General features: G+C 36.5%; 2 protein-coding genes across 2 annotated transcripts; both read left to right on the forward strand.

The window, feature by feature from the left end:
- The first annotated feature begins 9,290 nt into the window (after positions 1–9,290).
- On the forward strand, positions 9,291–44,309 carry LOC145574114 (uncharacterized). Its single transcript, XM_081631853.1, has 8 exons — positions 9,291–9,308; positions 9,831–10,179; positions 41,315–41,538; positions 41,623–42,106; positions 42,337–42,574; positions 42,648–43,248; positions 43,753–43,882; positions 44,062–44,309. The coding sequence occupies exons 1-8, from the start codon at positions 9,291–9,293 to the stop codon at positions 44,307–44,309; spliced, it is 2,292 nt and encodes a 763-aa protein (XP_081487979.1).
- Positions 44,310–45,567: 1,258 nt separating this feature from the next.
- LOC145586246 (WAT1-related protein At3g18200-like) lies at positions 45,568–48,946 on the forward strand. Its single transcript, XM_081643031.1, has 7 exons — positions 45,568–46,044; positions 46,187–46,249; positions 46,346–46,462; positions 46,776–47,037; positions 47,297–47,455; positions 47,537–47,688; positions 48,426–48,946. The coding sequence occupies exons 1-7, from the start codon at positions 45,851–45,853 to the stop codon at positions 48,592–48,594; spliced, it is 1,116 nt and encodes a 371-aa protein (XP_081499157.1). The 5' UTR covers positions 45,568–45,850; the 3' UTR covers positions 48,595–48,946.
- The last annotated feature ends 23,143 nt before the right edge of the window (positions 48,947–72,089 follow it).

Raw genomic sequence — 72,089 nt, forward strand, 5'->3', positions numbered from 1 at the left:
CTCGACTGCGCTACCATTTGACTGTACGATTTCTGTCCTTTCTCCGATAGTCGAGGAGTTTTTGGGTCCGATTACCATTCAGGCCTGTGCCAAGGTTGAGCCGTCACGACTTAGCACTCGGTGTATCCGCCGGTCTACTCTGGCGATGGCTTTTGAGGATGAGGCAACCACCAATGAGCAGCGGGTGCGCATTTTTGTTCTTATCTTGCTGTTAGGGACTTTTTCTCCTGACAAAGGTAGCCGAGTACTTCTCTACTACCTCCCTGCTCTCCGCGACCTTCAGCTGATCGGGACCTATGACTGGGCCAGCTTGGCCTATGTTTATTTCTAACAAGGCTTGCGAGGCTCTTGTCGTCACAGTTCTCACACGAGGGGGTAACAGTGATGGCGAGGTGCATAGACGCCTTTCAGAGTTAGCTGGCGAGGATGAGGAACGTAGCTTCCTTTCGTCGTGACGACATTGCTCAGGAGTTATCTTTATTCCTTTATTTTATATTGTTTATCCACCTATTTTCTTTGCATCTGACTTGATTTAATTTTGCAGGGATAGCCTATTCCTTCACGTACTCGAACAAGACCCGAGGCTAGGAGTCGTTCAGGTCTGGCTTGAGGCATCGCCGCACTACTTCTGGTGGCCAAGGTGGCTGATCGAACGCTGCTCTCACCGAGACATTAGAGGGTTCGGGTTCTCCTTTTGAGGGTGCACAGACTAGGACGATGGGCCAGGGAGGCGTGACATTGGCTCCTCCGGTAGGTGGGATGTACGAGTTTGGCTCATTGTCGCAGCAGCCACCGTAGCCTCAGCCTTAGTTGATTCAGCACCGGGGTGAGCCTGGGTGGACTGGCCCTGAGTGGAGGTTCCAGACTCATGGCGAGTCTGGAGCTGGTGAGGAGCATACTCTTTGGTCTGCGATGTTCTTCGATATAATGAGCATACCTCATCATCTACGCCCTCCAGCACCGTAGTTGTACCTGTGTTTTTATTTTATTTTGACTTTTGTAGGACTTTGTCGATTGTATTAAATGACTCATTTATTAGACATATTTGTATATACAAACAATTATCTATTATGACTACTTTATCTTTGCATTTTATTTATGTGTATATGCGTGTGAGCAAAAAATTTGTAGTTAATTTTTGCGCAAAAATTTCCGTCATTTTTATTATTATTGGAGGGTATCCAACTTTCACCCCCAAAAAGAAAAAATGAAAAAAAAATCGGACTAAAAATGAGCCTAAATTAAATTAAGCTCGAAAAAATCCAAATGAAAAAATATATTGAATTTCGAGTATAGGGTGATTGAAAAAAGGGCAAAATTGTAAAGTCAATGTACGAATTCGAATCATAGTCAGAAAAATGCGGTTTGCATAGCGCGTTGAGCTAACATTAAAGCGTCATTCGTCGCGACGCGCTTCATGTTGTCGTCACGCGCTGCTTTAGTCGCCAGGCGACAAATTTGTCATCTGGCGCTTGTAGGGGATATTTCAAGCATTACCCTAAACTTTAACCCCACTGTGATCATACAGTAAAGTATGGTGGCTTCCAAAGCGAAGGAAGATAGATCAAAAGAGTCGCCAACAAGTTTTAGGAACTTGTAAACCGTTCACAAGGTGAAGGTTACACCCCTTAACGATCCAAGAGATCGTTAACTCCAAAAGGTCTGGAACCAAAACTGGAAGTTCGGGGATGAAGGTACAAATCCAATCTTAAAGAGAAAGAACCTGCCCTAATAATTGGCCTCTACTTTATTCTTCTTGTATTCATGTGTGCTTTCTGACTAACATGCAATCAATAGGTTAACCCTAAACATTTTTTAATCTATGTTGGTTGGATATTAATGCACAAATAAAACTATTATTGGCGATCACTTGAATTATAATCAAATTAACCTTAAACAAGATTATTAATTATCTTATTAAGCGTGATTACTAGTACAAATTCCCTTTAAACATGCAAAAAAAGGTGTGATCAAGCAATAACAATAATATAAATCATGTAACATGATAATAATCACAATAATAATCATGATAATAATCATAATAAAAAAAATCATGTTAAAGCATAATAATAGCAAGATCCTAGGCATGATACTAACAAGATTATTAACAAACCCTAGCATGTCACTAAACAATAAAAATCAAAGCTTTAGCCCTAACATGATACTAACATGCTATTAGGAAAGAAAATAAAAGGCATCATAGAAATCATAATTGATATAAGCAAGTCACCCTAAACATGATACTAGGAAGCAATAAAACATCCTAACATGATACTAGGAATCAAAATAACAATCTAAGCATGAATTCTATATCAAAATATCAATTAAAAAATTAAAGCACTTACTTGGATGCCTCTTACCTCTTTCTAATAACAAAATACACACGTTAGTAACTTCAAGGAAAATAATAAAATCAAGCAAGTAAATTAAATAATTGAAATAGATATTAAGAAATTTTAGACTATTTTTGGGACCAAACCCTCAGAAATCAAACCTTTCACGTCTAGGGCAAAGGCAACTTCAAATTATGCTAGGTGTGTCTAGATCTTGTGAATGCGGAATTTTGTTTGTGAAAAGTTGGTTTAGAAAGAGAGAGAGAGAGTAACAAGAAATTCTTGATGAATGTTGGTTATTCAAAAACGGAGGCTTGAGGACTCTATTTATAATGAAAATACTCCGGAATATGATAAAAAAGAATCGGAGTTTTAAGAAGAATAAAACACAACGTTGGCACCGCGCAATAGGCTTGTCGCCAAGCGACAGCCTGGTGTGCGGCGCTGCAGGGGGTTTTCCCACACGTTTTCTATTTTTCGATAAAATTAAGCGTAAAAGTCTGTACAAGGGGTAAAACCGTCATTTCACTTAAAACACTTCTTTTATTCTAAATAAAACTCATAAAACTCAATTATCAGAGCAAATCACATTAGGATTCAAAATAAGCTTTTAAAAGATTCTAGAAGACTATAATCAATCCTAATTGCATTAGGAATGATAATTCATAATAGGCCCTCCTATAGATCATTGGGCCGCATATAAAGATCAAACCGGGCCCTGTTTAGTAATTTAGACATAACTTCCTCATTATTCATCGGAATTGGGCTTATAATATATCGTTGGAAAGCTCTTTTCGAACCCAATCCAACTACACTACTATTGGACCCTTGTCATGGACCAAAAAAAAACTATATTGGCTATTTTCATAAAATAGGTTTTCGAAAACAGAGAAAAGAGAATTTAAAAACTAACCGCAACACTAGACTTTCCACACTTTCACTTCATTCGAATGTTGGTTCGACGTGAAAGGTATTCATCACGGGGTTTGGTTTTGGGGAGACACAAATGGGTGTCTACAACGCTATAGTGCGTTGCCTCCGAATCCTTTCGGGAGTCGAACTGCATCAGTTTTGTGCATAAATAGCCCCCTAATCTGCCGAATTTCTTTATAATTTGAACAGATTAATCATTAATTTTAATCTTAGCTTCTCAAAAAGTAATCATGTCTATAGTCAATAAGAGTTTTAGCAATTTTACTCGTGAGTGGTGTCGGTCTTTAACTGATAAAGAGAGAAAAGAACTTGACTTTTTTCACATGGGAGGTATTTATGGTATAAAGGGGGTAGATCTTGACATGGATTTTGTTCATACCGCCTTAGAATATTGGGATACATACACACATTGCTTTAGACTAGGCTGTGAAGAAATTAGCCCTTTGCTAGAAGAATTTATTTCCATCTTAGGCTTCCCTTCGTTACATCTTGCGGTAATTCCTAGAGTGAATGAGTGTTATTCATAAAGATTTTAACGCTTCTTTAATTTAAAAGACATAGATGTAACAAATATTGTAGATGGTAGCGTAGTTAATCTAAAAGAATTTGCACGCCACTATTTTGATAGACCATATTCTGAGTCTTTTCATGTTTACAGAAGAAGGGCTTTCCTCTTTTGCATGCTTAACCAATATCTTCTCACTAGTGGGAGAAATAATGAAGGTCAAGCAATTACAATATCCGTCATGGAACATATTGAATCTGGAAGGAATCCAATGTCATTAATTGTTAGAGATACTATGCTTAGTCTAGATGAATTAAAGAAAAATCCAAAAACACCTTTTTGGGGCTCTCCAATTTTATTACAGGTAGAAAAATAATATTTTTAATTACAGAAATCAAAAACATATTTTTGTATAGTAATAATAATTATTTGCATTAAATTTTTGCAGATGTGGCTAATGGAGAGACTAGAATTAATTAGTCCTCCTGACAATATTGAAAAATACACTCCAAACTGCTTTGTAAGGTGAAAGAAGCGTTTCTCTAAAATAGGTCGCCATGAGTGGAGTAAAATATTTGCCTCTTATAACTTTGCTATCAAGTGGGTCGTCCCATGGTGGAAAATTGAGAAGATGGTTGGTGTCAACAAGCAACCCTTCTGCCGTCTTCCAAGCTTAACCAAGATGACTTTTTTTTATCCCTGCAGGGTAAGAAGGCAGTACGGTCTTCTTCAAACAATTCCTTCTTGGGATCTCTGTCGCCCCTATGAATTTCCTGTTTCACAAGAAGTAGAGAAGTTTGACACATATTGGAGTGCTAGAACTTTATGGGAAGTGATTAGCCAAAAGGCTCCTCTGTCCTTGCGCAATAATGTGAAGAATTGGCTTCTTAATAAGCCTAAAAAGGACGAAAAGAAATATCAGAGTAGAACCAATGTGAAGAAGCGTTTAGGTGACAAGGTTATTCTTGTTAAGGAACGGTTGGGTGAAAAAGTTGAATTCAAAACATCTATGATGCCTAAGAAGAAAGATAATACTAAGGGCAAAGAAAAATGAAAAGCTGACACTTCAGAAAAGAAGGTTTGGGTAGAAAAAAAAAACATGGAGTCCTAGCTAAGGGAGAAACCATTTACTCTAAAATTGAATGTAGGTCCTCTAATGGATGCCTACTCGCTAAAGTCATGGATGATGAAGAAGGCGCAGACAAGAATTGGAAAAGAGCAAAGAAAGAGAAGAAAGATTGAAGCATTGCTTAACTTCCAATTTATTGGACTAGTTTAATTTTTAAGTCAATTCATTTTATTAAGTTTTTATTTAAATTCCATCAATAATGTAATTTTACTTCACTTTATTAATGCAATTTCAGCTTTTTAATTAAATCAACTTTTGTATTTAATTTATTAAAGCAATGAAAAAAACTTAAATTATTTTCTTGAAAATTTCTCGAGTACGGAAGTCGAAAATTTTCCGAAATACACAGAAAATCAGCGCCGCGATTTTAAGTCTGTCGCCTTGCGCTGCAGTATGTCGTTTGGCGACAGACTTTTACTGTTGCGCTGATGTTGGGTTCAATTTTTTATTGATGCGAGATTTGCGAGAATTAAAGTGGCCGCACCTTGTAAAGGGTTGCCTACATATCCTTTCCTAAGGAATCAGGCCAAACGTAGCTCTCTTGAGTGTCCTACTTAAGTAATTATGGATAGTACTTTTTAAGTTGGTTAAGGTTCGTCATGTTTGAGAACTCATTACCATCAATATCGGTTAGTTTTGCTGCACCTCCTGATAGAATGGTTTTGACGATACATGGTCCGGACCAATTAGGCCTAAATTTACCTCTTGGATCCAAAACATTTTTACTTAACGTTTTTAACACCAAGTCTCCTACTTTGATGTTTCTTGTCTTGACCTTCTTATTAAAGTGTCTAGCCATACGGGTTTAATAGCATTGAGTATGATGTAGAGCTTCCAGTCGCTTTTCATCGAGTAGAATTAGCTCTTCATATCTTGCCCTAGTCCATTCGACTTCATCGAGTTTACTTTCTAATTTAATGCGTAGAGAAGGTATCTCTAGCTCTAAAGGTTGTATGACATCCATTCCATAAACCAAGGAGAATGACGTATTTCCTGTTGATGTACGAATTGACGTGCGATAACCCCAAAGTGCGAAATGGAATTTGTCAGGCCGATCCTTGTAATTTTCTGTCATTTTCTCGATAATAGTCTTTAAATTTTTGTTAGCCGCCTCAACTGCACCATTTGCTTGAGGTATATATAGAAAAGAGTGATGGTGTTGAATACCATACTTTTGTAGCAATTCTTCACATTCTTCTTGAAAGTGAGTTCCATTGTCCCTCATCATCTCATGTGGGACTCAATATCGACAAATAATGTTCCTTTCGATAAAGAGTGCCACATGTTTTGCAGTGATTTTAGTGTATGATTGTTCTTCAACCCAATTCATGAAGTAATCATTTGCTACAAAAATGTATTCGTGACCTCCTGTCCCAAGAGGGGTAATTTTTTCGATGATATCTATATTCCCATGTTGAAAATGGCCATGGTGAAGTGTAGGTGTAGAGTAGATATGGAGGAACATGTTGCAAGTTAGCATATATTTGGCATTTACGGCATCTTTTTACGTATTGATGACAGTCCCTATTCATGGTAGTCTAATAATACCCTTCTCGCATTATCTTTTGGACTAGCATTTTGCCACTAACAGGAGTTCCACAGACACCTTCGTGGAATATCCTCATAGCTTTTTGGGCTTCCTTTTTCCCTACACATAAGAGAGCTCGACCCTTACGTACCCTTTTGTGTAACTCATTGTCTATCAGTACAAATTGGGAAGCCAAGAGTCTTAATGCTTGTTTTACTCTTTTGTCAGCATGAGGAGGATATTCTCCTTTGGTGACGCAGTTGAGTATATCTGTATACCATGGTTCTTCTTCTTCTTCTTCTTGGACCACTTCATCATCTTCTATGGCTTGAATGTAAGCCGGTTTATGCCTTTTCTCTATAGTTAGAGGCATTTGGTCAATTTCCGTAGGAATCCTAACCATTGAGGCTAGTCTTGCCAAGGCATCGGCAAATTGATTTTCCTCTCTAGGTAGATACATGTATTCTACCTTTTCCAACTGGTTGGTGAGAGTTTCCAGATAAGTTTGGTAAGAGGCTAAACTTTCACTCCTTACTTTCACTAGTAGAAAAATGTACATTTGCGTCGCCATATTTGCGTCACTCATTCTAAGGAGCGAAGCAAATGTATTATTTTACCTTCCTTTTAAATTATTTGCGTCGCATATTATTTAAGAAGCGACGCAAAACTCAAGTGCATTTCAGCTTTCTATCATTTGCGTCGCTCCTATTTATTAAAGCGACGCAATTAATAAACTTATTTGCGTCACTCATTAGTTAGCAAGCGACGCAAATAAGTGATTAAGTAAATTGCGTCACTCTTTTACTAATGAGCGACGCATATGTACATTGTACAACATTATAAACAAGGTTATTTGCGTCGCTTTTTTATAATAAAGTGACGCAAATAACTCTTTTGGCTTTAGGTTTTTGTGCGTTTTTTACCTTAGTTTTTCATCAGGTACCTACATTCACTATCCAAAAAGAAAAAAAAAACAAGAGTTCTTAAATTCCAGCGAATTTCTACAGCAAAACACCCACAAATTTCTCTCTGAAATCCAACAAATTCGGCCAAAAACTTGCGTTTCCCCAGCAAATTTAACATCTGAAATCGCAGTGAAGTCGAAGACCCATAATCGGCTGCAAATTCGAGCAATTTCGAGCAAAAATTTAGACCAAAAACAATAAGAAATTCGAAGCCTTAAACCCAGAAAAATTGATTGTTTCCGACCAAAAATCCCCCATTTCGAGCAAAAAATCAACTCAAAAGCATACAAATTCAAACCCTAAAAGCCCCAAAAAATTCAATTTCGGTCTTCAAGTTCGATTGGGGGATTTCTAGGGTTTTTGGCAGCGACGCAATATACCCTAAGAAATTCGTCCCATTTCAGTCATAAATAATTTTTGTTCGAATTTCAGTCAAAAATTTAGATCCGAATTTTTGTTGTATGAATTTTTGATTTTTGAATTTTCAAAATCAGGTATTAGAAAATATTTGAAAATTAATTGCGTTGAATTTTTTTTTGGTTGTAGAAATATGTTAGGGATTGCGCGGCGAAAAGCTGTTCGTGGTGGTGTTTCGGTAAAATTTTAGAACAATTTCTTGAATTGATTGTAATTTTTTAAAATGTTTGTGTGATTTTTGAATTGATGGAAATTGATGTTGTTGTGATGTTATTCAGGTGCTAGGGCGTCAAATTCACAGGAATTCTGGACCATCTGCTCCAGCTTTCGGATCTCACGGCTATGCTACTGCCGCGAAAGAGGTAGTTGTTAGATAAAGCTCAATTAGATAAAAATTTGTGTTTTTATTGGTTAAGTTGATGATTTCAGCTGGAATTTGTGTTTTCTTTGCTGAGTTGAGGATTTTAGCTGGAATTTGTGTTGTTTGAGTGTGTTTTTCCCTAGACTGATCACCTTATGGGGGCGGTTTAGGTTGCGAATGTGAATGTTTTCATGTAGTTGTCATACTGTTATTGTTTGTGCCAATCTTTTTTGCTATGTAGAATGTAGATTGTGAAAGTATGAAAGCAGCTTGTCTTCGTAGTCGATACAATACCTCTTGTTGTGCGACCTTGTGTATGTCATGTTGTATGGACGAGGTTGAGGGTTTTGTTTTTGTTTTGTGTTTGGAGTAGGGAGTGCTTTTTATGTAATTATTATAGTTCTCCTCCTGATTTTGTAATTCCGGAACTTAATCTATAAATGTCATTGTTTTGGATGGAAAAAAGATTTTTGATGTTTTTTCTGCATGCTTCAATTTGGGATTAGGATTATGTATCAGTACAAGAAATGATGAATTTGATTAAGTTAGTTGTTATGCATGATTTTTCTTTCAAAATTCATGCCTAATACCTTTTCTTTTTATCCTTATACCGAAACAAGTACTTTGCATTATACAAGAACCGTCTATGTAGTACACAGATTTGTGTTTAACACTTTTATTTCATAAGAATTTATGAGTGGAAATATTGCGTCTGGCTTCTATTTTCTTATTGCTAGTGTGCTGACATTAGTTGCCTGTGCCTTTAAAGATGAAGTATTGGCCAGTAAAACTTCAATTTTGCTAAGATTTTCCTCTGCATTAGGTTTTGGTCTAGTTGACAACCATCAAATAGAATTGTGTATAGGTTAATTTTTATCAGCTTCAAACCTATCCTTGCTCTAAACATGAGTTTCATAGCCCAAATATCATTCATGACCATTGTTTATAATATCATTCATGATTTTGATCTTGTGAAGCATTGCTAGAGTAACTATTTTTCATTCTTTCTTTTAGCTCAACAACTCTCTTTCCCCCGAGAGAGAGAGAGAGCAACCTCACATACTCATTTCCAAGTCCGATTTGCATGACTGTTAGGGTTGTAATCACCCTGGCTTAAATATGAACCCTCTTTCACAGGTCAGTCTATAATCAAGAGGTGCTTTGGTTGTATTAGAAGGGTTAGATCGAAGTGGAAAGAGCTCTCAGTGTATTCAGCTTCTCTCTCACTTGCAAAGTATTGGGTGTTCTGCTGAGTTATGGCGGTTTCCGGATCGAAATACTGCTGTTGGGCAGATGATCTCTGCTTATCTTTCCAATCAATCTAATTTGGATGATCATACTATTCATCTTTTGTTCAGTGCTAATCGTTGGGAGAAAAGGTTGTTTCTTTTTTCTTTTTATGATTGTTTTTTTATACATAATTTGTGAGTTGCATACCATGTGTTTGATGTTATGTTTAGCTGAATCTAATTCCTTTCTATGTTGTTATTTATTGGTTAATTTGGGTAATTCGTTCTCGGTTATATTACATTCTGGAGATTGTAGTTGGAATTATGATAGATTAATTTTGGTAAGGCTGTAAGGTTAATAGGTTTGACAGTGGTGACTTTATCTTGCATAGTGTCATTATAGTGATGCCTGCAATATTATGTTGTGCAGGTTATACTAATTTTGAGCAATGATGTAGGTTGCAATTCTTCGGGGTCTAGTACCATTGGGAATATGGATTATTGGGACAATAATATTCGCGATTTTGAGAATCCTGTGCTAGGGATGATGAGCAATAGCAGCCATCTCATAGCAGGGGAGGATAAGGTTGCGAATGTGGATGTTTCTCAGAGCTACAAGTTCAGGTTCATGAATGAGGTTCATATGATGAATGAATTTGATTTGGAAGGTAGTCGAGATGTTTCCCATTTTTCTAATCTGTCTCAGAGGATGGGGGTTTTTAATTTCGCCGTGATGAATCAGTATCATCAAGCACCAATGATGGAGGATTCGAAAGGAGGTATAACCAATCCGGGTTTGATGCCTCAGGGTTTCAAGTTTGAGGGTGGACACCTCTAAGGTGTTAAGAAGCTGCTTAATACTATATGAAGTATCAGTCCTAGTAGTCTCTAGTAATACACTAGAAATCTTCTAAAATCAATGTTTTAAACAGAAAAGTATTTAATGGGTGTGATTTTATGTTTGAATAAAGATGTCAATTACTGTCAATTGCATTCTGATTCTGTTCATATTAATGAATGTTACTTTTGTTTTTCAAATCATTTAAACTGAATCTAGCATTTGTGATTACATTATTAACATACCTATGCACTAATGCGCTCATATATAAATACTACAATATGTATCTCTCAAGTAAGAAAAAATTTAAGTTCAAATTATTTACACTAGGCAAATAACAAAAAATAAGTTTATTGGAAGAGTCATTTGCGTCGCTTGTTTATAAAGGAGCGACGCAAATAACAAAAAAAGTTTATCTGAAGAGTCATTTGCGTCGCTTGTTTATAAAGGGGCGACGCAAATGACTAAAAATAAGTTTATCAGAAAAGTCATTTGCGTCGCTCTTTTATAAAGGAGTGACGCAAATAACCAAAAATAAGTTTATCTGAAGAGTTATTTGCGTCGCTCCTTTATAAAAGAGTGACGCAAATAACAAAAAATAAGTTTTTCAGAAGAGTCATTTGCGTCGCTTATTTATAAAGGAGCGACGCAAATGACAAAAAATAAGTTTATCAAAAAAGTCATTTGCGTCGCTCGTTTATAAAGGAGCGACGCAAATGACTCTTATTTGCGTCGCGTCTAGGAGCGACGCAAATGACTTAAAAGTCATTTGCGTCGCGAGCAGTTGCGTCGCTCATAGAAGCGACGCAAATACACTATAAATGAGCGACGCAAATGAGCCTTTTTCTACTAGTGTTTCCATCTTTTAGAAATTTGGTTGATGATCAAAGAAAAATCTCCGAATATTCAAAGTTTCTTTACTCCCAATGCCAAAGCTATTTCGAGGCCTACCACGCATGCTTCGTATTCAGCAGCGTTGTTGGTAACGTCGAAATCTAACTTTATGGAGATTGGAACATGCTGTTTTTTAGGTGATACTAATAGTACTCCAACGCCACATCCCTTTTGGTTTAAGGCTCCGTCGAAGTATAAAGTCCAAGTATCATCTTCTGTGACCATCAAGTCTTCATCTAGAAATTCGTTTTCATGTATTGGCATCGAATCTTCTATTGGAAAATCTACTAAGAAGTCCGAGACCACGGATCCTTTAATAGCCTTTTAAGGCATGAACCTTACATCAAATTAGGCTAGGTTGACTATCTACCTTGATATGCGTCCATTAAGTGTAGATTTCTCAAATAAGTACTTGAGTGGATCCATTCGAGAAACTACAAAGTCTGTATGCACGATTATGTAATGTCTTAACTTGGTTATGGCCCACACTAATGCAAGGAACAATTTCTCAAGTGGTGTGTAGCGTACTTCATACTCAATCATTTTCTTGCTTAGGTAGTAGATTGCATTTTATTTTCCTTCTACTTCTTGTGCGAGCATAGCCACCATTGTCTCTTTGGTGACTGTTAAGTACAACCTAAGAGGAATCCCTAGAAGGGCTGGTGCTAATACGGGAGGATTTGTGAGATAGGATTTGATCTTTTCAAAGGCTTTTTGACACTCATCGTCCTATATGACTTGCACATTCTTTTTGAATTTCTTGAATATTGGTTCACATATCGTTGTTAGCTTTAATATGAACCTACTTATGTGTTGCAACCGGCCAATAAATCCTCGAATTTGTTTCTCAGTTTTGGGCGGTGGCATTGACATACCTTGATCTTGGTTGGGTCTATCTCTATTCCTCTTGAGCTTATAACATATCCTAAGAGCTTGCCTGAGGTGACTCCAAAAGCACACTTGGATAGAATCAACCACATGTTGTATTTCCTTAGTCGTTTGAAGAACTTTCTTAAGGCTACTTGATGTCCTAGGCGATCGTTTGATTTTATAATCATATCATCTACGTAGACCTCAACTTATTTGTGCATCATGTCATGGAGTAGGGCAGTTGCTGCTCAGTGATAAGTGGCACTCGCGTTTTTCAACCCGAAGCATTATCGTGTAACAGTAAGTACCCCAAGGTGTTATAAATGTTGTTTTCTTCGTGTCTTCTTCCACCATGAGAATTTGGTTATATCCTGCGTATCCATCCATAAACGAGAGAAGCGCGTGATTTGATGTATTATCTACTAAGATATCGATGTGTGGTAAAGGGAAGTCGTCCTTTGGACTTGCCTTATTTAGATCTCGATAGTCGACACACATTCTTACCCTTCCATCTTTATTTGGATCTGGGACCACATTTGCTACCTATTCGGGGTATTTGGATACCCTGATAAAACCTGCAGTTATTTGCTTCTGGACTTCTTTTATTTTAAGAGCTACGTCGTGTTTCATTCAACGCAACTTTTGTTTTACAGGTCACATTCCTAGAATTAGTGGTATTGTGTGTTGAGTTATTTCTCTTTTAATTCCTGGCATATCTTCATATGACCAAGCAAATACATCAATAAATTCTTTGAATGGATTAATTAAATTAGTTTTCTCTTCTACATTATGTGTTAGTCCGATTTTAACTTCTCTTTTAATGGTTGGATTGTTTGATATATCAACCGTTTCAGTATCATCAATTACCGGTGTTTTCTTTTCTAGTGTTTCCATTGCTTTAATAATTTCTTTGTCATTTTCATTGTTAGTTAAGCAATGCTCGTAATCTTGGTTTAGAGAATGACAAGAGGAGTAAGAGGAAGAAGACATATTATTATACTCGAAAATCATTACAACAAATAAGGAGATGTCCTCAGGGACTTGATAACTAACTATCCTAGGAGTAGATGCTAAAATAGAAGAAGGAGAGGGAGAGGGTGCTACAGCTAAAGACTTAGAAGACTCTATAGGAAAAGACTCTGACTCAGACGACTCTTCAAACATAGGTCCTTGTCCTGTTGTTATTGAGATCTTTCTTCCACTCGGAGTAGTCACCTTGACTGTCTTGCGCCATCCTTGCACTAAACCCTCTGCTAGAGTGATGAGCTTTGAAGGGTTGAAGTTCTCACTTTGTAAGACCATTTGAATGAGCGAGGAGTTGTCCTCTATATACTTTGGCTCATCCTTTTTGCGCCTAAAGATGAGTCCCATGACGTTAAAGTCAAAACATGGGGGTGCTTTCTCCTTGTGAATAGGAGTTGGGATCTCATATAGAAAGTAGCAATCTAGAAAGATTTTGAACCCAGGTTGCCTTATGCCATTTACAACAAAGGGCTCGAGAAATTCGTGGCATGGATAGTCCTCTCCTTCTCTTATAAATTTTCCATTCAGAGTAAGAGGATATTAGTCCATTGGGATTGTTTTCTTTTGGGTGCGAGTGTTCCTACGCGCCTTAGACTTTTCCTGGGCTTGCTTTAGATTTTCTAGAGTCGGTTCGAAACCAAGTCCAAAAGTATCTAATTTAGGGAGGCCAGGTAATTCCATTTGCTTTGCTATCTCCTTTTTCTTTCCTAGAGTCATTCCGGGAAAGTGTCCCTTTTTTTTTAGAATAACATTTACCGTCATATTAGAGTGGGGGTCATGGCAAAGAGGGGTCCCCACAAATCTTCATCATTCTCATCGTGCTCCACATTAATAATCGGATTTTCAACAGCTTTAATCCTCATAGGTGAAGCATCGATTGTAATAAGGATCCCTCCAACTATAGCCTTTACTTGTTGGTGAAGGGATGAAGGGACGGCCTTAAGGTCATGAAGCCAAGGGCGTCCCAATAATAAGTTAAAAGAAGCTTTAATATCCACTACTTGGAAGGTAGTGGCATGTTCTATTGCTCCCGCCGATACATTCATGGTAATCTTTCCAAGAACTTGGCGACGAGTATTGTTGTAGGCTCTTATTCCTTGTGCTGACGGGGTTAAATCTTCATCCCTTATTCCTAGCATCCTCGTAGTTCGAAGTGGACAAACATTGATTGCCGATCCATTATCTACGAGAGTCATTGGGACATTCATTCTCTTGTAGACTACTGTGAGGTTTAGAGCCTTGTAATGCTTGTCACCTTCCGGAGGTAGATCCTTGTCAGAAATGGTGATCAAGTTGATGGGATTGGGGAGATCTCTCGTAAGAAAGTTAGCCAACCCCTCAAGAGTGGTTTTGGAGTCTATCCCTATTTTGTACAAGGCATTCATTACCGCCAACCTATGTTCTCTGGATGTGGCTAGAAGTTTCCATACGTGCATCTCGACCTTGGTCTTCTTGAATTGCTTGACAACATCGTTGTCCTCTATAATCGGTATGGGAAGTTGTTGTATTGTAGGAATAAGTTGTATGGTGACGGGAGGTTGCATTCTCCCAGATCTTGTGAGGACGTCTATGGGTGAATCCTCTTCATCCTAAAAATCACTTACTTGATATATAACTGAAAGTGGAGGTTCTTTAATATCTTTGAGATAGACGTCTTCATCATCGTTGTCCCAAACCCCATTGATGTTAATATCTTGTTCTTGTGGAATTTGGACTAGCTTCTTGTTATCAATCAGCTTTTAGATTAAATCTTTAAATTTAAAACAATGCTCGATGGTATGTCCCCCTGATTGATGATATGGACAATAGAACATATCTCTACTCTTTAATGACTCAAATGGTCTCGATTCGAGAGGTTTAATCTTACCACTCTCAGAGAGCATTTTGAACATGTTAGCATAGGAAGTCTCAATTGGAGTGTAAGACTTGGGTGTGTCAGTTACTTGGAGAGAAAATGGCTTCTTCTCCATGGGTGGAACTTTGACATGTTTGCTTTGGACCACCTTTTCTTTTTTCTTCGCGAATTCAATAGCTTCACATAACAAGTCTATTCCCTCCCACATTGATCGTATGAGAATCCACACTTCTTCTCTAGTTACAGGTTCTTGTCCGGGAGGGAAATCACTCATGGCATCAAAAAAGGTTTCCTCCTCTTCTACGATAGCATGAATTTCTTCAATTGGTTTAATGAGGGATGAGGGATCACCATGGTCTTCCTCATCAGAGATATCCAAAGAATCACAAAGGGGCGCATTATTGATAATTGACTTCTTGCTTGCAGGGGGCAATGGAAGCTTATTGTTGTCAATTAAATCTTGGTTTGCTTCCTTAAGCTTCCAACAATTTTCATTGAGAAGGCCCCTACCTTGGTGATACTTGCAATGTGCATTGGGATTCCAGTTAGCTGCCGTCTTTTCAACAGGTGGATCCCCAAATGGTTTAATGGGAGTTATAAGACTTTTTACATGTAATCGATGGAATGTGCTGTCATACCTCATACCAAAAGGAGTAAAGTTCCTCCTAAATGGTTTCTTTTGTCCTTGGTTGTTCATAGCAAGGACTTCACTTAAATTAAAGGTGCTAACATTATTTGAGTGGGTGGTTTTGGAAGAAGAAGGATTTTCGTTCTTCTTACCTTTCCAGCAACTGTTGGAGTTATTATTATTAGCAGCTTTTTGTTTAGCAAGGTCGTCTTTAATGTTAATTCCAATATCATAGACGGCCTTAAAGGTATACAAATTGTGTTGATACTTAAGATGTTTGGAGTACTTTTCTTGGAGGTTCTTAATTAATGAACATCCTCACAGATTCCTTTTCACTAGGTACTTCAATCATCCTAGAAGAAGTTTCTCTCCACTTATTAAAGACAGAAGTGAAACCTTCATTCTCTTTTTGCTTAAGTATTTCAAGTTCTCTATGATCACTTTCAACTTGAATATTAAATTTATATCTATCAATGAAAGCGTTTACAATAGATTCCCAAGTAGAGGTTTTTTCTTTGTTAAGGGAAAAGAACCATTGTTGACAAACGGTTTCAAGAGATAAAGAAAATAAAGAATGAAAGACCTTCCTATCAATCCCCTTAATATTTATAATAGTCTCAAAGGCTCTTAAATGGAAATAAGGGTTGTCTGTAGCCTTGAACTTTGGGATGTTGTTGGCATTGAACTTCTTTGGAAGAAGCTCCTTATCCACCAAGAGCCCTTGCGAGCTAATTCCTTGGAACCTGTAGTCATTAAATATCTTGCTCAAGATCTCTTTCATGAGCTCCATTTTTTGTTGTTTCACATGGTCATTGATTTGGAGGGTTAAAGTCCTTAACACCTCGGTAACGCTAGCCATTTGCTTCTTAAGCTCATTGACTTCTTCTTGACTCGCCATTATCTTCTTAGCTTTTCTTTTCCGACTGACTGGTTTATCAAGAAGTTGTACTTGAACGAAGATTTTGTCCTTGATTAAACGCCCTTCCATTCTTGACCACGCGTTGTAAATTAAAGCATTTTATTTGTTTTAATGACTTGACTCAAATTGACTTTGACTTTCACTTTACAGGTTTATGAAAAGGAAAGAAAAAGAAAAAATAGGCAAAAATAGGGTGCATATTTTTGGGAGTCAAGTATATGGGTTCAAACAAGTGTGGTTTAATTGGAGGATTAATATCAGACTTACCCCCCTAAAAAAGTGACGGAAAACACGCGCATACAAGACTCTCTAGACATGGTCAAAGTGTACATTCATGTTAGTGTGTGCTTTATTTGTGAGTACAAGTGATATGCTTTGACTCTTGTGTATGACCATGGGACTAAGTGCTTAGACTAAATATGGTTACTGATTAATAAACTGATCGAAGTGATTAATAAACTGTTTAATTAGACTCGTCGTGATGACTCGAGCAAAAAACTAAAGTGTCGCCGCACACTGTAGTGCAGCACCAGACGACAGGATTGTCGCACGGCGTTGCACAACAGCGTTTGGCACTGCAACCCAGATTTTCGCGCCATTACTGGAACATTAATCTGGGGTTTCAGTATTTTTACTCTACGGGGACAGGCCTAAAGTCATACTAAGTCAGTTTTGGTTAATTTATTAAAACTTTAATTAATGAAATTAATTAATTAATTAATTAGACAAATTCCTTTTAGTCATTATTTAGTTTATTTATACTTAATCACAAGTCAAACAAACGGACATATAGAGTATGCACAACAAATAATGCAAGAGTAGTCAAGTAGGCACAATATGATGCAATGAGTTTGCAACCTAACCATGGCTTTAGTTCTCTAAAGTTTGGGATATGGGTTAGTCTAAGAGGGTCCATGGTTATGAGTCCGGATGCACCACGCGGAAGCCTTACCTTTGGAAGGGTTGGAGCGTGTGGATGGGACCCTGCGAGTTAAACTTGCTTCCATGGTTTGGTGAATTCAAATTTCTCGGATGTACCCTTTGTTGCTCAGAGCGTTCAATTGGGTAGATGGAGCATGAATTCCCAGAGGGTTATTTCCATATGTAGAACACTTATGGGTTTTATAAAACAGAGAAAAACTCAATCAGGAAGTAGAATTGAGCCAACAGTGCTAGAACTACTCAAAACAAGAAGGCAGATTTCTGGCTCGATATTGGAAGAACATGACGCCAGACAACAGAGTCCGTCACCAGAAAATGGCTCTGTCGCCAGACGAAAAATTTGTTGCTAGGTGACAAGGCCATTTTTCAGGCGACGATTGTTGTTTTCTAGACACTAGTTCCTACATGCCTCAGCAGCTTTTTGTGTTCTTAGAATTTTTCCAGTTTGAACAGTATTATTTCGATTCTAGTTGTGAAAGATATTTCTCAAATTTCCTACGTGTAAAAATCCAATGTTTTTAACTCATTACGGATGGTCTTTCCAATGAGAACCTTTTTTATGCATATGATAATAATGTTAATCAAAATTATGCACATGAAAAACTTAGAACTTTTCGAGTCTCATCCACTCATTCTAAATAATTACCCAAATAAATTTCAGGAATTAAATTAGAAATCCTCCCCAGCGGAGTCGCCAAAAACTATAGGGAATATTTTAAGCATTACCCCAAACTTGAACCTCACTGTGATCATACACTTAAGCATGGTTGCGTCCAAAGGGAAGGAAGCTAGAGCAAAAAAGTCGCCAACAAGTTTTAAGAACTTGTAAACCGTTCATAGGGTGAAGGTTACACCCCTTAACGATCCAGGAAGTTCGGGGATGAAGGTACAAGTCCAGCCTAAAAGAGATTGAACCTGCCCTAATAATAGGCCTCTACTTTATTCTTCTCGTATTCATGTGCGCTTTTTGACTAACATGCAATCATTAGTTTAACCCTAAACCTGTTTAATCTATGTTGGTTGAACATTAATGCACAAATAAAACTATTATTGGAGATCACTTTAATTATAATCAAATTAACCCTAAACAAGATTATTAATTATCTTTTTAAGCGTGATTACAATTACCAATTCCCATTAAACATGAATAAAAGGTGTGATCAAGCAATAACAACAAATATAATCAAGCAACATAATAATCATCATAATAATAACAATTAAAAATATCATAATAATAATAATTAAAATAATCATGTATACAGCATAATATTAGCAAGATCCTAGGCATGATACTAACAAGATTAATAAAAAATCCTAGCATGTCACTAAACATAAAAATCAAAGCTTTAACCCTAACACGATACTAACATGTTATTAAGAAAGAAAATAGGAAGCATCATAGAAATCATAATTGATATTAGAAACTTATTTACCCTAAATATCATACTAAGAAAAGCATCCTAACATGATACTAGCAAAAAGCATCCTAACATGATACTAGGAATAAAAATAACAACCTAAACATGATTTCTATATCAAAACATCAATTAAACAATTAAAACACTTACTTGGATGCCTCGTACCTCTTTCTAAAAACAAAATACACACATTAGTAACTTCAAGGAAAGTATAAAATCAAAATAAATAAATTAAATAGTTGAAATAGATATTTGGGACCAAACCCTCAGAAATTATCAACCTTTCACGTCTAAGGCCAAGGCAACTTCGAACTTTGCTAGGTGTGTCTAGTGCTAATGAGTGGAATATTGTGTTTGTAAAAGGCTAGGCTAGAAAAAGGGAGAGAGAGAATAAGCTTTAGATTAGAGAGAAGAAAGAATTAGAGAATTTTTGTTATTGAAAAACAGAGGTCCAGGGACCCTATTTATAAGAAAATAGTTCGGAATTTATAGAAATGAATCAGAATTCGCAAAGGAATAAAACACGCCTCTGTCGCCAACGACTGGACCTGTCTCCAGGCGACAGGGTCTGAAGCCAGGCGACAAAACTTGTCGTTTGGCGATGCAGAAGGTTTTCCACGCATTTTCAACGCGGAATTCACTTTTTAATAAAATCAAGGCGTAAAGTCCGTACAAAGGGTAAAATGGTAATTTCATTGAAAACACTTTTTTTATTCTAAATAAAACTCATAAAACATAACTATCAATCCTATTCCCATTAGGATTTAAAAGAACAATCTAGAAGATTCTAGAAGACTATAATTGTAAGGAGGGTGATCCCATCGTAAGGGGTACTCTCCTTAAATGCCCTTAGCCACTTAAAATCCTAGGACTTTACACTTGTTAGGGTGTAGTAGGATTTGAATTCCCGACTGTTTGGGGGACCTTGAGTTAGAAATTATTCTATCATCACGCTTTTTTATAAGAAACAAGTAGGAGTCGCCAATGAGTTTTAGGAAAAACACATAAACCTCGTTCATGCCTTTCTTCCATGTGGAGTTCATAGAATATTTAGCACAAATCATAAGTTTACCCATGCCAAATTGGTGTATAAACCAGAAATGAGTTCGAGAGCGAGAGTACTAAGATAAGGTTCCTTTTAGAGGGGAATCGTCATCCTAGCCCTAGTACGGCCTCTCTTAGCTCTTCCTTTTTTACAATTTCATCACCAAATAATACATGCAACGTGATACCAAAAACTATGTTAGTTGATTTATTTAAAAGCATTAATTCACATAGGAATTACATCGCAAAGTTGTTATTCTTATTTAATAATATTCGTGAAAGAACAATAAATAAACAAGATTCGTCTTGGCTTAGGTGATCAACCAACAATTATTTAATTCAATTCTAGTCTTTATTTAACGCAAGATTCTATGTGGAATTAATTAATTAATTACTTAAAAAGTGATCAAACAACACTAATTAATTAAATAAAATCATTTTAAACAAGAAAATAATGGTGATTTAACTAAGTGCTCGGGAATTTACCCCTTCTCTTTGCTAGATCTCCATTTAGAACACTTATGGACACCTTCTTGTTGGGGAACCACTACCGTAGTAACAAAGTATCAAAAGGGTGAGTGTTTAGGACAAGAGGGCTAGGTTGCACGAGTTCACAAGTTATTTTGCTAGAGTTTTTAGGTTAATTTATGTCTGTTGAAGCCTCGGTTTAAGCTCGTATTTATAGAGAAGGATTAGGTTTAGGGTTTCGAGCAATCTTCCGCAGCAGGTGTCGCGCACAACAGATGAAGTTGTGTGCGGCAACCCAGCGTAAGTTATAGAGTTGCGCTGCTATGTGCAGCGCAACTATTGTTCTTGCGCGCGGCTTTATGGTAAGATTCGATTTTATATTTTCCGTATAATTTCCAAATAATTACAAATCTTCCACAGCAGAACTCTGTAAGTTGCGTTGGGTGTCGCGCGCAACTGAAATAGTTGTACGCGGCAGCCCACTACGAATTTGTGAGATGCGGGCGACTTTTCTGCGGCAGCACTAAGTTTTAACCTAGGCGCTCCTAAATCCGTCATTATTAGGGTTTAAGCACGGGCTTCAGCCTAATTATGATCGAGTTTAGTTAATTGGACCTTTGTTTTGGCTTTTTCTTTAATTTGGGCTAGTCTTTTATGTTTTGTGGCTTAACCAGTAATCCATAAGTATTCTTCACTTTGATCCAACACAAAGATGGCTTTAATTATCGTCATTGCACTTCCTGTCAGGACAGGGGGCCAAAAGTAGATGTCTACAGTTAGCCCCCACTTTGATCGAGTCTAGAATAGACGATGATCAAAGTAGTCAAGGAAATAAATCCGAGGCTCATTCTGCAAAGTTCTCTAAGGATAGAGAATCTTTCAGCAATGTTTAAGGATGTCGAAACAATCCTTGGTTCGCTAAGTGTTTAAAACAAGTAGCTATTAAGGCTAGAAAAGGTCCTTCCTAGTCTTAACGCACTAAAGAATCTAGATTGATCCTTTGCAATTGTAGAATGCTCTTACAAGTAAAAGTATTATGGGTGATGTCAGGTCATGAAAAGAAATCGGTTTTAAAAGAATAAAAGGGGAGGATTTCCTCTCAATCGTGTCATCGCTGGTCTAAAGTCCCTCGATATGTCATTGAAACTTTAGCCTGACTTTAACAAAGTAAAATATGGAAAAGGGGGTTTTCGATATTTGAGCCAAAATGGTCCGGTATTCGAGCCGGGTCCGGTATTCGAGCCGGACGTCCACAAGATAGAAATACATGTCTCGGGATTGGAGGCATACATCCAAATTTAGTGAGAGGGAAGAAAGTCAGCAACTCTCTCATCAGTTTTGTCCACAAGATGAATACACGTGTCTCAGGACTGGGGGCACGTGGCAACATAGGCGCGACATCGTCTCGTCGCTTCTTTATACAGGGGGCGGATTCGACACCCTAACTGTCCGGTAAGTTAGTAAGCGCACTAACTACCGTATTTTCTCCCATTCAAGAAGTGCCTGTTCCTGAAGTTTCGGCACGCCTGTCAACTAATTAAGCTGACACCTACAGTAATTCTCTACCTATTAGTTCTGAGAGGTAGATCTCGCAAAGCTTGGGCTGAGTGAAATTTTACGTATCACCTACGTCGTACAATTTTGCGCCGTACGATACGCCATTTGCATTTTTATGCTGCATGAAAACGCCTTCCTTTTTGCTTCGGACGTGAAAAAAGAAGAAAACCCGGACATTTGTAACGTCAGTAAAGTAAAATGACAAACCTGTCTATGGGTGCTCTTACGTAAAGCACCACCACGGAACGTCTTAAGGCACTCTTATGAAAAACGTTCAAAACGTATGCTTGGGGAAGGCACATGGCACGGTGTGCATGCAATATGATGCAGAAAGCTAACAAAAAAGAAAACAAACTACAATATGCAAATCAATTTAAATGATTTTGATAATTTGCGCGCCATTACGTCTAATAAAGAGCAAAAACCGTTGAAAAAATGATCAAATGGAACAAAATCCGGATACCGGTCATTTAGTGACCAGTATCCGCGAGCAACTCAGTAGGTCGCGCTGGCCAGGCGCGCACATATTTCTGAGTTGCGCTGGTCTTTCACGCGCAACTAATTCAGTTGCGCGCGACATTTAAGTCGGCAAAAAGAGAATCGTTAAGCGCGATTTTTCATTTTGCTTTCTCTCTCCTTCCTTCATGATTTTCGCTTCTTTATCTCTCTAAAGAACTTGAATTTTCTTGTTTTTTGAAGCTAAAGGAAGTAGATCTCGTACCTTATTCATATTTGTCATAATTCGTTCATTCTTGGTTGAATTTGGGCGATTTTTGAACCGTTAAACCCCAAATTCTAAATTTGAGGGGTTTTTTATTAGACTCGTTTTCATGAATTTGTTTGTTTGTCGTTGTGACATGTTTAAGCAATATATTGCAACAAATTTCATGTGAAGTGGTAAAGTATTGATCCTGTATGAGCATGTCAAGCATATATGTATTTTTTTTGTTCTAATTTTGATTTTGTGCTTGAATTTTATTTCTCTTGTGTTTTGCTCACATAGACTATACTTGTTAATTTTAATGTAAATTGAAGTGTTCGGAACAACAATTATGCATTAAAATTATAAATGAAATTTTGAACTTTTATAATAGCATGAATTTGTTCTTGCGACTCATGTTTATTTTTTCATGCGTAAGTTTCAAAATTGGTTTTTATCAATGATAAAAATAACCGACAGTTATTATTCACTTATAAAACTGTGATCTCAAGATTTGCACAAAACTAATTAGTTTAGGGAATTCTTGAAGACATCATCGAACTAGAGTAGTTTGGCCATACTTTGGGCTTTTGAGCCCCCATTTTATGTTATCGAATATTGTAGCCTCCAATGTTGGGTTACTTCGATGACTTGTTTGTTTTTAATAATTAGACCCTTTCATGTTGCTTGAAATAGGTCCAGAAATCCTGTATTTCGTCTTATTATGATAACAACTAGGATCTTGGAAATGATTAAACTAATGTATTCAAATCGTTTTTTTTTACCATTCATAGTTTTAACAAAGAAGTTCACTAAGTCTAGCAATATTGGCCATTCATTAGAACAAGTAAGCAGAAAAAATGAAATGTTGTTCAAATTTTCGTCTATTCTTGCTGCATTCGAATTCTTTCTTTCAAGTCCAAAATTTGTCACTGTTTTTAATCTCGAGAAAGTAGATGTTATCATCCTTGCGAAATTCCAATGTGTGCAACAATGGAGAATAATTTTAAATGAAGACTCCTTAATTTAGAATTTAGGAGTCTTTTGTTTACATTCTAACTCATGAAATTGTTTGTCTTATGTTAATAAAGCGTCTTGATACAATTTTCATGATGAATGATTGAGTATTAAACTTTCATATGAGCAAATATGTATCATGATTTTGTTTCTTATGCTCTGTTCTAGTCATACTCTCTAGAGTAAATTGAAGTATTGAAACAACAATTATGCACTAAAATTAGTTTTTGAAGTTGAACTTGAAAATGGCTCAAGTATGTAACCTGTTTAATGGCCAAGTTCAGTTGCAAACTTAGTTTTCAAAGGAACAACATGATTATTATATCATTTTGATTCATTTGAAAATTGTAAGGCTCGAGATCTACGTAAACCATTTGTAGTTTAGGCGATTCTCGAATGTAGCTCGAATGGTATGAATATCTTTTTTTTTATTTATTGATGTTGGAGCCCCCATGCCTCGGGTTATGCGCATTCTTGCTATCTCACAAGTCTTGGAGCCCCCATTTTGGGGTAGTTCTAATGACTTGCTATCGTTTAGGCCATCCATATAATCATGATATTGGGATGGACCTATATTTTTTGTATATATATGACACATTTGTATATATGTCTTTTTTTTGTGTACATTAACGCGAAAAATTTTTGAAGGAGGGAAAGGGTTCCCGACTTACCCCCCTCGAAAAAATAAACAAACTAAAAAAAAGAAGGAAAATGAAAAAAGAAAAATAAAAAGTAGGAAAATAATAATAGAAAAGAAAAAGAAAAAAAGTAGGAAAACAATGGAAAACAGAATAAAAGAAAACAAGAAAACAAGAAAATAATAAAAGAAAATAAAAAGGTAGGCAAGAAAAAGGACACAAAGCGTTAGAAGGCAAGCGTATAATTCGTCTTAAGATTTCGTGAAGATTCCGTCATTATATGAGCCAAAATACAGAAATTAACCATAATTACATGCCGCGTCAGGGCAGTCGCACGCAACTCACGAGTTGCGCACGCCACCTGTTAGTGAACTTTCCTTTAAGCCGAATTAGCCGAAAATTTTCCACTCTTGGGTCTATTTAAACGTGGTTTTGTGTAGGCTTTTGATCATCTTGCATTCATTTGCTTAGTAACATAAGAAATTAAAAAGAACTAATCTCTCTAAAATCTTATTCTCTCTCTTTTTTTTTTTAACAATGGTGAAGACCTTTGAACAACAATTGAAGCAATGGGTCACCTCCTTTTCAACCGAGGACAAACTAGTTTTCAAAATTTACCACTTAGACCCTTTTTTGAATTACATGCAACTAGTGGTTAACTTTGATTTTCTTCATGTCGCCGTCAACCATTGGGACTCTAACCACCATCTTTTCTTGTTTAGAGGGAATGAAATTGTCCCCCTTCCTGGTGAGTTCGAAGCCTTGCTAGGTGTAGGGAATATTTCAAGAATTACCCCAAACTTGAACCCCACTGTAATCATACACTAAAGTACGGTGGCGTCCAAAAGGAAAGAAGATAGAGCAAAAGAGTCGCCAACAAGTTTTTTAGGAACTTGTAAACCGTTCACGAGGTGAAGGTTACACCCCTTAATGATCCAAGAGATCGTCAACTCCATAAGGTCTTGAACCAAATAGGGTTTGGGGATGAAGGTACAAATCCAACCTAAAAGAGATTGAACCTGCCCTAATAATAGACCTCTACTTTATTTTGATCGTATTCATGTGCGCTTTCTGACTAACATGCAATCAATAGGATTAACCGTAAACCTGTTTAATCTATGTTGGTTGAATATTAATGCACAAGTAAATCTATTATTGGCGATCACTTGTATTATAATCGAATCAACCCTAAACAAGATTATTAATTATCTTATTAAGCGTGATTACAAGTACAAATTCCCTTTAAACATGTTTAAAAGGTGTGATCAAGCAATAAAATAAATATATCAAGCAACATAATAATCACAATATCAAAATTATAATCATAATCATAACAATTATAATAATCATAATAATACTAATTAAAAAATAATCATAATCATGTTAAAGCATAATAATAGCAAGATCCTAGGCATGATACTAACAAGATTAATAACAAACCCTAGCATGTCACTAAACATCAAAGATCAAAGCTTTAACCCTAACATGATACTAACAATCATAAATATTAGGAAGAACATAAAAGGCATCATACTTTTAATCATACTTAATATTAAAGTTACCCTAGACATGATACTAGGAATTTATTGTTGTCACCCTAAACATCAAATTAAGGAAAACATCCTAACATGATACTAGGAATCAAAATAACAATCTAAGCATGATTTTTATATCATAATATCAATTAAACCATTAAAGTACTTACTTGGATGCCTCGTACCTCTTTCTAATAAAAAAATACACGCGTTAGTAACTTCAAGGAAAATAATAATCAAAAATTAAATTAAAAAATTGAAAGAGAAATTTGGGACCAAACTCTCATAAATTAAACCTTTCATGTCTAAGGCGAAGGCAACTTCGAATATGGCTAGGTGTATCTAAGTCTAATGAATGCGGAATTTTGTATTTGAGAAAAAGCTAGTTTAGAAAAGAGAGAGAGAGAGAGAGTAATCATGAAAATCTTGATGAGAGTTGGTGAATGAAAACGGAGTTTTTAGAAAGCTATTTATAGAGAAAATCAGCCAAAAAGATAGAAAATCGAAACAGAGTTCTAACGCGCATAAAACTTGATTAGCGTCGACGCTTACAATTAGCGCCAGGCGCTAATGCTTAGCGTCAGGCGTTGATAATCAGTTTCACACGTTTTTGTTTTTATCATATCTTTTGATCCGTAAGTCAAAATAAGGAATATAATATGTTGTTGGAAAGAAATTGAAGTCTACTTTTTAACACAATTAAAATCAGATTAAAATCTTTTGTAGATAAAAAGATATGGCCGAAATAGTGGAAGGGTGTCAGTTTTTGATAGAGTTTCATGTCTAATTCATATCTTTTTCGTTATAGCTCGAATTTTATATTATAATATATCATTGGAAAGATAATTTCAAGATCTATCCAACCATATAAAATATGGATAAATATTATGAGGCACGAAAAAAAAATCTGAAAATATTCCACTTCGTACAAAACAAGGATTCTTAAAAGGAGTAGTTTTATTCAATTTCAAACTCTTCAAAACATAATTATAAATATCCAACTCCATTAGAATTTAAGAGAACCTTCTAGATTATTCTAAAAGACTATAATCAATCCTAATAGCTTTAGGAATGATAATTAAAAATAGGCCCTCCTCTATATCATTGGGCCGCATATAAAAACCAAATCGGGCCCAGTTTAGTATTTTGGCCAAAACTTCCTCAATATTCATCGGAATTGGGCTTATAATATATCGTTCGAAAGGTCTTTTCAAGACCCATCCAACTACACCATTATTGGACCCTTATCATGGACCAAACTAAACTGGAATACTCGTTTTTCATCAATAAGGTAAGAAAAGAAATATTTTCAAAAACATAAAGAAGAGATATTTTAATAAAAACATCCTCATCACTAGACTTTTCACACTTTCGCTTTGTTCGATAATCAAATGACATGAAAGGTATTCATCATTGGGTTTGGTTTTGGGGAGACACATTTGGGTGTCTACAGAAGACCCCACTTTGACTGAGTTTGGAGAAACGCAAGTTTCGATAACAAAAGTCAAAGTATCGATAGGGATGGATAATGATTTAGAACATTCTGCGATCCTAAATCATTCTTGTAACGCCGATACCAGCAAACTAGTATAAGTTAAACAGATAAAAGAGTTAAGAAACGCGTGTCTTGCACCGTCGAGCACACGTCGATAGAGATAACCGATTTATTGCTGCTTTGCTGTTGTGACAACCTTGCACAATCTATGGAACGCCAACTTGATGTTTTGATGTTCACTCGTCTCTGAACAATAGAGCTTTTTTGGATATGTTCACGCGTCTCTGAACAAAGAGCTTCTTTTTAATATGAACTTATGAATGATGTGTCCACGCATCTCTGAACAAAGAGCTTGATAATAGGATGCCCACGCGTCTCTGAGCAAAAGAGCTTGATAATAGGATGCCCACGCGTCTCTGAGCAAAAGAGCTTGATAATAGATGCTCACGCGTCTCTGAGAAAAAGAGCTTGAAAGAAATGTCCACGCGTCTCTGAGCAAAAGAGCTTGAAAGAAATGTCCACGCGTCTCTGAACAAAAGAGCTTGAAAGAAATGTCCATGCGTCTCTGAACAAAAGAGCTTGAAAGAAATGTCCACGCGTCTCTGAACAAAAGAGCTTGATGATATGTCCACGCGTCTCTGAACAAAAGATCTTTGATACTTGAATGTTTGTTGCGATAATATTCTGAAGAAAACTTCTGAAGACCAACGCTTGTCGATCTTTAAAGCTTGCTTGAACTTTGCTTCCGATATGCCAGTACGTCGACGCTTTTGATGCTTGTGAACCAGTATGTTGGTGCCTCTGCTGTTTATGAACCAGTATGTCGGTGTCTCAAGGAACCCGAAATTGCTGAAAGAGGTTGAAATAACTGCTCTGAGTGGTTGAGCGTTCTGGCGCCGCAATTTAGCTCTATCGCCAGACACTGGGATCTAGCGCCAGGCGCTAAAAACTATTGCCCGACGCTGGATGTTGTCGTCTGGCACTGGAGTCGGGTCTTCCCTATTCTGCTTTTGCTGCCACTGTTCGTTGCTCGGTTTTGCTCCAAACTTTGAACTTGGTCGTTTCTTTTAAACCAAATCCGCTCAAATCTTTTGTAAATTAAAGCTCTTCATCTCCAATTTACCGATCAATGTTACTCCTCTTATCCCGGAGGAATCTCCTGTGTCATATTCGCGGTTTTTTTCGAAAAAATCCGGGAATGTCCTCGCTTGCTGGGATGCATCTGCTTTTATATCTTTGAATATTGGACTTTGCTAATCTCTTTAATTATTTTAGGGTTGACCTAAGGTTTAATGTCGCTTGACTCATTGACTTGACACAACTCAAGGTATAAACTTGACTCGCTGTGATTGACTCGAGGTTGACTCGACTCGAAGTGAAATGACACGTGTGACTCATGACCCGTGTGTGCATTGTATTATGATTGTGCGACTCGGAAATGCAAAGGAGCAAAAAAATTCTGTCATTTTTTGTGGAGGGTACCGACTTTCTCCTGAAAAAGAAAGACGCGAAAAAAGAATCGAAGTTTGGTTTTTGAAGGTGTATGTTGAATGAGCTTAATCAAATGTTGTCTCTCACATTACAAGGATTGTAACATCTTAGACTATCCTAGTTGACTCGATAATGAAAGTATTTAGGTAACTTAGGAGCGGAGGCTAAGCACTTCATACTTCGATGCAATGATGATTATGATTGATGAGACAAAGCATGCTTCAGCGTTGTGTTAACATTTCATGACAAAGGGTTCCTAAGGGAAGTATATTTGGTCATGTATCTGTGCAGTGTGTGAAAGTGACACTAAAGTTAGGCCGCAAAGGCTAAGTGTGGAGAAAATATTATTTTTAGAAGAGTCATATAATAGTGACACTCAGGCTAGGTAAGCTAGTGATGTAAGGATCAAGCCCCCAAGTCTAGCTTTAAATGAATAGGGATGAGCACAAGGGATCCCTTGATATGATCATGGTGTGAGTGTGTGAATGTGAATATGAATGCATTTTTATTACGGCCGCACCTCGATGTGAGGTTGCCTACGTATCCGTTAGGAATCAGGCCGAACGTAGCTCTAGCCGAACCTCGTACAAGTGTGTGTATACCTCAAAAAGGTCTTTTTAAGGGTTGTAACGTGGTAAGGCTAAAGGTTATAGAAGAAGGGGATAAAGGCTCAAGACCCTCGATAAGCCCCCAAGGCGTGCAACCTTGCTTTTTAATCTTTATAATTTTATGCTTGCGGCTTTTAACTCTTTTTTAGCTCTCTTTTCTCTTTTTCTTTAGCATCTATTTTATTTTTATAAGTGTGGGCAATCCTGATCATGCGGTCTATCACTCACTTGGCATTCATGTTTCTCAGGCACGGTACCGAGCACTCGATAAGAGACGCAATCTGAGACGTGTTCATATCAAAGATATTTTCATATCAAAGACATTAGAACACTTGCCCTTTTATACACTTTTATTTATTTATTTATTTTATTTGTTTTTTTCTATTTTAATCTTTTGAAGTCATTCAAGCTTTTTATGAAATTGAAAATTGCATAAGTTGCACACCATCCCATCACAAGGTTTTGTAGATATGGGTTGAAAAATGAAAGGTCTATCGTTAGGCGAGGCTCAAAGTGGTTTATCATGTAAATTTGAAGGGCGAAAGGTGATATGATGTGGCTACAAGGGGTGCCTCAAATTATTGGTATACTTTGTGCTTAGTTTGACATGGATTTTTTTTTTTTTCAATGCAATGCAATGATCATATGCAAGGAAATAAATGCTCATTTTATTGAAAGGGAAAAAAGAAAAAACCTACAAAAATAAATTTAAGGGAAAACAAAGGTGCTTATGCTAGACTCATTGGGGAAAGAAAAAAAATGAAAAAGAAATAGAAAAAAGAGGTAACGAAATCTCGTCGTTGAAGCGTGCCTTGTGCATTTGTTTCATCATTACCCTCATTTTTTGTTTGTCAATCACATGACTCAAACTTGATTCAACATACATGGATAGAAGAAGGTAGGAAGATTGAAATTTGTGATATGGAGAAAGCATGTAGAGAATGGAAAGATGATGTAGATGGAGAGATCAAAAAATTAGGAATAGAATGTGCCCCCAACTCAAATGACGGAAAAAATCGATTCATGCATGAACCTAAGACATGGTCATGGTGTGAAAAGAGTATATACAAAGTGTGTGCTATGACTAGTGAGTGTAGGTGACATGCTAAGACTCGTTTCATGACCATGTGGCTAGATTATGTGACTAGACTCAAGCTAAGACTAAGTTAAGACCTCGCGTATCTGCATTAAACTGAACAGACTGTGGTATTTTAGTCATAACTTTTTATCTGTGACTTTGATTTGGATGAAACCAACACCAAATTAAATATAAAACTCGGGGCTACAGATCCATAGGCAGTACGACTCGTAGTTCTTCCTAGAACTCCGGCTATGACCAAAACAAGTTGACGTTTGTGCAGTATACGGGAATAAAAATCCGGGTTGACTTAAAGGAACTATGACTCGATTTTAGGTATATTTATTAGCTCAAATTAATTAATTAATTAATTAAACAAAGTCCTTTAGTCATTAATTAGTTTATTTAGGCTTAATCATAAGTCAAACAAACGGTTAGGAAAAACACAGAGTATGCACAAGCAAAGAGTGCACAAGTAGTCAAGTAGTCACAATATGATGCAATGAGTTTGCAACCTAACCATGGCTCTAGTTCTCTAAAGTTCGGGATATGGGTTAGTCAATAGAGGGTCCATATTTAATTGTCCGGATGCACCGCGTGGAAGCCTAACCGTGAAGGATTGGCGCGAGTGGATGGGACACCGCGAGTTTAGAAAAACTCGCTTCCATGGTTTGGTGAATTCAACATTCTCGGATGTACCCTTTGTTGCTCAAAGTGTTCAATCAGGTAGATGGAGAATGAATTCCCAAAGGGTTATGTCCATATGTACAACACATATGGGTTTCAGAAAAGTGAGAAAAACTCAATCAGGAAGTAGGATCGAGCAAACAGTGCTAAAAACTGGTCAAAATTAGAACGCATATTTCTGGCTCGGTATTGGAAGAACTTGGCGCCAGCAAACATAGGCCGGCGTCACAATTTGGTTTTAGCGCCTGGCGATAGAAGATGTCTCCTGGCGCTAAAGTCAAATAAGTGGCGCTAGACTTTGTTTCCTGACGCTAGTTCCTACATGCCTCAGCAGCTTTCTGTGCTCGATAAAATTTTCCAGTTTCGCGCAGCATTATTTCGGTCCTAGTTGTGAAAGATATTCCTCAAATTTCCTACGTGTAAAAATCCTATGTTTTTAACTCATTACGGATGGTCTTTTCAATGAGATATTTTTTATCCATATGACAATAACGTTAGTCAAAATTACGCACATGAAATACTTAGAACTTTTCGAGTCTCATCCACTCATTCTAAGTCATTGCCGAAATAAATTTCAGGAATTAAAATAGAAATCCTCCCCAGTGGAGTCGCCAAAAACTGTAGGGAATATTTCAAGCATTACCCTAAACTTGAACCCCACTATGATCATACACTAAAGTACGGTGGCGTTCAAAGGGAAAGAAGATAGAGCAAAAGAGTCGCCAACAAGTTTTTTAGAAACTTGTAAACCGTTCACGAGGTGAAGGTTACACCCCTTAATGATCCAAGAGATCGTCAACTCCATAAGGTCTTGAACCAAATAGGGTTTGGGGATGAAGGTACAAATCAAACCTAAAAGAGATTGAAACTGCCCTAATAATAGGCCTCTACTTTATTCTGATCGTATTCATGTGCGCTTTCTGACTAACATGCAATCAAAAGGATTAACCGTCAACCTGTTTAATCTATGTTGGTTGAATATTAATGCACAAGTAAATCTATTATTGGCGATCACTTGTATTATAATCGAATTAACCCTAAACAAGATTATTAATTATCTTATTAAGCGTGATTACAAGTACAAATTCCCTTTAAACATGTTTAAAAGGTGTGATCAAGAAATAAAATAAATCTATCAAGTAACATAATAATCACAATATCAAAATTATAATCATAATCATAACAATTATAATAATCATAATAATAATAATTAAAAAATAATCATAATCATGTTAAAGCATAATAATAGCAAGATCCTAGGCATGATACTAACAAGATTAATAACAAACCCTAGCATATCACTAAACATCAAAGATCAAAGCTTTAACCCTAACATGATACTAACAATCATAAATATTAGGAAGAACATAAAAGGCATCATACTTTTAATCATACTTAATATTAAAGTGACCCTACACATGATACTAGGAATTTATTGTTGTCACCCTAAACATTAAATTAAGGAAAACATCCTAACATGATACTAGGAATTAAAATAACAATCTAAGCATGATTTCTATATTATAATATCAATTAAACCATTAAAGTACTTACTTGGATGCCTCCTACCTCTTTCTAATAAAAAAAAAAACACGCGTTAGTAAGTTCAAGGAAAATAATAATCAACAATTAAATTAAATAATTGAAAGAGAGATTTGGGACAAAACTCTCAGAAATTAAACCTTTCACGTCTAGGGAGAAGGCAAATTTGAATATGGCTAGGTGTATCTAAGTCTAATGAATGCGGAATTTTGTATTTGAGAAAAAGCTAGTTTAGAAAAGAGAGAGAGAGAGAGAGAGAGTAATCAAGAAAATCTTGATGAGAGTTGTTGAATGAAAACGGAGTTTTTAGAAAGCTATTTATAGAGAAAATCAGCCAAAAAGATAGAAAATCGAAACAGAGTTCTGACGCGCATAAAACCTGATTAGTGTCGACGCTGGCAATTAGTGCTAGGCGCTAATGCTTAGCTTCAAGCTCCGATAATCAGTTTCATGCGTTTTTGTTTTTGTCATATCTTTTTATCCGGGAGTCAAAATAAGGCATATTATATGTTGTTGGAAAGAGCTTGAAGTCTACTTTCCAAACCAATTAAAATCATATTAAAATCTTTTGTAGATAAAACGATATGGCCAAAATAGTGGAAGGGTGTCAGTTTTTTATAGAGTTTCATGTCTAATTCATATCTTTTTCGTTATAGCTCGAATTTTATATTATAATATATCATTGGAAAGATAATTATATTATGAGGCACGAAAATAAAATCTGAATATATTCCACTTCGTACAAAACAAGGATTCTTAAAAGGAGTAGTTTTATTCAATTTCAAACTCTTCAAAACATAATTATCAATCCTAACTCCATTAGGATTTAAGAGAACCTTCTAGAGTATTCTAAAAGACTATAATCAATCCTAATAGCTTTAGGAATGATAATTAATAATAGGCCCTCCTCTAGATCATTGGGCCGCATATAAAAACCAAATCGGGCCCAATTTAGTATTTTGGCTATAACATCCTCATTATTCATCGGAATTGGGCTTATAATATATCGTTGGAAAGGTCTTTTCAAACCCCATCTAACTACACCATTATTGGACCCTTATCATGGACCAAACTAAACTGGAATACTTGTTTTTCATAAATAAGGTAAGAAAAGAAATATTTTCAAAAACAGAAAGAAGAGATATTTTAATAAAAACATCCTCATCACTAGACTTTTCACACTCTCGCTTTGTTCGATAATCAAATGACATGAAAGGTATTCATCACTGGGTTTGGTTTTGGGGAGACACATTTGGGTGTCTACACTAGGTTTCCCAACAAACACTCTCCCCGTGAATTATTCGCCTACCTTGTCGGATCCCAAACCTATATTCCAAAGATTTTTTGGTTTGTCCGACAATGATATGACCAACATAGGAACTGAAGAAGGCGTAAACTTAATTAAATTTATTGAACACTTCATCGCCCCTCGTGACAACATGACTAAGCAATGCTTTAAAATTCGTGCTTTATGTTATTGTCTTGTTGTTAATTGTTTACTTAGGACAGGCAAAGAATACGGAGATTATTCAATGGTGTCCACAGTAGAGCAAATAGAGGGATGTCATTCACCCGCTCCTTTGGTTTTGGTGGAAACCGTGTTGTTCTTGAATCGCCTTAGAGGAGATCCTAACGAAAACGGTTTCACGGGAAGTCCACTCCTATTACACGTACGTTTTTTTTTCGGCGTTTATCAACGCAAGTCAAGAAGTTGCGCTGGCATATGACCAGCGCGATCTTTTGAGTTGCGCGCGGAGGGTGCGCGCAACTTATTTAGTTATGCGGGCCACTTACTCGTGTAATAAATCGCAAAATAATTTTTTTTTTTTTTGTTTTTTTCAGATTTGGCACATGGAGCGTTTGCAAATTGTTGATCAGCCTCAAAACCTTGAGGCTAATGGAGTAAAGACATTTCCTGGACGTCGAATCCTTTATAAGCATAAGAATGAAGAGGAATGGACGTCGTTTTTCTGTCATGGAGTTCCTAACATACGGTTTGTGATTCCTTGGTGGAACATAAATAGTATGATTGGGAAAATTCTCAATTGCCCTTACATTAGGATTTTAGGCCTATCTAGTACTACTTATATTTTTCCTTGTAGGATGATGAGACAATACGGGATGAGGCAATATATTCCTCCGCAAGATTGTGATGCCCCTAAAGATGTCACTTTTAAAACCGAAAGGATTGCTCGTTGGATAGAATATTGGTCAAGTCTTCCTAAATGGGTAATACAAAATCCTCCTGCGAGTATCACATTATCTTCCTTTTATAAGGCTTGGATGAATGCGGCGGATAAGGGTGAGTTAAACAAGGCTCGATCTCAACTTCAAGCTGCCACCGCTCGCAATCCACCAAAACCTTTGATGCATTCAACCACTACTACTCCTCCTAGTGGTCAAAACAAAGGAGTGAGAAGAAAGTTAGACTTCTCATCCCCTAAGGCTCGTTCGAAGGAAACAAAAAGAAAGGCTACTTCCAAACCCGGGCAACAAGGTCTGAAAATTAAAGAACCTTCACCAAATACTCACAAGAAAGCTCCAATAGTCAAAGGGAAGGGAAAATAGGTTGCAAAGGCCCCAATCCCAAAATTAAAAAACAATGTTTGGGTGAAAAAGAAGAGTGTAGGGGAAAGCTCCAAGGTTTCTGAAAATGCTGCGATGGAAACTACTCCTCCATCATCTGCGACAATCGAGGACATAGTAAAACCTTAGAATGTTACACAATTTTACCATTAGTTTTTTTTTTCGAATAAAGTGTAATCACTACTATTTTTTTTTTTTTTGTTTACTACCTAGCTAGTTCAATGATGTCTCTCTTTTGAATTTTGAATAAAATAAAATGAGCTTCATATTTTCATATTTTGATATGACCGAATCATAAAGATAGCCTACGTATTCTCTTTGCAAAATCCGGTCTTTGCGTGGTTCTAATTATGCATTTTTTGTTTATTTTTTTATTTTTTCTTTAATCTCTTAGATAGAAACTAAATGAAAAAATTAATCAAACCTTGTTTAAAAGAATTAAATCAAAGATTAATTTTATTTTCCGAGTATATGTTATATTTAAGAAACACCCACTTTTTATCGTAAGTAGAAATCATAACTTTATTCAAACGCAAAAATCGGGTTCGCAGTTCGTCATCAGGTGACGCGCAACTCCAAGAGTTGCGCGAGCCTGTCGCACGCAACAAAATTAGTTGCGCGCGACACTTGTGCTGCGAATGTCTCAAAAAAAATTATTTTAGAAATTCGTATTAATACCCCCCCCCCCCCAAGTGTGAAGATTTTTTAGTAATGTTTGAAAAATTTTGAACACTTAGAACTGTTTATTATTTCTAAATTACCTCCCCAAGTGTTATGTATTTTACCGTGTTATTCGGTAAAATGCATAACACTTAGAATCTTTTGATCGAATGCTAATTAAAGTTGGTTGTATGAGTGAATGAGTTTTATCCGGATTTCATATGTAATATTTCTTAAGGCGATCAATGTTTATTAATTGGCGAATTTAATCTCCTCCAATATACATTAATCTGACGGCTCTTCCTGATAGGATTTTAATTACGCGGTAGGGACCTATCAAATTAGGTTTGAATTTACCTCTTGGATCGGTTTGTGGACCCCTAACCTCCTTTAGTACAAAGTCACCTTCTTTTATATTTCTAAGCTTTACCCTTTTATTAAAATGCCACACAATGCGCCTTTGGTAGACTTGTACATGATGCAAAGCTCTTAATCATCGCTCATCGAGGAATAAAAGCTCTTCACACCTCGCTCTTACCCATTCAGCTTCCGGTAGCTTACTTTCGAGTACGATGCGTAGGGATGGTATTTCCAGTTCGACTGGTTGAACTGCGTCCATTCCGAAAACTAAGGAGTATGGAGTTACCCCTATTGATGTTCGTATAGACGTTCTATAACCCCATAATGCGAAGTGTAGTTTATTCGGCCAGTCTTTGTAATTTTCTGCCATTTTCTTAATGATGACTGTTATATTTTTATTTGCCGACTCTACAGCTCCATTCGTTTGAGGTCTGTATGGGGATAAGTGATGATGTTTTACTTTATAACGAGTTAAGAGGGTCTCGACTTCATCTTTGAATTGAGATCCCTGAACACTAATTAGTTCATGTGGAACTCCATATCTACAAAATATGTTTCGTTTGAGAAACTTTGCGACGTTTTTAGAAGTGATATTCACGTAAGAAGCAGCCTCAATCTACTTAGTAAAGTAATCAATGGCAACTAATACGTACTCATGCCCTCCTAATCCTGTTAGAGAGACTTTTCCAATTATGTCAATTCCCCAAGTCGGAAAAGGCCAAGGGGAAGTGAGATTGTATAGTTCGGATGGTGGAAGGTGTTGCAAATTAGCGAACATTTGGCACTGTGGACATTTTTTAACATATTGTATGCAATCATGTTCCATAGTGGACCAATAGTACCCTTGCCGTGAAATAATTTTTTAAATCATTTTACCATTCATGTGAGGTCCACAAACACCTTTGTGAGTATTTTCCATAAGGCGTGTGGCTTCCAGTTGGCCTATACATAGTAAGGTTTGACCATTAGCTCCCTTTTTGCATAATTGACCATTTATATTAGGCCGCAAGTGTTCGTAAGGCTCGTTGGTCTTTTGATGAAGTATTTTCGGGATATGTGTCATGAGTAATATATTGGAGGATATGATCATACCAAGGATTGTCTCCTTCAATGTCATTTATTTCCTCTATTGCGTTACAATACGCTTGTTCTTCTCTTCTATGAACGCATAATGGCATCTTATTTAAGTGATCTGGAATGTTGATCATTGAGGCTAATTTTGCTAGCGCATCGGCAAATTGATTGTCATCCCTTGGGAGACATTTAAAATCAATATGTTCAAAATGCTCGATGAGTTGCTCTAGGTGTGCTTGGTATAATATCATTGTGGAGTTCTTTATTTTCCATTTTTTTAATATATAATTTATAATCAAACTAGAGTCTCCATATGCCTCTAATTTTATTACACCTATGCTAGCTGCTGCTTCTAATCCAATAATGCACGCTTCACATTCTGCGGCATTATTAGTAACCTTAAAGTCTAATTTAACAGATATTGGAGTACGTGCTCGCCCTAGACTTATGAGTAACACTCCTACGCCACATCCTTTTTGATTGGACGACGCACCGCCGAAGTACATTACCCATTTCTCATCTTGTGTCATGAGAATCTCTTCATCCGGAAGATGAGTAGTTTCTGCATGACTTGTTTGAATTGTATGTTGTGCCAAGAAGTCGGAAATTACTTTTCCTTTCATTGATTTTTCAGGAATATATTTTAGCTTAAATTCGGCCAACATCACCAAGCACTTAGATATCCTTCCTTGTGTGGGTGGTTGTTTAAACAAATACTTTATCGGATTTTGTTGAGAAATCACATGAGTAGTGTGTGGTAACACATAATGTCGTAACTTTTTGGTAGCCCACACTAATGCTAGGCTTGTCTTTTCCAAAGTGCTATATTTTGTTTCGTATTGGATGAATTTTTTTCTAATATAACATATTGCACGTTCGACTTTTTCTATCTCTTGTGCTAACATGGCGCCTGTGGTTGTGTTTGTAACTGTAATGTATAGCCTAAGACGTAGTTTGGGTACTGGTGGTGCTAAAATTGGTGGACTTTTGAGATAATCTTTGATTTTCTCAAAGGCCTTTTGGCATTGATCGTCCCATTCATGTTTCTCCTCTTTTTTCAATTTTTTAAATATTGGCTCACATGTCATAGTCAATTTGTTGACAAATCGACTAATATATTGTAACTTGCCAAGGAATCCCCTAATTTCTTTTTCTGTTTGAGGGGAAGGCATGTCAACAATTGCCTTTATTTTAGAGGGATCGATCTTGATGCCACGTGTGCTTACTACGTATCCGAGTAACTTACCAGAAGTGACTCCGAAGGCGCATTTTTGTGGATTCAATCGCATTCTATATTCATTTATGCGAGTGAAAATTAAAATTTGCGTAAAGCTTTTATATGTCCTAGTCTATCTTTGGACTTCACTATCATATCATCCACATACACTTCTATTTCTTTATGCATCATATCATGTAAGAGAGTCGTAGCCGTTCTTTGGTACGTAGCTCCTGCATTTTTTAAACCAAATGGCATAACCGTGTAGCAATACGTACCCCAAGGGGTAATAAATCATGTCTTTTCTTCATCTTCTTTTGCCATTAAAATTTGGTTGTAACCTGCGTATCCATCCATAAAGGATAACATCGCACGTTCACCCGTGTTATCTACCAATATATCAATATGTGGTAGAGGAAAATTGTATTTAGGGCTAGCTTTATTAAGATCCCTAAAGTCGACACACATACGAACTCGTCCATCCTTTTTAGGGACTGGAACGATGTTCGCTACCTATTCTGGGTAATTACATACGCAAATAAATCCGGCGTCCAACTGTTTTTTTACTTCTTCTTTTATTTTTAATGCGACGTCAGGTTTCATTCGGCGAAGTTTTTGTTTTACTGGTTTAGAAGTAGGGTTCAAGGGAATGGTATGTTCCGCGATTTCCCTATCTATTGTAGGCATGTCTTTGTATGACCAAGCGAACACGTCTTCGAATTCTTTGAGCATCGATATGAGGGTCGATCGCTCTTCCGGATTTAAAGTTAAGCCAATTTTGACTTCTCTCTTATTTTCGTTAGTTCCTATATTAACTTGTAGACATCTAAAAATGTCTCCCCAAAACAAAACCCGATGATGAACAACCTTTCACTGCCACTATTGGTCGGGTTCAGTATTTAATCCCGAGAGTGCTTAAAAAATCGTATTTAATTAAATTCAATTTTTGAATAATCCATGGATCAGTCTTGATGTTTAGTCAAAGCATAGTTTTTTAATTTCAGACCAAACCTTTTTTATTTATTGTTTTATTATTTATTTTGGCCCAAACCTTTTATTTATTATTTATTTTAGCCCAAATAATAATAATAAATCTGAAATGGCCCGAATTTATCAATCGGCACTTAAAATGCTGAACGAAATTAGGGTTAAAAATGAATTTAGACGGAAAAACGGACCACAGACTCCCGCGTCACGGCATTTGTCCACCGTGCCATGGGAAACTGCCCCGTCTAACAATGGGACTCCCCGTGACACGAGGCACCTGCTGTGACACGGGGGTTTCCGTGTCCTTTCTGCGTAAACCCTTAACGCGTTTTGTTCCCCGTTCACTAAATATTTCCCGCGTCACACATCAGTCCACCGCGTCATGGGAATCTTCCCCATCTGACAGTGGGATTTCCCGTGTCACGATAACCTTTGCCGTGTTGCGGTGTATTTTTTAGGGTTTTTATCTTTTTAGGGTTCCGTGTGTTCCCTCGGCACATTTTTTCTATAAATACCCCCTCATTTCTGATGTACGGGGCATCAATTAATTCTCAATTTTTCTCTCCTCTATGCTCTAGCCTAAGCACTAGCCTACCCTTCTTCTTTCAAAATTCCTTCTTCAAGCACTCCAAGGAGTCCATACTTTACTCGTGGTTCTGTCCTTAAGCCAAGGCGTGAAAGGTAGAACTGTTTAAGGGTTTGGCCCTAAATCAACTCTATTTAATTTAATTTAATTATTGTTTTATTATTATTTCCTTGAAGTTACTAACTCATTTATTATTTTATAGTTGCAAGCAAACAGAATCAAAGTAAGAATTATGTTCCTTTTATTTCTATTATTTTTCTAACGATTTTATATTGTTGGATTTATTGTTAAATTGCTTCCAATATTAATGGTAATTCTATTATATTTTTTATGATCACCATATTGCATGTTTAAAGGGAATATGTAATTGAAAATCACGCCTAATAAGATAATTTGACGACCGGTTTAGGTTCCTTTTTAATCATGTTATTTAATTCAAGTGATCACAAATATTTTAGAATTATGTTTTGCATTAATATTCAACCAATTTAGCTTAATAATAGATTGAAGCAAATTGAATTTTTTTTTGTATGCCTTTGAGATCGCAGGAATCACTTTTCAGTATACGAATCGAGTACAGGCCAATACGGGCGAATATTACTCCATGACCTACTTCGTACCATCATCCCCGATCCTCCTTTCATGGTTCCAAACCATATGGAGTTAGTAATCTCTTGGATTATGAATGGGGTGTAACCTTCATGAGTCAATCGTTGTTGCCTATCGTTGTCCCTTTATCGTGGTTGCCTTTTATGATCCGTGAACGGTTTACAAGTTCCTTAAAAAAACTTGTTTACGGATCCCTACTTTCCTTGTCCCTAATCGTATTATGTCAATTCCCACTTCCTAAGAGTGCCCAGCATATTCACAACATGCTTTAACGTAGGTGCACTTCGAACGACGCCTACATAACTATTTCAGTTTCTTCAACAATAGGGTTCTTTTGTTCTCGTTCATTCATTAATTCAACCAATTTATTAATGTTATCATCTTCATTAGATTGATTGTTAGAGCATTCAAAAGATTCAAGAGAAGGCATATACTATAGGTGGTGATTTTAACGAGTTTTGAAGCCATAATGAGAAGGATGGTGGAGTGGATAATGTAAGGAGAGAAATTGATGGTTTTAAGGAAGCTCTCCAAGACTCAAACTTGCACGATCTTGGTTGCCTTGGATAGATTTTCACTTGGGAAATAGGTCTTTCTGAGAAGACCATCATTACAGAGCGACTTGATCGTTACTACAGTAATGATGCTTGGCGTTACAGATTTCCAGATGCTAGTGTTGAGAATCTTGTTCGATATAAATCAGACCACTTCCCGATTCTTGTGAGGTTATCACGAGTGAAAGAAAAAAAGAAGAGAGGAAAGAAGAGCCCCCGTTTTGAGACAACATGGCTTCTAGAACCCTCGTGTGAGATGGTTATTAAAGAAGCTTGGAGTGGCAATGCGTGGATGCCAATAGAGGCTCAACTTGAGCTGACTTTAGCATCTCTTAAACACTAGAGTGACACAAAATTCTCAGACCTTAACAAGAAGATTGATGCTGTAGAGAAGCAATTAAAAGAAATGCAAAGCTGGGGTTTGTCAACTGCGAATATCAAGCTCGGGTCGGAATTGGAGAAAAAGCTTGATAATCTTTTTGAAAAACAAGAAGCTTATTGGTACCTTATATCAAGAGCTTTTGAGATCAAGGATGAGGACCGAAACACAAAGTATTTCCACCACAAGGCTTCTCAACGAAGGAAACGAAATGCAATTAATGGCCTTTTTGATGAAAATGGAGAATGGTGCACAGAGGAAGAAAAGATAGAAAGCATTGTTGAAAATTCTTACACCTCTTTGTTCATATCCTTGGCTCCACCCATGGGTGATTGTGAACGAGTCTTGGATGTTGTCTCCCCTGTGATTACCTCGGCGGATAATGAATTGCTCCTCAAGTCGTACACAAAAGAGGAGACTTTTGCAGCCCTATGTGTTATGCACCCATGTAAGGCCCCGGGGCCCGATGGGTTACTTGCATTCTTTTACCAATAGTTTTGGCACATTATTGGTGATGCTGTTTTTAGTCGGGTAAAGAAAATTCTTGAAGGCAACGACTCTCTAGAATCGGTGAACAACACGAATATTGCTCTCATTCCAATGGTTAACTCCCCTAACTCCATGACATAATTTAGGCCGATTGCTTTGTGTAATGTGCTGTACAAAATTGCTTCGAAGGTGCTTGTTATGCAGTTAAAATAAATTTTGCCGAATGTCATCTCGGAAAATCAGAGGGCCTTTGTTCCCTCGGGAGGCTAATCATAGATAATGCCTTCATTGCTATGGAACTTTTTCATACTATGAAGAAGAGAAGTACGAGTCGCAAAGGAACTATAGCAATGAAGCTTTATATGAGCAAGGCGTCTGACAAAGTTAAGTGGTTTTTCCTGGAACGAACAACTACTCTTGAAGATGGGTTTTGTAGGGTCCTGGGTGGAGGTTGTCATGAGCTGTGTCTCTTCATTCTCTTACTCTTTCATCATTAATAGGAATGTTTGTGGCAAAGTGATTCCTTTTAGGGGTCTTAGGCAGGGGGACTCGCTCTCTCCATACCTTTTTATTATTATTGCAAATGCTTTTTCGGCACTAATAAAAAAGGCTTCTGATCATCGCCTTATCCATGGTGCGGGTGCTAGTAGGAATTGGCCAAAAATCTCTCACCTCTTTTTTACAGATGACAGCCTGCTTTTTGCTAGAGCCAACCGAGTGGAATGCTCACAGATAGTTGATATTCTCAACATATACGAAGCAGCTTCCGGGCAAAAAATTAATTATGAAGAATCAAAGGTATCTTTCAGTAAAGGGGTGTGTGATTCGAAACAGGAAGAATTAATGCAGATTTTGGGGATGAGAAGAGTAGATGAGCATGAAAAGTACTTGGGAGTTCCGACTATTTTGGGGAGACCAAAAAGGATGATTTTTGCCGCGTTGAAGGATAGAATTTGGAAGAAATTAAATGGGTGGAAAGAGAAGCTTATGTTGAGGGTTGCAAAGGAGGTGCTAGTAAAGTCCGTTATCCAGGCTATTTCCACTTACCTTATGGGAGTTTACAAAATTCCTATTAGTGTGACTAACGACATCAGATCCATGGTTGCAAAATTCTTGTGAGGACACACGGACCAGCAGCGCAAAGTACATTGGCTTAGTTGGGAACGCATCTGCCAACCAAAGTGTCTCTAAGGGCTTGGTTTCTGTGACATGGCAGTCTTCAATGACACTCTTCTTAGTAAACAAGCATGGCGTCTCATCTCTACTCCTAACTCTCTTGTTGGCCGAGTTATGAAAGGTAAATACTATCCTCATAGTGAGTTTTTGGATGCATCTCTGGGATTGAATGGAAGCTACTCATGGTGAAGTATTTGGAGTGCAAAGACACTTGTAAAGGAGGGGTTAATATGGAGAGTGGGAGATGGGAAATCAATTGATATTTTTTATTCTCCCTGGGTTGCGGATGAGTAGGGACGGTACATTACTTCACCTAGGGTGGAGGGGTTATCCAAGGTATGTGACCTGATTGATGAAGGGAGTAGAGAATGGGATTATGTGAAAGTCACTGCAAACTTTGATGCTCTTGATGTATCTTTCATTATACAGATTCTGATCAGCGTTAGAGAGCCGATAGACCAACTGACATGGGCTTTCTCTAATGATGGACTTTACTCCGTCAAGACTGCTTACCTCCTGGGAAAGACTTGTAATCTCAAAAATATTCATGAAGCTTGGGGTACTATCTAGAGCCTTGATACCATCTCAAAAATCAAACAATTTATGTGGCGAGCTTGCACAAATTCCCTCCCTACCCGTGAGCTATTGCATTACAGGCACATGCATGACTCAAATGCGTGCCCCTGGTGTCCATTACAATGTGAGACCATGAAGCATGCTTTCTTTTACTGCCAACAGTGGAAGATCTATGGAGAGAGCTTGATTGCGAGGTTCTGGTGCCTAATAGCCAAAGTGAGAGCTTCTCAGATATGCTGGTTCGTTGGCAGAAAGTTGATTCCAAAAGATGTTTGAGGGGGACTGCTCTGTTGTGGTACATTTGGAGTAGGCGCAATGACAAGGTTTTTAATGTTAAAGAAGTTCCTCATTTATTGATCAAGGAGAGAGTACAAAGGACAGTTGAAGACTGTAACAAGCACCTAGCATAGATTTATGGTGGAGCCCATGTGAAGAAGAAAAGCAGCCGAAAATCTGGAGCCCCCCACCCTCTGATTTTCTTAAAATAAATTGCGATGCATGCTTGCGCGATGAAGGGTGGGTCGGATAAGGGGTTGTAGCGAGAGATGAGCATGGGTCGGTTTTGTTTGCTGGGTCTCGCAGAACAAGAGGTAGATGGCCTACTGAAATTGCTGAGTGCAAGGCTATTCTTTTTGGCCTCAGAAGGTTTGGAGTGAAGAATCTGGTGATAGAATCAGACAGTCAAATTGTTATAAACCGTCTCTCAAAATCTGTGGTTTATTTTTCGGATCTTGATAACGTCCTTGATGATGTTATGTCTGTGTGTAAGAATTTTAGCTTTGTTTCTTGGTTACATGTTTGTAGGGATGGGACTTCTGTCGCCCATCACCTTGTTAGGGTAGTACCGTTTGGAACTGAGCAAATCTGGGAAAATCATTGTCCTCCCAATGTTGCACTGTATGTATTAATGGACAATTTGTCCAAATCTTGATTAATGGTACTCCTAATTTTTTCTCAAAAAAAATAAAAAATTTAAAAATAAAAAATAAAAAAATAATAATAAAGAAAATAAAAATAAAAAAAAGGGTCTTGGTGATCCTAGAAAGAGAGTTTAGACCACCTACAAGAATAAAAGAGATTTCATTTCAAAATCAATTTACAATGAATAAAGTAGCTCTTGAAGATTGCAAATTTGTTTATAATATGTTGCTGATTTTCTCCCATGTAGAACAACTCATATGTGGACAACATCGGATTTCAGTATATTACTTGATGAAACTGATATGATATCATTCAAGACATGCTAATTATATCATTAGTTGTATTTTCAAGAAAAGAAAAACAGATAAACAACCTTGTTAAAAAAAATATTGTCGAAAATACAATCAATAACAATAAGTTATGACAATTTATGAAGTCAACTGTACAAATCTCACTCATAAATTTGTTGTTGGTACGTAATGGAGAAATCAATTTGGGCCTTACACATTGAACAATGATTGGTAATTGACCTACCTGTACAACATGCCATGGTTCAACTTTGTCTCCTAATTTAGATTCAATGTTTTAGACAATTTGTTATGCAATCACTTGAGAATAATTCCATGCTATGAATTTGAGGAACCTAATTAACTGCCAAATCAAATCATCAAAAACAACTTTTTATTTATTAAATTATTTTACTTTTTTTTAAAAAAAAACTATTAAAATATTTTACTTCCAATCAATTTGTAAGTTGTAATTCATAAGATAGTATGCACATGAAAATATTCTAAATTTGCAGTTAATTATATTGTATGCATTGCATGATGGCTATGCTATGATGTCAATTTGGGATTTTTTATTTTAGTTTTTCATTATTAAGTTATTTATATATTCATGTATATTATATACTTTTTTTTTCGGATTGAGAAGTTGGTCCATTAATATTCTATAAGTAACTTGATCAATATAACATAAGCTTCAAGCACAAAGTGAAAGAATATAGCTGCTAATTTAGCAAAAAAAAAAAATGGCAAATTTGAGTACATGTTCAGAGAAAATGAAGTTGTTAATGGGATTACTTGCACTTCAATTATGTTTTGCAGGGTATCACATAGTCTCTAGAGTTGCTTTGAACATTGGTGTTAGTAAAGTTGTATATCCAGTTTATAGGAACATCATTGCTTTGCTCTTATTAGGTCCTATTGCCTATTTTCTTGAGAGGTAAATATTCGTGTTGCTTCTTGTTGTCCCTTACTTGTATTATGTTGACTCGTACGTATAATAGACACCTGTAATCATGTACGTTACAAATATGTGTTGGATATTGGTTATGAATCGTGCACTTCCATCATATGTATTGCAGGAAAGAGAGACCGCCTTTAACTTTCTCCTTGCTGGTGCAATTTTTCTTTCTAGCACTTCTGGGGTATGTTGTAAGAACTGGTACCACTTAAATTTCTATCCCTGTTATTTTTCAGAGATGTCTAAAGAAAGTCTTACGTTGTTACTTTTTGTTCAATAGGGTCACTGCAAATCAAGGATTCTACATTTTGGGTTTGTATTATGCATCTCCTACTTTCGCATCAGCAATGCAAAATTCTGTTCCTGCAATTACGTTTGTTTTGGCCACTTTTTTAAGGTAATTAACTGGCCTTACAGCAGTTCTTCTTGGCTTCAAATTATATGCCCTCAATAAAAACAGTTAATGAGGACTGTTTTACGTATTTTTAGTAAGCTTTTAAGGCGATTGTCATTGGAATTTTATGGAAGTACTTAACAACACCCGTTATTGACCTCTTGATCATGAGTTAAAAGACAAGACTTACACAAAACCAGTTAAAGTTTCAGTCATCATACACACTTTGACAATACTATGTTTTATTTGGTCTCTTGGTATCGTGAGTCTACTTCATAAATTGATTGTATTTCTTATAATGTGTATAATTTTGTAGACTAGAAGAAGTGAACATATTCAGGAGACACGGATTAGCAAAAGTTGTGGGAACGATTGCAAGTGTTGGTGGAGCAACCATCATAACTTTGTACAAAGGCTTTCCTTTGCTGCACCTTGCTGAGCAACCTCAAGGGATTAATCTTTTGGCGGAAAATGGAGATATGGCAGTAGTATCTCCTATTACGACGCAGAACTTTACTTGGGGCTGCATTTTCCTTCTCGGACATTGCTTCTCATGGGCTGGTTGGATGGTTTATCAGGTTAGCTGGTAAAGTTTTGGTGGTGATACTATTTAAATTGAATTCACAAACATGAATTTCTATCATTTTCTCGCCCATCAGTTGACAGTTCATAGTTGCATATTTTTGTGTTATGAATTATATTATCAGTTCTAACCCCAATATAGAAAAATCAGTAGGTCTTGTATACAACCAGAAAATGTTACAGAATTTGTTAAAGTGGTTGCAACCAGAACAGAAAATTAGAAATATAACTGATCAAAATGAATTTATTTTTCAGGCATCAGTGCTGAAGAATTACCCTGCAAAATTATCCCTTACATCATACACATGCTTCTTCGGATTAGTACAATTCCTGGCTATTGCAGCCTTCGCAGAGACGGATATCGAGCACTGGAAAATTGCATCAGGAGAGGAGGTTTTAACCATTCTGTATGCGGTAAGTAATTCTTGCCTAGTTTTATTTGTAGAAAAATAAGCTCACCTGATTCTTACATGTATTATCAAATAAAATGTGCAGGGGATCATTGCATCTGGCGTGGTGATTTCCCTACAAACATGGTGCATTCATAAAGGAGGCCCTGTATGTGTAGCTGTATTCCAACCTGTACAAACAATATTAGTTGCTATTATGGCTGCTCTCTTTCTTGGTGATCAACTCTACTCTGGAGGGTAAGTCATTCTTTTAAGAATAATGTGTTTTGCACTTATGCTTGATTATTTCAATATTATTTTCAGATTTTTCCGACCACTCATAACAAATTATATAAACTCAATTTTGCAAATTTTCTTTTCACTCCTTTTTTTGAAGTGTAAATTTTCCTTTGATAGAGTAGTTTTGTAATTTTGGTCAACTCCCCATAAAATTTTTCATCTTTTAATCTAAGTAACCTTAGAAATTGCAGTCATAAATTTAATTATATGACACTTTAGAAAATTGGAGTATAAATAAACCTTTCAAAAAAAAAATTGTATGTTATAATAAGTTTTTAACTATGTACAAGAGTGCACAATGAGCATTGTGCACCAAAAATATAGGTGCATATGTAAAACAACATTTTACAATGTCGAAAGAATATGAAAAATATTTTTCTATTTATTAGGAATATGACACGAGTATAAAACATATTTCTGAGCCTCAACCAAAAGCTTAAACTGATGGTTGAGCCCCAGGAATATGTTTTATACTCTATCAATATCTACAAATATTAAACATACTTCACGTTCTTTTACACAATTATATTATGTTTTCGTGCACAATGAGCATTATACACTTTAATCCACGATCTAAATAGCGATATGACCCATCATATGTCTTTGTTACTTGAGTCATACGCTCATACCCCATGCTTGTTTCCTTCTCGTCGTATGTTTAATAAATTCTACTGTATTATTTTTATCTAATGCAGGATATTAGGAGCAATAATCATAACAATAGGCCTTTACATGGTATTATGGGGTAAATCAAATGAATACAACAAGGTAAACCAAGAAACAGAAGATGATCAATTGACAAAACACCTTATAGACAACAAAGAAGAAGCACGAGAAGATTCAGCTACATCTGACATCCCTTGAAATCAGCAAGTTGATGATGATTAATAAAATATACAGTTACTAAAGAAATGAAAGAGAACTTAAGCATGACAGCAAATACAAATGTAAATCATGTTTTCTTGTCTATATGGTTGTGGTGGAGGTCTTTGAGCCTCCAAATTTAAGGTTTTTAATTAGAGAGTTTAACCCCCTAAATTGTATATTCTTGCACTAGTATTAGTTTATTAGAAACTTTGATTGCGTTGATTAATTGAACCAACATTTAATTTCGATGCCAATCATTAAAATTATTGATTGATGTATTTCCCACCCAAACTATTGGTGAATTGTGGAATTATTATACGAATCAAAAAATGATCATATATGTGTAAAATGATGTGTTAGAATATTTTGCGTACAATAGTCAATAGGACAGTCTTGCTTTTGAAACCCATTGAGGGTCTGTTCACTTCACCTTAATTTCAATTCAGCTTCAATCAGTTTAGTTTAGTTCAGCTTCTAATTTCCTTCTCTCATAAAATATTCATTTCAGCTCTATTCAGTTCATTTCAGTTTAATTCAGCTCCAATCAGTTCAATTCAGCTCACTTTAGTAAATATGAACAGACCGTGAGTTTTAACTTTATTTGACATGTTCTAATAGCTTCTGCAAAAGAAAAGTGAGAGGGAAGCTAGGAAGGAAATTAATGGTAGTGAGTAGGAGAACAAATCTGTTCATGAATTGCTGGTGAACAAGCTAAAACAAAATCATGAATTTTATAGATAACTAGCTTAAAATTCCGTGCAATGCACGGTTAATAAATAATTATATTACACTAAATTCTACCAAAAAACATGTATAAAATAAATATATAAAAAAGAAAGTAAATAAATATGATGTAATAGCTTAGTTATAATAGGCAATTTGATAGTTAAGGAAGTTTATTTTAGATTTTGTACAAAGTATAAATTATAATTTAGATACAAACCTTATTTTAATGTAAAAATAGTTTTTTTTTTTTTTAGTAAGTAATTTTGGAGGGAAAATTTTTTACATTATGTTGACAAGTGTCCCTCTAAGTTTCGCTTTTAGTATAATGTAATTAGTGTGTGGTCCGGGCGTTACACCGGGTTACCGCTTTGATTAATTTTTTTCTTTAAGAATTTTTTTTTTATCATCATTTTTTTTTCATTTTGTCAAATACTCCCTCCGTTTTTAAATACTTGCTCCACTTTCCTTTTCCTGCCCTTTTTAAATACTTGCTCCATTTCCTTTTTTAGAAAGCTTTTACAATATTTAATTCATTTCTCACACTTGGTGGACCCAATATAATACTCTCTATCCTCCTATTCTTCCACTACTTTTGTTTTTACAATTTTTTATTTTCTCAACTACTCCATTACCTTCGTATTTTATTATTTTCTCCAATTTCTCCTAAAACTCCTCGTATGGACAAATGGAGCAAGTATTTTAAAAAGGAGGGAGTAGGTATTATGATTGATAAATTAATACAGCATAGGTTGTTGAGTAAGTTGTGCACTTGTGCACAAATGTTAAACATAATGTTAAGTATTAACATTGTTAAAAAAAAATGATATTGTATTAATTAATAAAAGTATAGGAAGATAACTTTTAATTCTCCGTTATTTGTGAAACTATGTTAAGTCACGTGCCATGCACGACCATAATTAAACTTTACAACAAAAATTATAAAGAATGTTGTTAATTCAACATAAATTTATCCAAAAGACATATTTGTAACAAAATAACTTGAATTTTAATATATACAAATACCAAATGCGTGAGTAAAAGTTATTGAATTGAATTTCATAAAAATAATATACCCCCTCCGTTACATATTACTCGCAACAAAGGGGTATTATTTGTCGTCATAAATAATACTCCTTTGTTACGAGTAATATGTAACGGAGGGAGTAGAAATAGAAATTTAGAAACTACTCCCTCCGTTTTTAAATACTTGCTCCATTTCTCCATGCGCGGAGTTTTAGGAGAAATTAGAGAAAGTAATAAAATATAGAGGTAATGGGGTAGTTGAGAAAATAAAAAATGTAAAAAGCAAAAGTAGTGGAAGAATAGGAGAAGAGAGAGTACTATATTGGGTCCACTAAGTATGAAAATTGAATTTAATATTGTTAAAAGTTTCTAAAAAAGGAAATGGAGCAAGTATTGAAAAACAGCCTGAAAAGGAAAGTGGAGCAAGTATTTAAAAACGGAGGGAGTATAAGTTTTATATAAGAAAATGAAAATATTAGCTTAGGTTAGTGCCCGTATACAAATTCATATAAATTTGTTTTTATTTTGTTGCCACATTTTGACTGGCATAATATAAAATTTTAGTTGATTTTATATTACTTTAGAATAATTAGTATTCCGTAATCAACTTTTTTAAAATATATATTTAGTGAGTAGTAGGGGGTTTTATTTTAATTTTAATAATCACATTGCATAAATGCGTAGAGTATGTAATTAGATTTAATTTTTAAAGGTATGTTATGTACTCACTTTTCTTCTCTCTCTTTTTTTTTTATAATTTAATCAAGAGTTGGAATTTAACACTATATATTCATGTCATCGTTGACTTTTTTTTTTACCAATATACAGCATATAAATATGATCATATAGTTGGATTTTTCATAATGTCTGCTTTTATTAAAAAAAATTATAATTTTTTAATATCTAATTAAAGATATTGATGGTCAAAGTTGTGTCTCGATAAATGTGCAAATTCAACTCTAGCTTATAAAAAACGGAGGGAGTATAATTGTAGGGAATATTTCAAGCGTTAATCCCCTAGCTTGAACCCCACTGTGATCATACACTAAAGTACGGTGGCGTCCAAAGGGAAAGAAGATAGAGCAAAAGAGTCGCAAACAAGTTTCTTAGGAACTTGTAAACCGTTCACGAGGTGAAGGTTACACCCATTAACGATCCAAGAGATCGTCAAATCCATAAGGTCTTGAACCAAATAGAGTTCGGGGATAAAGGTACAAATCCAATCTAAAAGAGATTGAACCTGCCCTGATAATAGGCCTCTACTTTATTCTGATCGTATTCATGTGCGCTTTCTGACTAACATGCAATCAATAGGATTAACCCTAAAGCTGTTTATCTATTTTGGTTGAATATTAATGCACAAATAAATCTATTATTGACGATCACTTGAATTATAATCAAATTAACCCTAAACAAGATTATTAAATATCTTATTAAGCGTGATTACAAGTACCAATTCCCTTAAAACATGCATAAAAGGTGTGATAAAGCAATAAAAATAAATATCAAGCAACATAATAATAATCATCAAAATAATAAAATTATAATCATAATCATAAATCATCAAAATAATAATATTCATGTTAAAGCATAATAATAGCAAGATCCTAGGCATGATACTAACAAGATTAATAACAAACCCTAGCATGTCACTAAGCATTAAAAATCAAATATTTAACCCTAACATGATACTACCAATCATAAATATTAGGAAGAACATAGGAAACATCATAGAAATCATAATTGATATTAAAGTTACCCTAGACATGATAATAAATTTATTGTTGTCACCCTAAACATCAAATTAAGGAAAACATCCTAACATGATACTAGGAATCAAAATAACAATCTAAGCATGATTTTTATATCATAATATCAATTAAACCATTAAAGTACTTACTTGGATGTCTCGTACCTCTTTCTAATAACAAAATACACGCGTTAGTAACTTCAAGGAAAATAATAAAATCAAATAATTAAATTAAATAATTGAAAGAGAGATTTGGGACCAAACCCTCAGAAATTAAACCTATCACGTCTAGGGCGAAGGCAACTTCGAATATGGCTAGGTGTTTCTAGATCTAATGAATGCGGAATTTTGTATGTAAAAAGCTAGTTTAGAAAAGGAGAGAGAGAGAGTAATCAAGAAAATCTTGATGAGAATTGGTGTATGATGATTGTTGATGAATGAAAATTGGTTATTGTTGATGAATGTAGGTGAATGAAAACGGAGTTTTTACGACGTTATTTATAAAGAAAATCAACCAAAAAGATAAAATATCAAAAATAGAGTTCTGGCGCAGATAAAATTGGATTAGCGCCAATGCTGGATATTGACGCCAGACGCCAACATTTGCGTCAGGCACCAATGCTAGCGCCAGGCGCCAAGCGTAGCGCCAGGCGCTACAGCTGGCGTTTGGCACTGATCTGGAAATTCACGCGTTTTCTTAAAATCAGATAGAAATTGTCGTACAAGAGGATAAAACCGTATTTTTCCTCAAAAATGCTCTTTGATTCTAATTAAAACTCTGAAAAGTCAACAAAAGTCAATTTATCAATGCTAATTGAATTAGGAATGAAAAGAACCTTCTAGAAGAACCTAGAAGACTAAAACCATTCCTTATTGCATTAGGAATGATAAATCATATTAGGCCCTCCTCTAGATCATTAGGCCGCATAAAAGGCTCAAACCGGGCCCAGTTTAGTAAATTGGCCATAATTTCCTCAATATTCATCGGAATTGGGCTTATAATATATCGTTGGAAAGCTCTTGTCAAGCCCCATCCAACTACACTACTATTAGACCCATATCATGGACCAACCAAACTGGATTAGTTGTTTTCTTAAAATAAGTTTTCAAAAACAGAGAGAAGAGAAAAGAAATTAAAACTATCTGCAACACTAAACTTTCCACACTTTCACTTCATTAGATTATGATTCAACATGAAAGGTACTCATCACTTGGTTTGGTTTTGGGGAGACACAAATGGGTGTCTACAGAAGCCCCCACTTTGACTGAGTTTTGAGAAACGCAAGTTTCGAAAACAAAAGTCAAAGTAGCGATAGGGACGGAGAATGATTCAGAACGTTCTGCAATACTAAATCATCCTTGTAACGCCGATACCTGCAAACTAGCGTTAGTTAAACAGATAAAAGAGTTAAGAAACGCGTATCTTGCACCGTTAAGCACACGTCTCTGAAGGTAACCGATTCGTTGTCGCATTGCCGTTGTTTTGATGACCTCCTGCCAAGAGGATGCCATCCCACTTGAAAACCGCTACGCTTGTAACTGCTTCCAATATAGAAGATTACTTCGCTTGAAACTATCCTCTTCTGCTTTGATAATATTCCACGTCCAAGGGAACACTATCGAAGATTGCTTCACTTTTAAACAATCCTCAGTTATTTTTGACAACTCTCCACAATCTAGGGAACGCCATCTTGCTGTTTCGATGTTCACTCGTCTCTGAACAAAGAGCTTCTTTTTTTTTTATATGTTCTCGCGCCTCTGAACAAAGAGCTTGATTAATTTTAGGATATGTCCACGCGTCTCTTAACAATAGAGCTTCTTTACTTTCTTTTAATATGAACTTCTAAATGATGTGTCCACGCGTCTCTGAACAAAGATCTTGATTATAGGAGGCCCACGCGTCTCTGAGCAATAGAGCTTAAAGGAAATGTCCACACGTTTCTGAATAAAAGAGCTTGATAAAAGGATGTCCACGCGTTTCTGAGCAATAGAGCTTGAAGGAAATGTCCACGCGTCTCTGAACAAAAGAGCTTGATAATAGGATGCCCACGTGTCTCTGAACAAAAGAGCTTGAATGATATGTCCACGCGTCTCTGAACAAAAGAGCTTTGAATAATATTCCGAAGAAAAATTTCCGAAGACCAACGCTTGCCGATCTCTAAAACTCGCTTGAACTTTGTTTTCGTTATGCCAGTATGTCGACGGTTTGCTGCTTGTGAACCATTATGTCCGTGCTTTTGCTGTGATGACAATCCTCTTTTATTTGGGAATAGTTGCCAACAAAACTCTTGTATGATGTATGACAATCCGATTTAAGGAAAGTTGTCAATGCTTCGTAACAATCCATCCTTGGAAATGTTTCCACGATGAAGCGACAATCCGTATCTCGGAAAATTTGCCAAAATCCAATTTTTGGGAAAGGTTGCCAATGCTTCGTAACAATCTGTCATAAGAATTTTGCTATGATCGACAATCCACATCTTGGAATATAACTCTTGAAAGCAATCCACCTTGGAAATTTGCCAGCGCTATGCGACAATCCTTTTAGGAAAATATTGCCACAATTGACAATCCGCGACTTGGAACATTTGCACAAAAGAGTCGACCGACAATCCACTTTGGAAAAATTTGCCACTTACTAAAATGAATGACAATCCACGTTGAGGAACCTTTGCCGATTTTTATGATGAATAGAGTCCTACAATAATCCTTTGGGAAATTTTGCCATAGGGAACTGGGTGTATGGCAATCCAATCTCGGAAAACTTGCCAATGTGTCGATGAATGTATGACAATCCGAACTTGGAAAAACTTGCCAAACAAAGAAGGAGCACGACAATCCACGCTTGGAAACCTTGCCAGAGATGACAATCCAATCTTGGAAAAATTGTCGATGAAAAAGATGCACGACAAACCATTTTTGGAAATATTGTCAGTTGGGGATGACAATCCAATTTTTGGAAAAATTTGTCGTTTAATAAGAATGCTCGACAATCCATATTTGGAAATATTGTCGTTTAAGTGCTTGCTTTTAAACCGATTGTAATGAGCCAGTGTTTTAGGCGCTTAAGCTAAGTGAGACGATCTTTCGTCAGGTCGATCACTTAGAATGTAATCAAACCGACTACTTAATCATGTCAAATTGCTTATAGGGGCTAACTGGAGTACCAAGGAACCTGAAATTGCTGTATGAGGTCGAAATCCCCTTTCTGAGAGGCTTCGAGCTCTGTCGCTGCTGAAATATCTCTGGCGCCAAGAATTGACTCTGTTTCCAGACGTAGGGATCTAGCGCCAGACGCTAAACCTGCTGCCAGACGCTAGATGTTGTCATCTGGCGCTGGAGTAGAGTCTTCCCTATTCTGCTGCACCTGTATTTATTTTTTACTATAGAACTTTGCCAATTTCTTTAATTATCTTAGGGTTGACCTAAGGTTTAACGTCGCTTGACTCATTGACTTGACTCGAATCAAGGTATAAACTTGACTCTCTGTGATTGACTGACTCGAGGTTGACTCGACATAAAGTGTATTACACATGTGTTAGAATCAAATCAAGGTGATATGGCACGACATGACATTACTCGTGTGTGCTTTGTAATGTGATCGTGTAACTCAAAAATGCAAAAAAGCAAAAATTTTCCGTCAATTTTGTGGAGGGTACCGACTTTCTCCCGAAAAAGAAAGACGCGAAAAAAGAATCGAAGGTTTTGAAGGTGCATGTTGAATGAGTTTAGTCAAATGATACTATCTCTCAAGGTGCAAGGATTGTAACATCTTAGACTATCCTAGTTGACTCGATAATGAAAGTATTTAGGTAACTTAGGCACTGAGGCTAAGCACTTTATACTTCGTGATGCAATGACAATTATGATTGATGAGTGATGTGACAAGGCATGCTCCAGCGTTATGTTAAGATTTCAAGACAAAGGGTTCCTAAGGGAAGTATATTTGGTCATGTATCTGTGCAGTGTGTGAAAGTGACACTAAAGCTAGGCCGCAAGAGCTAAGTGTGTGGAAAGGTATTATATGTTAAAAGAGTCAAATGGTGGTGACTCTCAAGCTAGGTAAGCTAATAATGTAGGGATCAAGCCCCCAAGTCTAGCTCTAAGTGAATAGGGATGAGCATAGGAGATCCCTTGATATGATCATGGTGTGAGTGTGTGAATGTGAATATGAATGCATTTTTATTACGGCCGCACCTCGATGTGAGGTTGCCTACGTATCCATTAGGAATCAGGCCGAACGTAGCTCTAGACGAACCTCGCACAAGTGTGTATACCTCAAAAAGGTCTTTTTAAGGGTTGTAACGTGGTTAGGCTAAAGGTTATAGAAGAAGGGGATAAAGGCTCAAGCCCCTAGATAAGCCCCCAAGGTGTGCAACTTTGCTTTTGAATATTTTTATTTTTATGCTTGAGGTTCTACTCTTTTTTAGCTCTCTTTTCTTTTCTCTTAATTTGTAACGCGTTTTTTTTTTTTTTTTTTGCTTTAGCATTTATTTTATTTTTATAAGTGTGGGCAATCCCGATCATGCGGTCTATCACTCACTTGGCATTCATGTTTCTCAGGCACGGTACCGAGCACTCGATAAGAGACGTAATCTGAGACGTGTTCATATCGAAGACATGTTCATGTCAAAGACATTGGAACACTTGCCCTTTTGTACACTTTTATTATATTTTTTTGCTATTTTAATCTTTCGAAGTCACTCAAGCTTTTTTTTTCTTTGAAAATTGCACAAGTTACACACCATCCCATCCCAAGGTTAGGTAGATATGGGTTGAAAAATGAAAGGTCTATCGTTAGAAGAGGCTCAAAGTGGTTTATGAAGAAAGGATCGCATATTTGAAGGGTGAAAGGTAATATGGTGTGGCTGCAAGGGGTGCCTCAAATCATTAGTATACCTTGTGCTTAATTCGACATGGATTTTTTTGTTTTTTTTTTTTTTTTTTTTTTTTGCAATGTAATGAAATAATCATATGCAAGAAAATAAATGCTCATTAAAGGAAAATAAATAGAGAATCTACAAAAGTAATCTAAGGGAAAAGAAAGGTGCCTATGCTAGACTTATTGGGGAAAGGAAAAAATGAAAAAGAAATAGAAAAAAGAGGTCATGAAATCTCGTCATTGAAGCTCACCTCTGTCTTGTGTTATTTGCTCCGACATCATCCAATCTTCTCGCTAGCTAGAGGCAATGGGATCTTATTTGCCTCTATAAGATCTTGAATGAGGTTTTGAAACCTGTAGCATTCATCAGTGGTATGACCGTTTCCTCGATGGTACTTGCAATAGGAGTTTGGATTCCATCTCGAAGATCGGTTTTCTGGTGTTGGATCCTCGGTAGGGCCAGTAGGTTTGATTGACCCTCGGTCATAGAGACGATCAAAAGCAGCATCATAGGTCATTCCAATGGGTGTGAACTCTCTCCTGGGTTTCTTTTTAGATCCTTATTTGTCCATGGCTAAGACACCATTATGGTCAAAGGTACTAAAATTTTTACTAGAGTGGGCGTTTTCGAAAGAGGAAGGATTGTCGTTCTTCTAGCTTTCCTTTCCAGCCACTGTAGTTACTATTGTTAGTAACTTTCTGTTTTGCGAGGTCATCTTCGATTTTAATTCCGATGTCATAAACGGCCTTGAAAGTATTCAGATTGTGTTGATATTTTAAATGCTTCGAATACTTCTCTTGGAGATTCTTGATAAACATCCTCACAGATTCTTTTTCAGTGGGCACCTCAATCATCTTAGCGGAAGTTTCCCTCCATTTATTAAAGAAAGAAGTAAAGCCTTCATTCTCTTTTTGTCTTAGCATCTCAAGTTGTCTATAGTCGGTTTCAACTTGAATATTGCACTTGTACCTATCAATGAAAGCGTTTACTATCGATTCCTAGGTAGAGGTTTTCTCTTTGTCAAGGGAGAAGTACCATTGCTGGCAAACGGTCTCAAGAGATAGTGAGAACATAGAGGGGAAAACCTTCTTATCGACACCCTTAATGTTCATTATAGTTTCGAAAGCTCTTAGATGGAAGTAAGGGTTATCTGTTGCCTTGAATTTAGGGATGTCAGTGGCGTTGAACTTATGCGGAAGAAGTTCCTTGTCCAGCGAGACCCCTTGTGAACTCATGCCCTGAAATTTATAGTCACTAGACAGCTTTCTCAAACTTTCTTGCATGAGGTTCATTTGTTGTTGCTTCACAGGGTCATCAATTTTGAGGGTTAAAGCCTTTAACACTTCAGTCACGTCATTCAATTGATTCCTAAGTTCATTGACCTCTTCTTGACTTGCCATTATCTTTTTAGCCTTCCTCTTTTGACGAATTGGTTTATCAAAAAGTGAGACTTGAATAAAGAGGTTGTCCTTGATTAATCGCCCTTCTCTCCTCGACCAAGTACTGTGGAAAAGGAATTTGGGGATATTTATTGTTAATTATTTTACTCAAACTTTCTTCAACATGCAAGGGGTGGAAGAAGTGAAGAAAGATTGGAATAGAATGTGAAGAAAAATGATGTAGATGGAGGGATATGAAGAATTAGGAATAGAATGTACCCCCAACTTAAATGGCGGAAAAAACCGTCTCATGCATGAACCTAAGACATGGTCATGGTGATACATACTCGAAGTGTGTGCTAAGACTAGTGAGTGTAGGTGATATTTTAAGACTCGTGTCATGACCATGTGGCTAGACTATGTGACTAGACTCAATTAATGACTCGACAAGGTGTTATTGACAGCGAAATTTAACCGAATTAATTAGCAAACTGGTTAATTAGACACTAGGTGATGACTCAATCAATAATCCGAACTGTCGGCAAAACGACAGGACTTGCGTCGCACTGTGTAGTGTAGCGCCAGACGACAGAGCTGTCGCCAGGCGCCACACTCCACAGAGTGGCGCTACAGTTCAGACTGTTTTCAATCTGAGACTGTTTTCAGTGTTATTAATAAACAGGGGCATGCCTAAAGTCGTACTAGGTCAATTCTGATTAAAATATTAGACTTTATTTACTCAAATTAATTAATCAACTAATTAATTAGGCAAAGTTCTTTAAGTCATTAATTTATTAAACTTCAACACAAGTGAAACAAACGGTTAAGAAATCATAGTATATGCATAACAATTAATGCACAATTAGTCAAGTAGGCACAATATGATGCAATGAGTTTGCAACCTAAGCATGGCTCTAGTTCTCTAAAGTTCGGGATATGGTTTAGTCAATAGAGGGTCCATGGTTAATTGTCCGGATGCACCACGCGGAAGCCTAACCGTGAAGGGTTGGCGCGAGTGGATGGGACACCGCGAGTTTTAGAAAAACTCGCTTCCATAGTTTGGTGAATTCAACATTCTCGGATATACCCTTTGTTGCTCAGAGCGTTCAATCAGGTAGATGGAGCATGAATTCCCAAAGGGTTATGTCCATATGTAGAACACATATGAGTTTTAGAAAAGTGAGAAAAAATTCAATCAGGAAGTAGGATCGAGCAAACAATACGAAAAACTGGTTGAAATTAGAACGCATATTTCTGGCTCGGTATTTGAAGAATTTGGCGCCAGCAAATAGAGATTGGCGCCAAGTTTCAGCTGTAGCGCCTGGCGATAGGACTGTCGTCTGGCGCTACAGTTAAATGTCTGGCGCCAATGCTCTGGTCGCTGACGCTAATTCCTACATGCCTCAGCAGCTTTCTGTGCTCGATAAAATTTTCTAGTTTTGCGCAGTGTTATTTCGGTCCTGGTTGTGAAAGATATTTCTCAATTTCCTACGTGTGAAATCCTATGTTTTTAACTCATTACGGATGGTATTTACAATGAGATCTTTTTTATGCATATGACAATAATGTTAATCAAAATTAAGCACATGAAATACTTAGAACGTTTCGAGTCTCATCCACTCATTCTAAATCATTGCCGAAACAAATCCAGGAATTAAAATAGAAAACCTCCCCAGTGGAGTCGCCAAAAACTGTGGGGAATATTTCAAGCGTTAATCCCCTAGTTTGAACCCCACTGTGATCATACACTAAAGTACGGTGGCGTCCAAAGGGAAAGAAGATAGAGCAAAAGAGTCGCCAACAAGTTTTTTAGGAACTTGTAAACCGTTCACGAGGTGAAGGTTACACCCCTTAACGATCCAAGAGATCGTCAAATCCATAAGGTCTTGAACCAAATAGAGTTCGGGGATGAAGGTATAAATCCAATCTTAAAGAGATTGAACCTGCCCTAATAATAGGCCTTTACTTTATTCTGATCGTATTCATGTGCGCTTTCTAACTAACATGCAATCAATAGGATTAACCCTAAACCTGTTTATCTATGTTGATTGAATATTAATGCACAAATAAATCTATTATTGACGATCACTTGAATTATAATCAAATTAACCCTAAACAAGATTATTAAATATCCTATTAAGCGTGATTACAAGTATCAATTCCCTTAAAACATGCATAAAAGGTGTGATCAAGCAATAAAAATAAATATCAAGCAACATAATAATAATCACCAAAATAATAAAATTATAATCATAATCATAAATCATCAAAATAATAATATTCATGTTAAAGCATAATAATAGAAAGATCCTAGGCATGATACTAACAAGATTAATAACAAACCCTAGCATGTCACTAAGCATTAAAAATCAAATCTTTAACCCTAACATGATACTACCAATCATAAATATTAGGAAGAACATAGGAAGCATCATAGAAATCATAATTGATATTAAAGTTACCCTAGACATGATAATAGGAATTTATTGTTGTCAACCTAAACATCAAATTAAGGAAAACATCCTAACATGATACTAGGAATCAAAATAACAATCTAAGCATGATTTCTATATCATAATATCAATTAAACCATTAAAGTACTTACTTGGATGCCACGTACCTCTTTCTAATAACAAAAAACACGCGTTAGTAACTTCAAGGAAAATAATAAAATCAAATAATTAAATTAAATAATTGAAAGAGAGATTTGGGACCAAACCCTCAGAAATTAAACCTTTTACGTCTAGGGCGAAGGCAACTTCGAATATGGCTAGGTGTATCTAGATCTAATGAATACGGAATTTTGTATGTAAAAAGCTAGTTTAGAAAATGAGATAGAGAGTAATCAAGAAAATCTTGATGAGAATTGGTGTATGATGATTGTTGATGAATGAAAATTGGTTATTGTTAATGAATGTAGGTGAATGAAAACAGAGTTTTTACGACATTATTTATAAAGAAAATCAGCCAGAAAGATAAAATATCAAAAACAGAGTTCTGGCGCAGATAAAATTGGATTAGCGCCAACGCTGGATATTGGCGCCAGACGCCAACATTAGCGCCAGGCGCCAAGCGTAGCGCCAAGCGCTACAGTTGGCGTTTGGCGCTGATCAGGAAATTCACGCGTTTTCTTAAAATCTGATAGAAATTGTCGTACAGGAGGATAAAATCGTATTTTTCCTCATAAATGCTCTTTGATTATAATTAAAACTCTGAAAAGTCAACAAAAGTCAATTTATCAATGCTAATTGAATTAGGAATGAAAAGAACCTTCTAGAAGAACCTAGAAGACTAAAATCATTCCTAATTGCATTAGGAATGATAAATCATATTAGGCCCTCCTCTAGATCATTGGGCCGTATATAAGGCTCAAACCGGGCCCAGTTTAGTAAATTGGCCATAACTTTCTCAATATTCATCGGAATTGGGCTTATAATATATCGTTGGAAAGCTCTTGTCAAGCCCCATCCAACTACACTACTATTAGACCCATATCATGGACCAACCAAACTGGATTGGTTGTTTTCTTAAAATAAGTTTTCAAAAACAGAGAGAAGAGAAAAGAAATTAAAACTATCCGCAACACTAAACTTTCCACACTTTCACTTCATTCGATTATGATTCGACATGAAAGATACTCATCACTGGGTTTGGTTTTTGGGACACACAAATGGGTGTCTACAATAATATAATAAAATGATTTTGTTTAGTTGTTCTTATAAACATTATGTATAATTATAAGATTTATACAAAGTTTGCTACCAAAAATGATTTTTCTATTTTTAATTAAAATAAATTATATTGTCAAATGATAAAAGTTGGAGGAAAAATATTGATAATATTATAATAATCTTAGATAATGACATATTTTAATTCCTTTTTTTTTAATATCTATGTTAGTATATTTGTAACTAAAAGACACCTAGTATATATAAAATGTGTAAAAAAAAATAAAAATTAATTGAGTATGATTAGATTAATTATGTTATCAAAATAGAAATAAGTATTATGGTTGGTTATAAAATGGAAGTCATTAACATTTGGCAAAAAAAAAAAAAGGAAAGAAAAAAAAAGCGGGAAAATTATTAATGACATCATGATAAGTGTCATTTTAGGTTTGCTTTTAGTACAGATTAATTGATGTTTAATTTTTTTTTCCCAAATTGCATATCTAGTTTCCTTTTTTATTTTACACCTACAATTTATATTTGGAATACGAGATATAACTCATTCTCTCTCTAACCGAGAGCTTCTCTCACTAGAAGGTGGGTTTCTCGTTCTTCAATTCAATATTGAATTCAAACTTGTTTTGTTCTGCTGCATGCAACCAATAGTCTACTTGTTCTTCCCTTCTGTCAGAACTCTGAATTGCAAATCTCTTCAGCTTCTCCTTGTTTTTTGAACAACCAATTGTGATTGATCTGTGTCTTCACTCTTCTATTATCATTCTTCTGTCAGCAAATCCCCTTAATCATTGTATTAATTCCTACAAGTAAACCCATTCAAACTTCATTTTTGCCACTTGGCTTGCATGCAATTCTATCTTAAACCCCTTTAGATTATTATAAATAGGGACCTCTGTTCTTGTAGTTCTTCATCAAACTCTTCATCTCTATTCTCTCAATTATGACTAGTATCCCTCCTTACCGTCATCCTAATCACCGAGGTGACTCAAACTCGGATGATTGTCTTCGAATGGGTGTTTTACCATCACCCCCCTGAAAACTTTAGTTTTACGGGTCCAATCAATTACAACCAATCTGCTATTGGATCTTTTATCGGGCCTTATCCTCCTTAAGTGTCATATATTCAGCATATTGTGAATCAATGATGGAGGAGGAGGGGCTATATCAAGGTGCATAAGTCAGGGAATTTCTACCTCTTTGAATGCTACAATGCTTCGTATCTTACTGGGATAATTCGTCTTCAATCTGCAGTTTTTAATGGGCGAATTATCAATCTCCGAAGGTACCATCGCTCCTTTAGTCCTCAATTAATTAATTTTGATTCTTCTTCTATCTGGGTAAGAATTCATGGTCTTCCCTTTCTTTATCTCACTCGTGAATGGGCTACTCAGATTTTATCTCATGTTGGTCATTGTTGAAGCTTAAAGGTTTTGATGATGATGAACTTAAACTAAAGCAAACTCATCTAATAAAGGTTTTCAAGTGTTTGATTAGTTTAGGTGAAGTTGATCGTGGTGATGGAAGAAGTAACTGAACTAAGAAGACATGAAGAGATCTTTATACAAAAAGTTAAACAGAAAAGAAGAAGAGTTCTCTAACAAGAACTAAGTTCTCTAACAAGAACTGAGTTCCCTAACAAGAACTTGAAGTCTGCAAGCTAAGGTCCCTGAAGGAACTTAGTCTGCGTGGAGTCCAAGTAACCTACCTGTACAGAAGCGCGGCGCAGCAATTTAATTTAGCAAAGGTTTTTATCTTATAGATTATTGTTAATATGTTAAGAAGGTTAATGCACGAGATTTATTAGAAGCGTGGAAAGTTTGCTTAGTAAATAAATTATTAAGGAAAATATCAAAGGAAATTCTCTTTGGTAATCACAAAATTTTTTTTTTCTCAATGGTAAACTCGGAAATTTTTGATTATCAATGGTAATCAAGAAATAATATAAGTAAGTCAATGGTAGATTAAGTTAAATAATTAAGTTAAAAAAAAAGACATTTTCTTGAAAAGTTAAATCCCAATTGTTTTTTGCATACTTTGCCCAGTAAAATTGAAGCTTGTGGCTGCAAACTGAGTGCGACGGAGGCTGTTGTGAGACGAATTAGAGAGGTTGTTGGCTCGGGTGGTCTCTACGGAGGCAATTCAAGTGGGCAGCGCGGAGGAGAGTGAAAGAAATAAGGGGGATGAAAGAAGGGAACTAAATGAAGGGGGTTTCGTGGGTAATTGTACGTCTGCAGTGGTTAGAGAGGTTTTTGGCTCGGGTGGTCTCTACGGAGGCAATTCAAGTGGGCAGCGCGGAGGAGAGTGAAAGAAATAAGGGGGATGAAAGAAGGGAACTAGGGGAAGGGGGTTTCGTGGGTAATTGTACGTCTGCAGTGGTTGGTCGGAGGTATTTCTCTCCGGCAAGGGAGGGAATTGAGATGCCATTAGCCGGCAAGGAAGGAGGGGCTGGTTACTGGGTGGTGGGGAGGGGTTTTGATTTAATTTTTTTAAAATAACAATTTAAAGCTAAGGGTATTAATGTCAATTCATTGTTATTAAACCAAGATTAACCCTAGTTAATCATTTAAAGATGTTTAATTATCATTAAAGTTACCATTTGATTAGTAATACAAATTGTTGATTACCATTGATAATCAAAAGTTGCACATTTTACCATTGAGAAAAGAAAAAAGTTTGTGATTACCAAAGAGAATTTCCCAAATATAAAAGATAGATTTTAGAAAAGATTTTCTAAAAGTTTTATTTCTTAAAATAGGTTTGTTAAAAGATATGATTCTTTTTAACAATATCTTTCTATGTTATATTCCGAAAAAGATTTTCTTCAAATATGATTTTCATAAAACCGTGTTTTAAAGATAAGTTAAGTTAACTTATTTATCTTTTTGAAAACCTACTTGCTATACAAGTTCTACTTGTATAAATAGTAGAGATCGAAATGGTTTAAGGTTTTGCGAGTTTATGCGTGGAGAAATCACTGAGCATTAATTGAGTTAGTTTACCAAGCTTCTAACTTGTCATATTAGTTTCGGATTTCGTGCATAGCTTGCCTATCATATACTAGGTGTCATACATTTGTATTGGTTGGGTTATTTGGGTGAGTTTGTTATCTTTTTACATCGCATACAGGTTGTGTAAGCTTCTAGTGTGAAGCTGAGAGTTCTGTACTTTGGCAGTACGAGTGAGTCTAAGTGTGGTACTTAGATTGGGTAGGATAGGGTCCTATCGAGTAGCAAGTGTGGAACTTGTGAACAAAGGTCTATGTTTAATAGGTTGTAACTTGGTGTTTGCCCTATTATAGTGAAGAGGTGTGTGTTTGAAATTCTTAAGGCAGGGTCGAGGTTTTACTTCCAGTTGGACAATAGAAGGTTTCCTCGTAAAATCTGTGTGTCCTTGCAAGTTCCTATATGCATTTTTTTATTATTCCGCAAAAGTAGCTATTAGGAACTCGATACAATTCACTCCCCCTCTTGTATTAATAGTCTCAACTAACAGTCATATTCAAGAATTTGAATTTAATGGTCAAGGTTTACCTCCTTCTGCTGACTTACATGTGAAAATGGTGGTTGATCTCTCTCAACCGCTTATTCCTGGTTGTTTTATTCCCCTTGAAGGTGACCGGATTATCTGGGTTCACTTTCGCTATGAGGGGATTTTTCGTTTTTGCAAAAAATGTGGTTTTGCAGGGCATTCAGAGAAGAAATGTTGTATTAATTGAGCTGTTGCAACTCGAAGGCTGAAAAGTCGTGTTGCAACGCTAGAACGACAAGGCATGAGGGTCATTTATGGACCTCGAGAGCACAATTATTACTCAAATTTGATTCGAGGGCTTCCAAAAAAGGGCAAATACAGAGACCCTGAGGTAAACTTGGTTCATCCTGAAGAACCAGAGGACATTCCAATGGAAGATCGAAACCTCGGAGGAGATGCCGACTCGGACTCCGAGGACTCTAGTGACAACTCTGGTGGCAGCGGTGGCTCTGCTGAATATTTTACAGGTTCTGATAACCTGTCTGACTCCTCTGACCACGGTGGTGGCACTATCTCAAGGGCGTTTAGCCCTCCAGGGATGCGTCTGGGATTGGGTAGAGACCCTTAAGCCCAATTCTTTCCTTATGCTCGCCTTAGCGAGAGAGATTCTCCTTGCATCTCTAATGAACTTGCTAGAATGGTAAATCCTAACCATTCTCTTAATTTTTCTATGAAATGTGTTTCTGCTGCTGTGAATGTCTCTACAAGGGATTCTCCATCTTTAGTGGGTCGCTCTCAGCAATTTTCTATGGAGCTTGCTCAATTATCTCTGGATTGGTGGGTAATTCCACCATTTCCCCTCCTAAAACTTCGAATTTTGAAGTTGGTGAATCCTCTTCTCGGCCTACTCTCTTTTACATAAGGAGAGGTGTGACAGGGGCTGCTTCTCTGCCGGATCTCTCAATCGCGGCGCCGCCACCAACAAGCCTCCCTCAACCCTCCTTTCAACTCTTAAATCTGATGCCGGAACCTACGGTTGCTCCTATTTCTCCTTCTGATGATAATGCTATTACTAATGTTGCTGATTGTTTTATTCAGGCGGGCCGCCAATTAGCCCGTTCGCTGAGATTCTCTGGATCGCGTGTTTATCCTTATCCCAGGGCTTTGAACCCTCCATCGGTGTTTGGTGGAGGATTACCGAACTTACCTCTGACTGAGTTCGATCCTCCGAATTCGTCGGCATCTCCGATGGCTCCAATCAATGTTGATGAATTATTTAATTCTCCTGGGCCTAATTCAAGGCAAATTCATATCATTAGCTCTGACTCTGAGAAACTTATTGATTCTGAACAGGGTATTCAATCTGATGGAGACAATAACATTCGGGGAAGCTTCACAGATCTAAAATGGAGTGAAAAAAAACGCCTTGCCACTCTCAACAGGTGGTCTGAGAAAGGGGCCTTTGCTCTTTGGCGTGGTGGTGTGACTAGGAACCGGAGTTTTGTCTCAAAGGCTATCACCGATAAGGATATGGCACGTCAATGGGGTTTACATGTTGATGATGACATCTTAGACCGTGCAAAAAAACGAAAATCGCCTTCTCCTTCTTCTTCCTTGGACTCGACAGGTTCTACTGCTATGAAAAAATTAAGGCTTGGTCCTTTTACTGCCAGCAGAATCAATACTGCTGTGGGAATGGATTGGGAAAGTAATCAACAATTAGTTTGCCCCTTTTTGGACTCTTAAGATGAGGTTGCTGCATCGGTTCAGCACCTGATGGATTTATGAAGTGTATTTCTTGGAATTGTAGGGGTCTCAACGATCCACACGCCCCTACACGTCCTTATCTTGTGTGGCTTGTTACATCAAAGAAACCTATGTTTTTATTTTTATCGGAAACTAAAGTAGATGTTGATGTAGCTAGACCTTTACTTGATTTAATTTGTCCTTCTACCTCTTTTGGAATTGATGCTATAGGTACTAGGGGAGGTCTTATGGTTTTTGTTTGGTCTAGCTCGATGGTGACTTGTATTTTCTCCTCTACAAATGTCATCCTTTGTAAAATTGTCGAAACTAATGCTGAAATCAAGTATGTAGCTTTTGTTTGCGGTGCCTCGTCTCTTGAAGATAGGAATTTAGTTTGGCTTGATCTTTCCTTTATTATCCTAAATTATCCTAAATGTCTTTTGCTTGGTGATTTTAACCAATTAGAATTTTTAGAGGATAAATTAGGGGGAAACACTTTGATAAGAGGAGTAGATGATTTTATTGATTGGAGATTCACTAATGAAGTCATTGATGTTCCTTATTCGGGTCCGAGGTTTACTTGAACTAATAATAGACTTGGGTCGGATTTGATTTTGGAAAGATTGGATAGAGGTTATGATACCCCGGACTGGTTTGAGGAATTTCCTAACGGATGTATTGTCCATGAACCTATTCTAGTTTCTGATCATGCGGCTATTCTCTATGACTCGGATCCGAATGTCATTCTTCCCACTCGGCCGTATCAACTTGAATTTTGGTGTTTGGGGTTTCCGGAAGTGAAATCCATCATTGACACGGAATGGAAGGTGGCTAATGTTCGTGGCTCTTATCCCTTTTGCTTAGTCCGAAAATTACGGAAATTAGGAGCTTGCTTCAAAAATGGTGCCTTAATCATAAAAAATTATGGGGCATAAATTGGAGGGAGATTTCCGCTGAATTACATGCTCTTGGGGAAAATGTCTCCTCCCTTAATGATGCTCGCACCTATCTTGACCGTGTCAACTCTTTCATCCCAAAGTGCAAACTGGAATTCCATTATTGGCAACAACGAATGAAATGTGATTGGATAAAGGAAGGTGATATCCCGTCTAAGCGCCTTTTCAATAAGGTTAAATCAAGGAAAACAAAGAATGAGATTATCACTCTTTGACGAGAAGATAATTTGTGGGTGGAGGGACATTTCCATGTGTCTAATCTCATTGTAAATTCCTTGAAGGATGTGTTCGATCCAGTTATTGATCCTGCTTAAGAGGATCACATCGATTTGCTTCTTAGACAAATTCATTTCCCATCTCTCTCTCCCTCTCAAAGTGACACTCTGAGCTTGCCTTTTTCGGATGCAGAAATCCGTGAGGCTATTTTTGACTTAAAAGGTTCAAAGTCTCCCGGGCCTGATGGTTGTATATCTGAATTTTTTCAGTCAAATTGGGATACAGTTGGCTATACAGTGACCAAGAGTGTTCAACACTTTTTTTCCACGGGTTTTCTTCTTCAAGAATTAAATTCGACTCTTCTAGTTATGATTCCTAAATTGGATACTCCGGAACTGGCCTCCCAATTTCGATCGATTAGTCTCTGAAACACCATTTACAAGTGTATCGCTAAATGTCTTGTTTCACGTCTAAAGCCGATCCTTCCCCACTTGATCTCGGATTTTCAACATGCTTTCATCCCGGGGAGACATATGGAAGATAACACTATTATGTCTCAAGAACTATTACACTTTATCAACTCTAGGAGTCGCATTTCCCATTTTGCGGCTATGAAAGTTGATATGTCAAAGGCTTACGATAGGGTCAGTTGGCCTTTCTTACTTAAAGTGCTTCAAGCTTATGGCTTTCCTTCAGTTTGGATCCAATGGATCTCTCAGTGCATCTCTACAGTTACCTTTAAAGCTCTAGTTAACAGGAGGACTTCCGATTCTTTCACTCCTACCTGTGGTTTACGACAAGGTGACCCCCTCTCTCCATATCTATTTTTATTTTATATCCTGAATGCTTTTGCTTGCGGAGGTTATTAATTGTCTAAGTGGAATTAAAATCTCTAGAAGAGCCCCTTCAATCTCTCATCTTTTCTTTGCGGATGATGCTATGTTTTTCTTTAAGTGTTCGGATGAGTCTTGTGAACCAGTTGCAGATATCCTGGCTAGATTTGGAAAGGCCTCTGGTCAACAAATTAATTTTGCAAAATCGTTTGTTAAGTTCAGCCCCTCGGTGTCTCTGGAGCTAGCTAACTTGTACAAATCCATACTTCGTGTTCCTAATATTGAGAATATGGGGAACCATTTGGGGGTTCCTATTGATATTTTGGGAAGAAAGCCCCTCTCTTTGTGGACCTTGTTGAGCGAGTTAAAAAGAAAATTCTCACTTGGGCACATTGCAAGCTCTCGGATAGTGCCAAGCTCGTCCTTATTAATTCAGTGCTTTTGGGTATGGTGGCTCATGTTATGAATTCTTGTAAACTACCGATGTCCATCACCAACAAGCTTGATTCCCTTTTCACTAGGTTTGGGTGGGATAAAAGTGGAGAAAAGGGTATCCACTGGATTAACAGGCAACAAGTCCAACTTCCTAAAGGCATATAGGGGCATCACAATTCTTCATCAACTTGGTATACAAATTTTCAATAAAATTCATTTAATGGGACGATCATAATCAACAAAATTTATCTCTCGGAAGAATTATATTAAACAAGCTTTTATCTCTTCTAGAGAGCAATTTTAAAACATTTCTTCATTAACTATACATTGCATAACGCATATGTATTTTTATTAATCTTTCATAATTTGTTATCTTCAGGAAATCTAAAATTCAACATCAGTGGGGAGACATATGTTGTGCAGCTGAATTTTTTTTTTTTTATTTTTTTTTTTTTATTTTTTTTTTCTATTTCTTATGTGCTGACATATTATAGCCCCAATCAAAAGAATTGTTATACAAGCATAAATCACTTGCATGTAATTTTACTAGTTGGTGATCTTCTAGATCTTTAAAGACTTAAATAGTATATTTGGTGAGCTTCTGGTCATCTGATAGTAGACAAGAATATATAAGTTATTTTGGTGAACTTTTGGTCACCCATTACTCTTTCATATAAGAAGTCAAACTTATTAACTCTTGAAATTTTCATCAATACAAATTATTATGAATCACTATCCAAGTATAGCTCAATCTCAATGTTATGTCTTGCCATTCAATTCATTTCATATGTTTAACATTGAGAGAGCGTCAGCACATTATCACACGAAACTTCAGGTTTCCATAACGGGTAAATATTAAACCCGGGTGGCCTAATTTAATTATCACATCCAATCACTTCTCTAAATTTGAATTTTTGTCAGTTTTCCAATACTAGTGATCACTTTAAAAAACTTATTTTACGCATGGCCATGAATATGATGTGATATTAAAACACCAACATGTGTTTCTTTTTACAATTGGCAAGACAATCACTATTTTTTTTAATTTAATTTTATCATTATTTCAATAATTACTCATACTCTGCTAGAGTTTTGATTATAATCTTGATACATGTTAATCTTGTTGGACGTTTCATACTCTTCATGAGTCTTTTATATAATCATGGAACATATGAACTTCACTAAAGTGATTTCTTCTAGAAATATATTGGGATTTATCACTTCCTCAAATTTGTCATTGTCGGTAGTGACTCCTTTCCTTTTCGAAGATACTTAATCATCTTTAGAATTAATTGATCTGTCACGCTTCAGACGTGTTATAGGTTCATCAACAATTATTGGGATTTATCACTTCCTCAAATTTGTCATTGTCAATAGTGACTCCTTCAGTTTCCCACCATTTATTATAGAAAGAAGTAAAGCCTTCATTCTCTTTTTGTCTTAGCATCTCAAGTTGTCTATAGTCAGTTTCAACTTGAATATTGCACTTGTACCTATCAATGAAAGCGTTTACTATCGATTCCCAGGTAGAGGTTTTCTCTTTGTCAAGGGAGAAGTACCATTGCTGGCAAACGGTCTCAAGAGATAGTGAGAACATAGAGGGGAAAACCTTCTTATCGATACCCTTAATGTTCATTATAGTTTCGAAAGCTCTTAGATGGAAGTAAGGGTTATCTGTTGCCTTGAATTTAGGGATGTCAGTGGCGTTGAACTTATGCGGAAGAAGTTCCTTGTCCAGCGAGACCCCTTGTGAACTCATGCCCTAAAATTTATATTCACTAGACAGCTTTCTCAAACTTTCTTGCATGAGGTTCATTTGTTGTTGCTTCACAGGGTCATCAATTTTGAGGGTTAAAGCCTTTAACACTTCAGTCACGTCATTCAATTGATTCCTAAGTTCATTGACCTCTTCTTGACTTGCCATTATCTTTTTAGCCTTCCTCTTTTGACGAATTGGTTTATCAAAAAGTGAGACTTGAATAAAGAGGTTGTCCTTGATTAATCGCCCTTCTCTCCTCGACCAAGTACTATGGAAAAGGAATTTGGGGATATTTATTGTTAATTATTTGACTCAAACTTTATTCAACATGCAAGGGGTGGAAGAAGTGAAGAAAGATTGGAATAGAATGTGAAGAAAAATGATGTAGATGGAGGGATATGAAGAATTAGGAATAGAATGTACCCCCAACTTAAATGACGGAAAAAACCGACTCATGCATGAACCTAAGACATGGTCATGGTGATACATACTCGAAGTGTGTGCTAAGACTAGTGAGTGTAGGTGATATGTTAAGACTCGTGTCATGACCATGTGGCTAGACTATGTGACTAGACTCAATTAATGACTCGACAAGGTGTTATTGACAGCGAAATTTAACCGAATTAATTAGC

This window comes from Chenopodium album, chromosome 2 (assembly GCF_948465745.1).
Source record: "Chenopodium album chromosome 2, dcCheAlbu1.1, whole genome shotgun sequence".
In the NCBI taxonomy this organism is placed as follows: Eukaryota; Viridiplantae; Streptophyta; class Magnoliopsida; order Caryophyllales; family Amaranthaceae; genus Chenopodium; species Chenopodium album.

Bases quoted from the DNA above. Each gene is read 5' to 3' on its own strand.
- LOC145574114 (XM_081631853.1), top strand. The intron at 10,180-41,314 runs GTATAACCAATC...CTTGGGAAATAG, and splicing joins GATGGAGGATTCGAAAGGAG to GTCTTTCTGAGAAGACCATC. The intron at 42,575-42,647 runs GTTTTGTAGGGT...CATCATTAATAG, and splicing joins ACAACTACTCTTGAAGATGG to GAATGTTTGTGGCAAAGTGA.
- LOC145586246 (XM_081643031.1), top strand. From the start codon at position 45,851: ATGGCAAATTTGAGTACATGTTCAGAGAAAATGAAGTTGTTAATGGGA. The intron at 46,045-46,186 runs GTAAATATTCGT...TATGTATTGCAG, and splicing joins ATTGCCTATTTTCTTGAGAG to GAAAGAGAGACCGCCTTTAA. The intron at 47,038-47,296 runs GTTAGCTGGTAA...TTTATTTTTCAG, and splicing joins CTGGTTGGATGGTTTATCAG to GCATCAGTGCTGAAGAATTA.